This window comes from Oncorhynchus mykiss, chromosome 11 (assembly GCF_013265735.2).
Source record: "Oncorhynchus mykiss isolate Arlee chromosome 11, USDA_OmykA_1.1, whole genome shotgun sequence".
Taxonomy (NCBI): Eukaryota; Metazoa; Chordata; class Actinopteri; order Salmoniformes; family Salmonidae; genus Oncorhynchus; species Oncorhynchus mykiss.
In genome coordinates this window covers 77,458,321-77,517,294 of record NC_048575.1, presented here as the reverse complement: position 1 = coordinate 77,517,294, position 58,974 = coordinate 77,458,321, and the positions used below count along the sequence as shown (strand labels likewise).

General features: G+C 44.7%; 3 protein-coding genes across 4 annotated transcripts; all 3 read left to right on the top strand.

The window, feature by feature from the left end:
- Positions 1–1,364: 1,364 nt before the first annotated feature.
- LOC110536424 lies at positions 1,365–35,423 on the top strand. The gene is made up of 4 exons (XM_036936418.1): positions 1,365–1,484; positions 22,054–28,737; positions 31,520–31,804; positions 34,109–35,423. The coding sequence occupies exons 2-4, from the start codon at positions 22,089–22,091 to the stop codon at positions 35,062–35,064; spliced, it is 7,890 nt and encodes a 2,629-aa protein (XP_036792313.1). The 5' UTR covers positions 1,365–1,484; positions 22,054–22,088; the 3' UTR covers positions 35,065–35,423.
- Positions 35,424–42,272: 6,849 nt separating this feature from the next.
- LOC118937408 (perforin-1-like) lies at positions 42,273–48,999 on the top strand. 2 transcript variants are annotated; one of them, XM_036936420.1, is made up of 3 exons: positions 42,273–42,396; positions 45,629–45,829; positions 47,367–48,999. In XM_036936420.1, the coding sequence occupies exons 2-3, from the start codon at positions 45,671–45,673 to the stop codon at positions 47,625–47,627; spliced, it is 420 nt and encodes a 139-aa protein (XP_036792315.1). In that variant the 5' UTR covers positions 42,273–42,396; positions 45,629–45,670; the 3' UTR covers positions 47,628–48,999. The 2 variants fall into 2 exon arrangements, with proteins under 2 accessions (XP_036792315.1, XP_036792316.1); XM_036936421.1 differs by lacking the exon at positions 42,273–42,396 and adding an exon at positions 42,609–43,544.
- Positions 49,000–53,517: 4,518 nt separating this feature from the next.
- On the top strand, positions 53,518–54,966 carry LOC110536422 (perforin-1). The gene is made up of 4 exons (XM_036936417.1): positions 53,518–53,609; positions 53,802–53,964; positions 54,360–54,479; positions 54,721–54,966. The coding sequence occupies exons 2-4, from the start codon at positions 53,812–53,814 to the stop codon at positions 54,862–54,864; spliced, it is 417 nt and encodes a 138-aa protein (XP_036792312.1). The 5' UTR covers positions 53,518–53,609; positions 53,802–53,811; the 3' UTR covers positions 54,865–54,966.
- Positions 54,967–58,974: the final 4,008 nt, after the last annotated feature.

Here is a 58,974-nt window from a genome sequence, read left to right as displayed (position 1 = left end):
GCCTGGAACTAATTTTGTTGCTCATAACTGTCTGATTGAGAAACCGTTGGGTGGGAGGAACCATGGGGATGCTTGCTAGCCCAGCTAGCTAGCTAACTGGCAGACCTTAGCTCTGTGGTTAATTAAGCTAGCTATCTATGCAGAAGATGAATAGTAAGTAGCTAATCGGTTAGCTAATCACTTGTTAACCAGCTAGTGAACTGTTAGCTAACAATTTGATATATGTGTATGTATTATGTCAATTACCTTGTACAGACACTGTCAATTAATATAGGCCTAACTGCAGCTAAGTTAGCAGACCTTTATAGTTAGCTAGCTAAACACAGCTTTCTAGCCTGAGCTGGATGGGTAGCTAGCTAAACACAGCTTTCTAGCCTGAGCTGGATGGGTAGCTAGCTAAACACAGCTTTCTAGCCTGAGCTGGATGGGTAGCTAGCTAAGCAGCTGTTATGTTCAATTATTGGGACAGTGAAGAATGTTTCTAACCACGATTACGGATAATCCTGAATGAATCGTGAATAATGATGAGTGAGAAAGTTAGGCGCACAAAAATCACCCCCCCCCCAAAAAAAAAAAAAAAAATTATATGTTATTGTATTGGTGAGAGGTTAGCATGTCTTGGGGCTATGGTCTTTGTACATCTAACCTTCTCACTCATCATTATTCACAATTCATTCAGGGCTATCCATAATCATACTAGCATCCACTTTAATGTAGAAGTGTTTCGAAATATATTCTATTCTTATTTACAATAAAAGTGACACACTACATTATTTACCATGACCATTAATTTAAATAATCTGAAACACAACCAAAACCAACAGCAAATGCATGAAACAAATTTGTAGAGCCACAAGCTTGATGTAGTCATTGTTGGAGGAATTACTTTTGGACTAATTACTTTTCACTACTAAAACACATGTAAGTGAATTTGTCCCAATACCTTTGGTCCACTGAAATGGGGAGGGGGAGGGGGGGGGGGGGGGGGGACGATGCACAAAAAAGTGCTGTAATTTCTAAACGGTTCACCTGATATTGATGAAAATACCCTCAGATTAAAGCCGACAGCCTACCCTTTAACCTCACAGTCATTGTTTGATTTCAAACTCCAAACTTTTGGAGTATAGAGTCAAAATAACAAATTATTTGTAGAGAGAGAGAGTAAAAGGTGAAGAGAGAGAGGGGGGGGGCTCTTCTCTTGCAAGCCCAATTTGTTCTCCTGGCAAGTCAAAGATCTTCTCCCCTCAACACCTCCCCTTTGTTCTCTTTTCAGAAAACATGTTTTTCAATCTTTCACCCCCGTTTTGACTCCAGAGGGTTTTAGACCAACCCACAGCCAAACAGCAAGCTTCATATAAAAACCAATGTGATTCGAAACACTTTATCATTAACTCCTGCAAACTGACACACTCAGAGAGAGCGAGAGAACACAGTGCAGAACCTTCAATACAGGAACACATATCAACTTGTTTACCTTCATAAAGGTAAGAGTAGCTTCATTTCTGTTAGATTTCATCTAAAAACATATTTTGCCTTGAAAATCCCTGCACCAGTATTTGGTTCTTGGCTCAAAAAAATGCAACCTCGTTTTATTGGTTGTGTGTCCATTCGAGAGAGTAAAACAATAAAAATCAAATAGCTAAATTATTCTTGGTATGACCGAATTAAAACAATTACACTTTGGATGGTGTAGCAATATATCCAGTCACTACAAAGATACAGCCGTCCTTCCTAACTCAGTTTGACGGAGAGGAAGGAAACTGCTCAGGGATTACACAATGAGGCCAATGGTGACTTTAAAACAATTACACAGTTTAATGGCTGTGATGGGAGAAAACTGAGGATGGATCAACAACATTGTAGTTACTCCCCCATACTAACCTAAATGACAGAGTGGAGAAGGAGGAAGCCTGTACAGAATACAAACTTTATGTCCTAAATACAAAGCTTTATGGCAAATCCAACACATAACTGAGTACCACTTCATATTTTCAAGCATGGTGGTGGCTGCATCATGTTTTTAGGATAAACCCCCCCCCCCCCCCCGGAAGATAGCTTAGATCAGGCAAAATCCTAGAGGTTAACCTGGTTCAGGCTGCTTTCCAACAGACACTTGGAGACAAATTCACCTTTTTGCTTTTCAGAAGGACAGCTGTAATTGCTGCAAAAGGTGATTCATGTATTGACTCAGGGGTGTGAAAACTTATGTAAATTAGATATTTCTGTATTCATTTTTTAAAAATAAATCTGCAAACATTTCTAGTAAAATAGGTACTTTTTAAAGGCATTGTATATGATGTAAGGAAATTATTCTGTTTTGATTGTCAACACTTACTCAATTGATTTGTGTGTCTTATGTAGAGAGATATGCTAACAAAAAGGTGCTTATCATTTGCATTTTGTGTGAAAGCAATGTGAACATGCTACTGTTGTGCTCATGTATGTTATTGCTGTGGGCATGTAAACCTTCAGCTTCGTACAAATGGTGTAAGACTGTAATATAAAAGTCAAATTGAACAATGACATCTATGACCCCGTGTCTTCCACAGTGGACATTTTACAAAAGGTCCTTTATTAGGTTTCCAAGGCTGGGGGAGTAGGCTGGAAAGCCTTTTCCTTTAAAATCAGGTGGAATTACTATAATTCTAATATAAATGAATGCATCTTTAATATGAATAATCATTTTTATCATGAATCCTTAATATCATTAATCTATCCTTTATATCATTAATATATATTTAATGTCATTAATCTTTAATATCACTAATCTATCCTTAATATCATTAATCTATCTTTAATATCATGAATCCTTAATATCATTAATCTATCTTTTATATCAATACTATATATTTAATATCATTAATCTTTAATATCACTAATCTATCCTTAATATCATTAATCTATATTTAATATCATTAATCCTTAATATCATTAATCTATCCTTTATATCATTAATATATATTTAATATCATTAATCCTTCATATCATGAATATATCTTTAATATCACTAATCTATCCTTAATATCATTAATCTATCCTTAATATCATTAATCCTTAATATCATCTGTAATATCATTAATCCCTAATATCATTAATATATCTGTAATATCATTAATCCTTAATATCATTCATCTATCCTTTATATCATTAATATATATTTAATATCATTAATCCTTCATATCATGAATATATCTTTAATATCACTAATCTATCCTTAATATCATTAATCTATCCTTAATATCATTAATCCTTAATGTCATTAATATATCTGTAATATCATTAATATATCTTTAATATCATTAACCCTTAATATCATTAATATATCTTTAATATCACTAATCTTTCCTTAATATCATTAATATATCTTTAATATCATTAACCCTTAATATCATTAATATATCTTTAATATCATTCATCAATCTTTAATATCATTCATCAATCTTTAATATCATTAATCAATCTTTAAAATCATTAATCCATAATATCATTCATCTATCTTTAATATAGACCGTTTTACGGTCTCCTAACCAACTGCGCTATTATGTGTTTTCTTATGTGTTTTTCTTCGCGATATTTGTAAATTATTTTGTACATAATGTTTCTGCAACCATATCTTACGGCAGAAAGGAGCTTCTGGATATCAGGACAGAGATCACTCACCTCGGATTAGACAAAGAGCTTCTGGATATCAGGACAGAGATCACTCACCTCGGATTAGAGAAAGAGCTTCTGGATATCAGGACAGAGATCACTCACCTCGGATTAGACAAAGAGCTTCTAGATATCAGGACAGAGATCACTCACCTCGGATTAGACAAAGAGCTTCTGGATATCAGGACAGCGATCACTCACCTCGGATTAGACAAAGAGCTTCTAGATATCAGGACAGCGATCACTCACCTCGGATTAGACAAAGAGCTTCTAGATATCAGGACAGAGATCACTCACCTCGGATTAGACAAAGAGCTTCTGGATATCAGGACAGCGATCACTCACCTCGGATTAGACAAAGAGCTTCTGGATATCAGGACAGCGATCACTCACCTCGGATTAGACTAAGAGCTTCTGGATATCAGGACAGAGATCACTCACCTCGGATTAGACTAAGAGCTTCTGGATATCAGGACAGAGATCACTCACCTCGGATTAGACAAAGAGCTTCTGGATATCAGGACAGAGATCACTCATCTCGGATTAGACAAAGAGCTTCTGGATATCAGGACAGAGATCACTCACCTCGGATTAGACAAAGAGCTTCTGGATATCAGGACAGCGATCACTCACCTCGGATTAGACAAAGAGCTTCTGGATATCAGGACAGCGATCACTCACCTCGGATTAGGCAAAGGTTTTTTCAACGACAAAGATTTCTTCAACAACAACAACAGCAACAACATGCAGGGCACACACGATACTCTCCAAACATCCCAAAAGGCTGACATCCCAATTATTCGCAAAAGGAAACAACACAGAGGACGAAGGGCTGAAATCCTCGCCAGGACTAGCAGAAGGCGAGTAGGAAAGCTCCCGTTACAGTCAATATTACTCTCCAACGTGCTACAATAAACTAGATGAGATACGATCACGAATATCCTGTGCATATTTGTTAACAACAGCTGGTGCACAAAATCTAAGGAAGTCTCTAGATTTTGCTCGCCTGACGTAGAGGTTATCGTGATAAATTGCAGGCCACATTACTTGCCTAGAGAATTCTCAGCGATATTTTTCATGGCTGTTTATTTACCTCCACGGAAAGAGGCTGGCACTAAGACCGCACTCAATCAGCTGTATAAGGAAATAAGCAAACAGGAAACCGCTCACCCAGAGGTGGCGCACCTAGTGGCCGGAGACTTTAATGCAGGGAAACTTAAATCAGTTCTACCAAATCTCTATCAACATGTGAAATGTGCAACCAGAGGGAAAAAATTCAAGATCCCCTTTACTCCACACACAGAGACGCATACAAAGCTCTCCCTCGCCCTCCATTTGGTAAATCCGATCACAACTCTATCCTCCTGATTCCTGCTTACAAGCAAAAATTAAAGCAGGAAGCACCAGTGACTCGGTCTATAAAAAATGGTCAGATGAAGCAGATGCTAAACTACAAGACTGTTTTGCTATCACAGACTGGAACATGTTCCGGGATTCTTCCGATGACATTGAGGAATACACCACATCAGTCACTGGCTTTATCAATAAGTGCATTGAGGAAGTCATCCCCATAGTGACTGTACGTACATACCCCAACCAGAAGCAACGGATTACAGGCAACATTCGCACTGAGCTAAAGGGCAGAGCTGCCGCTTTTAAGGTGCAGAACTCTAATCCGGAAACTTACAAGAATCCCGCTATGCCCTGTGACAAACCATCAAACAGGCAAAGCGTCAATACAGGGCTAAGATTGAATCATACTACACGGCTCTGACGCTCGTCGGATGTGGCAGGGCTTGCAAACTATTACAGACTACAAAGGGAAGCACAGCCGAGAGCTGCCCAGTGACACAAGCCCACCAGACAAGCTAAATAGTTTTTTTCACGCTCTTCGAGGCAAGCAACACTGATGCATGCATGAGAGCACCAGCTGTTTCGGACGACTGTGTAATCACGCTCTCCATAGCCGACGTAAGACCTTGAAACAGGTCAACATACACAAGGCTGCGGGGGCCAAACGGATTATCAGGACGAATGTTCCGCGCAGGTGATGCCCAACTGGCAGGAGTCTTCACTGACATTTTCAACATGTCCCTGAATGAGTCTGTAATACCAACATGCTTCAAGCAGACTACCATAGTCCCTGTGCCCAAGAACACAAAAGCAACCTGCCTAAATGACTACAGACCCTTAGCACTCACGGCCGTAGCCATGAAGTGCTTTGAAAGGCTGGTAATGGCTCACATCAGCACCATTATCCCAGAAACCCTAGACCCACTCCAATTTGCATACCGCCCAAACATATCCACAGATGATGCAATCTCTATTGCACTCCACACTGCCCTTTCCCACCTGGACAAAAGGAACACCTATGTGAGAAAGCTATTCATTGACTACAGCTCAGCGTTCAACATAGTACCCTCAAAGCTCATCACTAAGCTAAGGAACCTAGGACTAAACACCTCCCTCTGCAACTGGATCCTGGACTTCCTGATGTGCCGCCCCCAGGTGGTAAGGGTAGGTAGCAACACATCTGCCACACTGATCCTCAACACTGGAGCTCCCCTGGGGTGCGTGCTCAGTCCCCTCCTGTACTCCCTGTTCACCCACGACTGCATGGCCAGGCACGACTCCAACATCATTAAGTTTGAAGACGACACAACAGTGGTAGGCCTGATCACGACAACGACGAGACAGCCTATAGGGAGGAGGTCAGAGACCTGGCCGGGTGATGCCAGAATAACAACCTATCTCTCAACTTGACCAAGACTAAGGAGATGATTGTGGACTACAGGAAAAGGAGCACCGAGCACGCCCCTATTCTCATCGACGGGGCAAGACACTTCAGAGGGTAGTGCGAACGGCCCAGTACATCACTGGGGCTAAGCTGCCTGCCATCCAGGACCTCTACACTAGGCGGTGTCCGAGGAAGGCCCTAAAAATTGTTAAAGACCCCAGCCACCCCAGTCATAGACTGTTCTCTCTACTACCGCATGGCAAGCGGTTCCGGAGTGCCAAGTCTAGGACAAAAAGGCTTCTCAACAGTTTTTACCCCCAAGCCATAAGACTCCTGAACAGGTAACCAAAGGTTACTCAAACTATTTGTATTGTGTGTGTCCCCCTCCACCACCCCCAACCTCTCTTTTACGCTGCTGCTACTCTCTGTTTATCTATATGCATAGCCATTTTAACTATACACTCATGAACATACTACCTAAATTGGCCCGACCAACCAGTGCTCCCGCACATTGGCTAACTGGGTTATCTGCATTGTGTCCCACCACCCGCCATCCCCTCTTCTACGCTACTGCTACTCTCTGCTCATCATATATGCATAGTCACTTTAACCATATCTACATGTACATACTACCTCAATAAGCCTGACTAACCGGTGTCTGTATATAGCCTTGCTACTCCTTTTTCAAATTTATTTTTATTGTTGTTTTTATTTCCTTACTTACCTACACACACACACACACACACACACACACACTCACACACACACACACACACACACTCACACACACACACACACACACACACACACACACACACACACACATAAACATACCTTTTTTTCACACTATTGGTTAAAGCCTGTAAGTAAGCATTTCACTGTAAGGTCTGGTCTACCTGTTGTATTCGGCGCGCGTGACAAAAAAAGTTTGATTTGATTTGAATATCACTCATCCTTAATATCATTAATCTATATTTAATATTAGTCATCCTTAATATCATTAATATATATTTAATATTAGTCATCCTTAATATCATTAATCTATCCTTAATATCATTAATCCTTAATATCATTAATCTATATTTAATATTAATAATCCTTAATATCATTAATCCTTAATATCATTAATCTATCCTTAATATAAGTAATCTATTCCTAATATCTTTAATAATATTAACATGTCCAAGCAACCAATTCCATGAGCAGCAGCACTTTAAATCATACTAAATCAAATTGTATTTGTCACATGCGCCGAATTCACCTAACGGTATAGCTCAGGCCTTGATAGGGAGAGGAAGGATTTCTGGAGGTAGCTCAGGCCTTGATAGGGAGAGGAAGGATTTCTGGAGGTAGCTCAGGCCTTGATAGGGAGAGGAAGTGTTTCTGGAGGTAGCTCAGGCCTTGATAGGGAGAGGAAGGATTTCTGGAGGTAGCTCAGGCCTTGATAGGGAGAGGAAGGATTTCTGGAGGTAGCTCAGGCCTTGATAGGGAGAGGAAGGATTTCTGGAGGTAGCTCAGGCCTTGATAGGGAGAGGAAGGATTTCTGGAGGTAGCTCAGGCCTTGATAGGGAGAGGAAGGATTTCTGGAGGTAGCTCAGGCCTTGATAGGGAGAGGAAGGATTTCTGGAGGTAGCTCAGGCCTTGATAGGGAGAGGAAGGATTTCTGGAGGTAGCTCAGGCCTTGATAGGGAGAGGAAGTGTTTTTGAGGATAGCTCAGGCCTTGATAGGGAGAGGAAGGATTTCTGGAGGTAGCTCAGGCCTTGATAGGGAGAGGAAGGATTTCTGGAGGTAGCTCAGGCCTTGATAGGGAGAGGAAGGATTTCTGGAGGTAGCTCAGGCCTTGATAGGGAGAGGAAGTGTTTTTGAGGATAGCTCAGGCCTTGATAGGGAGAGGAAGGATTTCTGGAGGTAGCTCAGGCCTTGATAGGGAGAGGAAGGATTTCTGGAGGTAGTGCAGGCCTTGATAGGGAGAGGAAGGATTTCTGGAGGTAGCTCAGGCCTTGATAGGGAGAGGAAGGATTTCTGGAGGTAGCTCAGGCCTTGATAGGGAGAGGAAGGATTTCTGGAGGTAGCTCAGGCCTTGATAGGGAGAGGAAGGATTTCTGGAGGTAGCTCAGGCCTTGATAGGGAGAGGAAGGATTTCTGGAGGTAGCTCAGGCCTTGATAGGGAGAGGAAGGATTTCTGGAGGTAGCTCAGGCCTTGATAGGGAGAGGAAGGATTTCTGGAGGTAGTGCAGGCCTTGATAGGGAGAGGAAGGATTTCTGGAGGTAGCTCAGGCCTTGATAGGGAGAGGAAGGATTTCTGGAGGTAGCTCAGGCCTTGATAGGGAGAGGAAGGATTTCTGGAGGTAGCTCAGGCCTTGATAGGGAGAGGAAGGATTTCTGGAGGTAGCTCAGGCCTTGATAGGGAGAGGAAGGATTTCTGGAGGTAGCTCAGGCCTTGATAGGGAGAGGAAGGATTTCTGGAGGTAGCTCAGGCCTTGATAGGGAGAGGAAGGATTTCTGGAGGTAGCTCAGGCCTTGATAGGGAGAGGAAGGATTTCTGGAGGTAGCTCAGGCCTTGATAGGGAGAGGAAGGATTTCTGGAGGTAGCTCAGGCCTTGATAGGGAGAGGAAGGATTTCTGGAGGTAGCTCAGGCCTTGATAGGGAGAGGAAGGATTTCTGGAGGTAGCTCAGGCCTTGATAGGGAGAGGAAGGATTTCTGGAGGTAGTGCAGGCCTTGATAGGGAGAGGAAGGATTTCTGGAGGTAGTTCAGGCCTTGATAGGGAGAGGAAGTGTTTTTGAGGATAGCTCAGGCCTTGATAGGGAGAGGAAGGATTTCTGGAGGTAGCTCAGGCCTTGATAGGGAGAGGAAGGATTTCTGGAGGTAGTGCAGGCCTTGATAGGGAGAGGAAGGATTTCTGGAGGTAGTTCAGGCCTTGATAGGGAGAGGAAGTGTTTTTGAGGATAGCTCAGGCCTTGATAGGGAGAGGAAGTGTTTTTGAGGATAGCTCAGGCCTTGATAGGGAGAGGAAGGATTTCTGGAGGTAGCTCAGGCCTTGATAGGGAGAGGAAGTGTTTTTGAGGATAGCTCAGGCCTTGATAGGGAGAGGAAGGATTTCTGGAGGTAGCTCAGGCCTTGATAGGGAGAGGAAGTGTTTTTGAGGATAGCTCAGGCCTTGATAGGGAGAGGAAGGATTTCTGGAGGTAGTGCAGGCCTTGATAGGGAGAGGAAGGATTTCTGGAGGTAGTTCAGGCCTTGATAGGGAGAGGAAGGATTTCTGGAGGTAGTTCAGGCCTTGATAGGGAGAGGAAGTGTTTTTGAGGATAGCTCAGGCCTTGATAGGGAGAGGAAGGTTTTCTGGAGGATAGTTCATTGAGAGAGTAACTTAATTTATGTAGAATGTGTTGTTTAATTGAAAAACACATTTAATACACTATGTCAGGTATGAAGGTAAGACCAAGATGCAGACAACGTCGAATATCAATGGTTTAATAATCCAGGTCAAGACAGGCAGGGGTCAGTAAACCAGAGGTGGGGCAAAGGTACAGGTCGGCAGGCGGGCTCAGGGTCAGGGTCAGGGTCAGGGGCAGCCAGAGTGGTCAGGCAGGCGGGCTCAGAGTCAGGACAGGCAAGAGTCAAAATCAGGAGGGCGAGAAAAAGAGAGACTGGGAAAAGCAGGCGCTGAGACACAAAAATGCTGGTTGACTTGACAAACAAGACGAATTGGCAACAGACAAACAGAGAACACAGGTATAAATACACAGGGGATAATGGGCGACACCTGGAGTGGCGTGGAGACAATTTAAATTTTACTAGGCAAGTCAGTTAAAAACAAATTCTTATTTTCAATGACAGCCTAGGAAGTGGGTTAACTGCCTTGTTCAGGGGCAGAACAACATATTTTTACCTTGTCAGCTCGGGGATTTTATTTTGCAACCTTTCGGTTACAGGTGAAACAGATCAGGGTGTGACACACTATATATACAAAAGTATGTGCACACTCCTTCAAATGAGTGAATTTGTCTATTTCAGCCACACCCGTTATTGACAGGTGTATAAAATCGAGTACACAGCCATGCAATCTCCATAGACAAACATTGGCAGCAGAATGACCTTACTGAAGAGCTCAGTGACTTTCAACGTGGCACCGTCATAGGAAGCCACCTTTCCAACAAGTGAGTTTGTCAAACTTCTGTCCTGCTAGAGCTGCCCCGGCCAATTGTAAATTCTGTTATGGTAAAGTGGAAACGTCTAGGAGCAACAACGCTTGAGCCGTGAAGTGGTAGGCCACACAAGCTCACAGAACGGGACCGCTGAGTGCTGAAGCGTGTAGCTCGTGAAAATTGTCAGTCCTCAGTTACAACACTCACTACTGAGTTCCAAACTGCCAACTGTTCGTCGGATTTCCATGGCTGAGCAGCTGCTCACAAGCCTAAGATAACCATGTGCAATGCCATGTGTTGGCTGGAGTGGTGTAAAGCTTCTCGGCATTGGATTTTGGAGCAGTGGAAACCATCTGGCATTCCGACGGACTAATCTGGGTTTGTCGAATGCCAGGAGAGTGCTACCTGCCTGAATGCATAGTGTAAAATGTAAAGTTTGTTGGAGGAGGAATAATGGTCTGGGGCTGTTTTTCATGGTTCGGGCTAGTTTGGGGAAGGCCTTTTCTGTTTCAGCATGGCAATGCTCCCATTCGCAAAGCGAGGTCCATACAGAAATAGTTTGTCGAGATCGGTGTGGAAGAACTTGACTGGCCTGCAGAGAGCCCTGACCTCAACCCCATCGAACACCTTAGGGATGAAGTGGAACGCCGATTACGAGCCAGGCCTAATCACCCAACATCAGTGCCCAACCTTACTAATGCTCTTGTGGCTGAATGGAAGCAAGTCCCGCAGCAATGTTCCAACATCTAGTGGAAAGCCTTCCCAGAAGAGTGGAGGCTGTTATATCAGCAAAGGGGGGACCAACTCCATATTAATGCCCATGATTTTGGAATTAGATGTTCGACGAGCAGGTGTCCACATACTTTTGGTCATGTAGTGTATCTTTTGTTGTATTATTCATAAAAGTGCATTTATCTATAGGTGCATTATTTAAATAAGCGCTTTCATCAAGAGTTACATGCACATCATTCTAGAACAGGGTGCATTGTTTATAGAGATCACCATGGAGAAGATGATGGATGCATTCCCTAAGCATTGTTTCAGAGACCTTGCCATCACCTTTCCTGAAAATGTTACAAGTGAGTCAGGAAAAAATGAATTAAAAAACACATTTTGAAGAGAATCTCCAGAGTCTTAATTCTAAAAGTAAACAAGGAAATAAAAGGAGACCTTCTGTTCTACACAGATGATCCTAATGCTTGGCAGAAACCTCTCCACAAGACCAGCATGTTGATCCTAATGCTTGGCAGAAACCTCTCCACAAGACCAGCATGTTGATCCTAATGCTTGGCAGAAACCTTTCCACAAGACCAGCATGTTGATCCTACTGCTGGGCCCACAGCTCTCCACAAGACCAGCATGTTGATCCTACTGCTGGGCCCACAGCTCTCCACAAGACCAGCATGTTGATCCTACTGCTGGGCCCACAGCTCTCCACAAGACCAGCATGTTGATCCTACTGCTGGGCCCACAGCTCTCCACAAGACCAGCATGTTGATCCTACTGCTGGGCCCACAGCTCTTCACAAGACCAACAATGAACTTAAAATGTCAGAAAACAGAACAGAGGCAACTGTACCTTGATTCCACCCCAAAATGTATCATTAGTTTTTTATAATAATGGCACTGTGATGGTTTAAGGTTCAGATGCCAGTCTGGATCAAATTGTCAACTACTTCGACCAAATAAAAACTCTTGATGCTGAACTTAAAACCACTACACTGTCACTAACCTAAAGCAGTCTCCACTCCCTCTGTGTCCCAGTATGTAGTCCCCAGTGTCGCTCTCCCTCCCTCACCTGCAGCAGACACAGCCCTGAGCGTGCCTCTCTCACACGTTGACACCTGCAGTACCACAGCATCTTATAGAGGAGGAGATCAGCCTGGTGCATCAGCATGGGAAGGAGATCCGGGAGCTGCAGTGTACAATGACAAACGTGTTCAGACTTAGAGAGGAACTGTCCAGCACAGTCAACACCAGCCACATGCAGAACCTGCAGAAGGAGCTACATAAGCTAAGATAGGAATTTCTGAGCAACCAACATCCACTCTACAAAGAGTCGCACAAAAACCCAGGACCAGGCCAACAGCTGAATCAGAACCCACCCACCAACCAACCAACCAACCAACACAAACAACCAACCAACCAACCCAACCAATGCACCAACCCAGCTGACCCCCTCCATTCCCATCTCACAGCCTGTAATTACTCCCATCACTCCTGCCATCCTCCATAGACCTGACGAGAAACCAGACATTATATTAACGATACCCCACAACAGAGCGAGCTATGGAGCTCTTGACTGTGGCACAACTTGGCTCCGCAAGCCATATCATCATTCACAGGGGAACAGCCAGCAACACTGGCCCCCACACCACCCTCAACCACTTCTCTCCTAGGAAATGCATACAGATACCACTGAGCTATGCCGAAACCTTTTACAGTCAAAGGGGCCCCATGCGGAGTTTGGAGCATCGCCGGCAACACTGACCTCCACAGCACCCTGTTCAATTCCCCCCACAACCTCCCTCCCATGCTACCAGACCTCAGCACAGCTCAACCAGACCCAGCCCGCCTCAGCACAGCTCTACCAGACCCAGCCCGTCACAGCACAGCACAACCAAACCCGGCCCATCACAGCACAGCTCTACCAGACCAGGCCCACCTCAACTCAGCCCAGTTCCACACAGCAGCGACCACTACCCTAGGGTCTGGCAGAACACTGTTGAGGGTAGTGGACAACATGATGCAGTCCACACCAGGTATCATTCACATCATTCAAATCCTCAAGCTGACAAGGTAAACATCTGTCATTCTGCCTCTGAACAAGGCAGTTAACCCACTGTTCCTAGACCAGTTAACCCACTGTTCCTAGACCAGTTAACCCACTGTTCCTAGACCAGTTAACCCACTGTTCCTAGACCAGTTAACCCACTGTTCCTAGGCCAGTTAACCCATTGTTCCTAGACCAGTTAACCCACTGTTCCTAGACCAGTTAACCCACTGTTCCTAGACCAGTTAACCCACTGTTCATAGACCAGTTAACCCACTGTTCCTAGACCAGTTAACCCACTGTTCATAGACCAGTTAACCCACTGTTCCTAGACCAGTTAACCCACTGTTCCTAGACCAGTTAACCCACTGTTCCTAGACCAGTTAACCACACTGTTCCTAGACCAGTTAACCCACTGTTCCTAGACCAGTTAACCCACTGTTCCTAGACCAGTTAACCCACTGTTCCTAGACCAGTTAACCCACTGTTCCTAGACCAGTTAACCCACTGTTCCTAGACCAGTTAACCCACTGTTCCTAGACCAGTTAACCCACTGTTCCTAGGCCAGTTAACCCATTGTTCCTAGACCAGTTAACCCACTGTTCCTAGACCAGTTAACCCACTGTTCCTAGACCAGTTAACCCACTGTTCATAGACCAGTTAACCCACTGTTCCTAGACCAGTTAACCCACTGTTCATAGACCAGTTAACCCACTGTTCCTAGACCAGTTAACCCACTGTTCCTAGACCAGTTAACCCACTGTTCCTAGACCAGTTAACCACACTGTTCCTAGACCAGTTAACCCACTGTTCCTAGACCAGTTAACCCACTGTTCCTAGACCAGTTAACCCACTGTTCCTAGACCAGTTAACCCACTGTTCCTAGACCAGTTAACCCACTGTTCCTAGACCAGTTAACCCACTGTTCCTAGACCAGTTAACCCACTGTTCCTAGACCAGTTAACCCACTGTTCCTAGACCAGTTAACCCACTGTTCCTAGACCAGTTAACCCACTGTTGCTAGGCTGTCATTGTAAATAAGAATGTGTTCTTAACTGACTTGCGTAGTTAAACAAAGGTAAAAAAAAAAAAATGATGAGAGTTTGGAGCTTTGCCCTCCACACCACCCTCCTCAATTCTGCTACCAGGCCTGGGACACTCCTGCCCCCCATGGCAGCCCCAACTATGCAACAGAAGCCACACCAAAGCCTCCTTTGCACACCTATAATGGAGCCTCCGATCCCCTGCAGCATCTCCACTCCTTTGGCGGTAGCTTCATCAGGGTGGACTGAGCTCTGCCAACACTGCTCTCCCAGGTACCCCCCAGTCCCTGCATCCAGCGACTTGAGGGAGGTCTGTCAAATGCTCAGTCTGCTCTGCTGTCATGTGTTTGGCCAGGGACCTTGGCAAAGTCTCAGCTCAATCAACAAATAGCTGCAGATGACCCTATGCTTGTTAGCTCCTATGGGACAAGAGCTGAATACCCCCTCTGACTTTAAATCTCCCAAGGGGCTTCGCATAATGCACCTAAATGTGCAAAGTATGATTTAAAAATGGAGGCAATGGTTACAGGTTACAGGATCCGTGTCCTGACATTCTGGTTACCTCGGAAACATGGTTAAATGGTTCTGTCTCTGATAAAGACATTGAAGTAAATTATTTTAATGTATTTAGATGTGACCGAATACAGAAAGGAGGAGGAGGGTGCCATATATGTAAAATCTAGTTTCATGGAGTCCCAATCTTTAAAATCTCCTGGTTGTAGATAAACCAGAACACACGTGTATTTGTTGCCGGGATTTACCGACCCTCTGCTGCCATGGTGGATGCTTTTGGTGCTATATCAGAGTATTTAACACCTTTTTTTGTCCTCTGAGTTGGTCATTTTAGGGGATATCCCTGGCATCAGATCAAATTTAAGAGTATATGCATTGATTTTAATCTGATTCCATTGATCTCAAAACCCTTATTGATTGATTTAATTCTTACTAATGATCCCCATAAATATTTGTCTAGTGTAGTATTTGCATATGCTCTCAGTGATCATTGTCCCATAGTATGTATCAGAGATAAGAAACAGCAAAATACTAGTCCTCTTTTTAAAATTTAACTAGGCAATTCAGTTAAAAACAAATTCATATTTACAATAACGGCCTACCCCGGCCAAACCCTCCCCTAATTCGGACGACACTGGGCCAATTGTGCATCGCCCTATGGGACATCGCCCTATGGGACTTAGTGACACCAGTGCCTTAGACCTCTGCGCAACTCAGTAAAAACCCTCAAAGGTTCTAGAACATTTCTCCTCCATATTTATTCCTATGGCAGATAAACACACCCCTTTTAAACAATTCAGAGTCAAAGATAGATCTAACCCTTGGTTTTCTTCTGAGCTATCTGAACTCATTCAGATGAGAAACCAAAGCAAGGAAAACTGACTCTGTGGAGGACTGGCAATCTTTAAGACAATTGAGAAAAGAAAGCTGCTAAAAAAGAAAAATCAAGCTACTTTTTGAGCTCTATCTCTGACTCTGCTGGTGATCCTTCTAAGTCTTGGAAAACAGTAAATGCACTGAGGTGTACAAATTCCTAAAAGGGCATTGTGCTGCCCTCTTCATTGACCTGTCAAAGGCTTTCCATACTGTTGATCACTCGCGGCTAATTTTGAGGCTTTCTTCAATTGGCCTAAACCAGGTGGCATGTAGGGAAAGGGATTTCGATTTTTTTGGTTACTACACGATTCCATATGTGTTATTTCATAGTTTTGATGTCTTAAAAATTATTCTACAAAGTAGAAAATAGTAAAAAATAAAGAAAAACCCTTGAATAGAGGAGGTGTGTCCAAACTTTTGTACTGTATATGAATTCAGCTACCATTTCATTAAAGACATTGGATGCAGTTTATCATAGCACACTGCTCTTTATTACGGCTAACAATTTTAGTATTCATTACTGCATTCTCTACCAGAAAGTTGGTTGGCCCTCTGTGATTTCATTACTGCATTCTCTACCAGAAAGTTGGTTGGCCCTCTGTGATTTCATTACTGCATTCTCTACCAGAAAGTTGGTTGGCCTTCTGTGATGTCATTACTGCATTCTCTACCAGAAAGTTGGTTGGCCCTCTGTGATGTCATTACTGCATTCTCTACCAGAAAGTTGGTTGGCCCTCTGTGATGTCATTACTGCATTCTCTACCAGAAAGTTGGTTGGCCCTCTGTGATGTCATTACTGCATTCTCTACCAGAAAGTTGGTTGGCCCTCTGTGATGTCATTACTGCATTCTCTACCAGAAAGTTGGTTGGCCCTCTGTGATGTCATCACTGCTTTCTCTACCAGAAAGTTGGTTGGCCCTCTGTGATGTCATCACTGCATTCTCTACCAGAAAGTTGGTTGGCCCTCTGTGATTTCATTACTGCATTCTCTACCAGAAAGTTGGTTGTCCCTCTGTGATGTCATTACTGCATTCTCTACCAGAAAGTTGGTTGGCCCTCTGTGATTTCATTACTGCATTCTCTACCAGAAAGTTGGTTGGCCCTCTGTGATGTCATTACTGCATTCTCTACCAGAAAGTTGGTTGGCCTTCTGTGATGTCATTACTGCATTCTCTACCAGAAAGTTGGTTGGCCCTCTGTGATGTCATCACTGCATTCTCTACCAGAAAGTTGGTTGGCCCTCTGTGATGTCATCACTGCATTCTCTACCAGAAAGTTGGTTGGCCTTCTGTGATGTCATTACTGCATTCTCTACCAGAAAGTTGGTTGGCCCTCTGTGATGTCATCACTGCATTCTCTACCAGAAAGTTGGTTGGCCCTCTGTGATGTCATCACTGCATTCTCTACCAGAAAGTTGGTTGGCCCTCTGTGATGTCATCACTGCATTCTCTACCAGAAAGTTGGTTGGCCCTCTGTGATGTCATCACTGCATTCTCTACCAGAAAGTTGGTTGGCCCTCTTTGATGTCGCAATGTTGATACATTGCAATGTTTTCATTTATAAATCCCTTTTATAGAAAGAGATCCTGGTCTCAGTATGACTCACTGATAAAATAAAGGTAAAATAAATATAATTAATCTATCCTTAATATCATGAATCCTTAATATCATGAATCTATCTTTAATATCATTAATCTATCCTTAAATTAATTAATCTATCTTTAATATCATGAATCCTTAATATCATGAATCTTTAATATCATTAATATATCTGTAATATCATAAATCTATCTTTAATATCATTAATCTATCCTTAATATCATTAATCTATCTTTAATATCATTAATATATCTGTAATGAATACAATGGTAGACAGAGAGCTGGTTTCAAGCGCAGAGCGCAGCAGGTGTTTATTAGTGAAGGACCACAGGAGGAGGCAGGTAGCTGGGTCCAGGGGCAGGCAGTAGATCATACACAGGAGGAGTCAGGTAGCTGGGTCCAGGGGCAGGCAGAAGGTCATACACAGGAGGAGGCAGGTAGCTGGGTCCAGGGGCAGGCAGTAGGTCATACACAGGAGGAGGCAGGTAGCTGGGTCCAGGGGCAGGCAGTAGGTCATACACAGGAGGAGTCAGGTAGCTGGGTCCAGGGGCAGGCAGTAGGTCATACACAGGAGGAGTCAGGTAGCTGGGTCCAGGGACAGGCAGTAGGTCATACACAGGAGGAGGCAGGTAGCTGGGTCCAGGGGCAGGCAGTAGGTCATACACAGGAGGAGGCAGGTAGCTGGGTCCAGGGGCAGGCAGTAGGTCATACACAGGAGGAGGCAGGTAGCTGGGTCCAGGGGCAGGCAGTAGGTCATACACAGGAGGAGGCAGGTAGCTGGGTCCAGGGGCAGGCAGTAGGTCATACACAGGAGGAGTCAGGTAGCTGGGTCCAGGGGCAGGCAGTAGGTCATACACAGGAGGAGGCAGGTAGCTGGGTCCAGGGGCAGGCAGTAGGTCATACACAGGAGGAGGCAGGTAGCTGGGTCCAGGGGCAGGCAGAAGGTCATACACAGGAGGAGTCAGGTAGCTGGGTCCAGGGGCAGGCAGAAGGTCATACACAGGAGAAGGCAGGTAGCTGGGTCCAGGGGCAGGCAGTAGGTCATACACAGGAGGAGGCAGGTAGCTGGGTCCAGGGGCAGGCAGAAGGTCATACACAGGAGGAGTCAGGTAGCTGGGTCCAGGGGCAGGCAGAAGGTCATACACAGGAGGAGTCAGGTAGCTGGGTCCAGGGGCAGGCAGAAGGTCATACACAGGAGGAGGCAGGTAGCTGGGTCCAGGGGCAGGCAGTAGGTCATACACAGGAGGAGTCAGGTAGCTGGGTCCAGGGGCAGGCAGTAGATCATACAAAGGAGGAGGCAGGTAGCTGGGTCCAGGGGCAGGCAGTAGATCATACACAGGAGGAGTCAGGTAGCTGGGTCCAGGGGCAGGCAGTAGGTCATACACAGGAGGAGGCAGGTAGCTGGGTCCAGGGGCAGGCAGTAGGTCATACACAGGAGGAGGCAGGTAGCTGGGTCCAGGGGCAGGCAGTAGGTCATACACAAGAGGAGTCAGGTAGCTGGGTCCAGGGGCAGGCAGTAGATCATACACAGGAGGAGTCAGGTAGCTGGGTCCAGGGGCAGGCAGTAGGTCATACACAGGAGGAGGCAGGTAGCTGGGTCCAGGGGCAGGCAGTAGGTCATACACAGGAGGAGGCAGGTAGCTGGGTCCAGGGGCAGGCAGTAGGTCATACACAGGAGGAGGCAGGTAGCTGGGTCCAGGGGCAGGCAGAAGGTCATACACAGGAGGAGGCAGGTAGCTGGGTCCAGGGGCAGGCAGTAGGTCATACACAGGAGGAGGCAGGTAGCTGGGTCCAGGGGCAGGCAGAAGGTCATACACAGGAGGAGGCAGGTAGCTGGGTCCAGGGGCAGGCAGAAGGTCATACACAGGAGGAGGCAGGTAGCTGGGTCCAGGGGCAGGCAGAAGGTCATACACAGGAGGAGGCAGGTAGCTGGGTCCAGGGGCAGGCAGAAGGTCATACACAGGAGGAGGCAGGTAGCTGGGTCCAGGGGCAGGCAGAAGGTCATACACAGGAGGAGGCAGGTAGCTGGGTCCAGGGGCAGGCAGAAGGTCATACACAGGAGGAGGCAGGTAGCTGGGTCCAGGGGCAGGCAGAAGGTCATACACAGGAGGAGGCAGGTAGCTGGGTCCAGGGGCAGGCAGTAGGTCATACACAGGAGGAGGCAGGTAGCTGGGTCCAGGGGCAGGCAGAAGGTCATACACAGGAGGAGGCAGGTAGCTGGGTCCAGGGGCAGGCAGAAGGTCATACACAGGAGGAGGCAGGTAGCTGGGTCCAGGGGCAGGCAGAAGGTCATACACAGGAGGAGGCAGGTAGCTGGGTCCAGGGGCAGGCAGTAGGTCATACACAGGAGGAGGCAGGTAGCTGGGTCCAGGGGCAGGCAGTAGGTCATACACAGGAGGAGGCAGGTAGCTGGGTCCAGGGGCAGGCAGAAGGTCATACACAGGAGGAGTAAGGTAGCTGGGTCCAGGGGCAGGCAGTAGGTCATACACAGGAGGAGTAAGGTAGCTGGGTCCAGGGGCAGGCAGTAGGTCATACACAGGAGGAGGCAGGTAGCTGGGTCCAGGGGCAGGCAGAAGGTCATACACAAGAGGAGTCAGGTAGCTGGGTCCAGGGGCAGGCAGTAGGTCATACACAGGAGGAGGCAGGTAGCTGGGTCCAGGGGCAGGCAGAAGGTCATACACAGGAGGAGGCAGGTAGCTGGGTCCAGGGGCAGGCAGTAGGTCATACACAGGAGGAGTCAGGTAACTGGGTCCAGGGGCAGGCAGAAGGTCATACACAGGAGGAGGCAGGTAGCTGGGTCCAGGGGCAGGCAGAAGGTCATACACAGGAGGAGGCAGGTAGCTGGGTCCAGGGGCAGGCAGAAGGTCATACACAGGAGGAGGCAGGTAGCTGGGTCCAGGGGCAGGCAGAAGGTCATACACAGGAGGAGGCAGGTAGCTGGGTCCAGGGGCAGGCAGTAGGTCATACACAGGAGGAGGCAGGTAGCTGGGTCCAGGGGCAGGCAGTAGGTCATACACAGGAGGAGGCAGGTAGCTGGGTCCAGGGGCAGGCAGAAGGTCATACACAGGAGGAGTAAGGTAGCTGGGTCCAGGGGCAGGCAGTAGGTCATACACAGGAGGAGTAAGGTAGCTGGGTCCAGGGGCAGGCAGTAGGTCATACACAGGAGGAGGCAGGTAGCTGGGTCCAGGGGCAGGCAGAAGGTCATACACAAGAGGAGTCAGGTAGCTGGGTCCAGGGGCAGGCAGTAGGTCATACACAGGAGGAGGCAGGTAGCTGGGTCCAGGGGCAGGCAGAAGGTCATACACAGGAGGAGGCAGGTAGCTGGGTCCAGGGGCAGGCAGTAGGTCATACACAGGAGGAGTCAGGTAACTGGGTCCAGGGGCAGGCAGAAGGTCATACACAGGAGGAGGCAGGTAGCTGGGTCCAGGGGCAGGCAGAAGGTCATACACAGGAGGAGGCAGGTAGCTGGGTCCAGGGGCAGGCAGTAGGTGGGTCCAGGGGCAGGCAGTAGGTGGGTCCAGGGGCAGGCAGAAGGTCATACACAGGAGGAGGCAGGTAGCTGGGTCCAGGGGCAGGCAGTAGGTGGGTCCAGGGGCAGGCAGTAGGTGGGTCCAGGGGCAGGCAGTAGGTGGGTCCAGGGGCAGGCAGTAGGTCATACACAGGAGGAGGCAGGTAGCTGGGTCCAGGGGCAGGCAGTAGGTCATACACAGGAGGAGGCAGGTAGCTGGGTCCAGGGGCAGGCAGTAGGTCATACACAGGAGGAGGCAGGTAGCTGGGTCCAGGGGCAAGCAGAAGGTCATACACAGGGGGTCCAAAAGGCAACAGTACAGGCAGGGAAAAGGCTAGTAAAGTAGTCCGGAAGATCAGGCAAGAGGTTGATGACAGGGAATCTGATAGGCTAAAGTACAGGCAGGGAATTGTTAAAGGCATTGTTAGTGAGAATGGCCAAAACTATGAAACACAGGAGGATTAACAGGAAAAACAGAGCCCTGAATAGAAAAGCGTATCAAAACAAACAATACCTCACAAAGATGGGATGCAAAGAACTGAATGAAATCGTGTGTGTTAATGACATACAGGTGTGTGAACAGGTGATCAGAATTCAGGTGATTGGGATCTGGAGAGTGAGCTGCCTTCAAGGGATCTATCTATGTGTTTGAGAGTCTGAGCTGGAAAGTGAGCTGCGTTCAGGGGATCTATGTTTTTGAGAGTCTGAGCTGGAAAGTGGGCTGCGTTCAGGGGATCTATGTGTTTGAGAGTCTGAGCTGGAAAGTGGGCTGCGTTCAGGGGATCTATGTGTTTGAGAGTCTGAGCTGGAAAGTGGGCTGCGTTCAGGGGATCTATGTGTTTGAGAGTCTGAGCTGGAAAGTGGGCTGCGTTCAGGGGATCTATGTGTTTGAGAGTCTGAGCTGGAAAGTGGGCTGCGTTCAGGGGATCTATGTGTTTGAGAGTCTGAGCTGGAAAGTGGGCTGCGTTCAGGGGGATCTATGTGTTTGAGAGTCTGAGCTGGAAAGTGGGCTGCGTTCAGGGGATCTATGTGTTTGAGAGTCTGAGCTGGAAAGTGGGCTGCGTTCAGGGGGTCTATGTGTTTGAGAGCGTGAGTTGGAAGCAGACATTAAAATATCCTTAATATCATTAATCAGTAATATCATGAATCTATTCTTAATTTCTTTAATCCTTAATATCTTTCCTTACTGTGTTTTTCTTTTCTCAGGAGAAAGCGGTTGTTGTGAATGTTGAATAGCCACCATGAGGCCCGCTGGTCTTTCCATGTTTATTGCCATCCTCTCAGCCTGTGTCCCGGGGTGCGGCTCCATGTGGCCTTACTCCAGACCGGAGTGGCAACAGGTTAACGTTGATCGGCCAAATGAAGTGGACATTCACTTAGTGCTTGGGCCATCCGATGTCTTCATCAATGACCAAGCTTATCTTAGTTACGCATCTTCTTACATCAAAGGGAAAGCAGCTAAGGTGTGTGTTATGAAAGCAGACATAGACCAAAACGGTCAAACAACATTTAATGTGCTTAGCATGCCAAATGGGATGAGCAATGCACTTATTGAGAACGCTGATAGAGTCAAGATTACCTTGATTTCTCATGGTTACAGAAAACGTGTAGAGTTAACAAACTATGGTCAGAAACATTTTGGCGTGGACTACAACATCAACAACATGAATTACCATGAACTGGCTAATGTGGTGAAGGTATTGGTCAGCAATATGAAACAACCCCAAGTTGAAATGCGATTCATTGTGTGCAATGCTGGAACGGATGCCGCAAGCAATTACATGACTGGATTCATGAAGGAGGTGAATAATAATCATCTAGGGTTCCAGCTCCATAAGATTGTGGCGTACGACACCTTCGTGTCAACAACTGACACATTTAATGTTTACCAAACCCAAATGGGTGATGTTCCTGAAAACCTATTCTGGAGTTATGAGCAAAAGGGTATGGAACCTTTTCCTGCTGTCTTGAACCATGGGCAAATGAGGAATGAAATGATCATAAAAGATCAAAGAAGATGTTTGTTTACTTATGAAAATGGAAACGTGTTTCGCAGCCCCTTGCGAAAAATGACTAATAATAATAACCAAATGGAGGTCGATTTGGAAACAAACATAAACCAGCTTAATGACCAAAACAGCTTTGGGGAGCAGCTAGATATTAACTTACGTGGTTGTTATAAGAAGAGGCGACGACGCAGAAATGTGTGCAATTCAGAAGAGTATGTGGTGAAGGACAAGTCACTGCGCATTAAAGACGGTCAAGTGGAGGTGGAAGTGGCAAGCAGGAGGAATCCAGAGGACACCCACCTGGTCTCCTTCCCTCTAGATGAGTCCAAAACCTTCTACACCCGGCAGATCGAAGAGAATGCCATGCATCAGGGCAGTCGGGTGAAAGCGGCAGGTGGGGGTGCCTTGGACAAGATCAGCAGAGGCATGGCGGTGTATGGCATTGTGGCTGGCTTCATTGGGGCGGGGAAGTTTTTTGCAGAGAATGATACAGCCAGAGGTGCCTTCACTCTCACCCAGTCTCTACACGGGCTTGGGGGGCTGACTGGCGTGAATCAACGGCTCTCCAAAATGTCCCAGAACATATTAAAAAGCACCATCCGTAAAGGGGCAGAGAGATTGGGTCTAGAGAAGACATTGGAGAGAGTAAGCGGCTCACTGGAAAGAGTTCAGGAGAGTGCCGCTGGACAATTTCTGAAGGACATTCCCTTCGTTGGCTTGGGTTTCCAATTCTATTTCATAGCTGAAGATTCTGTAGCGATTCAGACAAGCAACAACTCTGACCCAGAACAGAAGAAATATTATGGCTTAAAAGTTTCAAACTTAGTCTTGGACGTGTCAACCACTGTGCTGTCCATCGCTGAAGTGGCCTTCCCTCCGGCCGCACTCATTCTGGAGCCCATAATCATTGGCCTGACCATAGTTAGGATGTCTCTCAGTGATTTTTACTGCGATGTTGTGAGTGAGCTGGACCGGCTGCCCAAGGGGTCTAATGACATACAGAAACTGACTGCTGTTTTAAAAGGGTTAGGGGAAGGTGCTTTGGATTTTGGCACTGGAGGGCTGCTGAGACAGATGAAAGAGGTGGATGAAGAATACAGAAAAAACCAAGAGCTTCTGCGGAAATTGTCTTCCCCCGGTGCCTATTACAGAATAGTGGCCAATGACGGTAACGTAAGCACCATCGACCTGACGGAAGGGGCGCTCTCACAGTACGGGGGTTTGATAACGGTCCGGCTGTCGAACCACGGCAATGTTACCATTCATGTTGGAGGCATTGATGATGGGCGAGGCGGGGTCAAAACCATTGTGAAAACATTCCACAACCCCGCCATTCAGAGCATCATTCTTGGGGTGGGGGAGTCTCGCCAGTTCCTGTACACCCAGAAGACTGCAAACCTGTGGTGGGTCATCCCAGTGCACTCCAAAAAGGTAATCTGTGGAGAACTCCTGCTCCGCTCCTCCCTGTTCGGCACCTATTATGGGAATGACAAGGACAACTCATTCTTTGCCCTCCATCAACCGTCAGCAGAGCAGCCTCCAAAAGCTCCCTCAGACCCCTGCGCTTATGGAGGCCTGGATTTGGACTACGTGATCCGGAACTACCGCTACACCATCCACGGTCATGGGGGGGATGACATTTTCTTTCTCGGGTCGCAGGCTTCGGTGCTCTCTGGCGGAGAAGGGAGGGACCTTTACGTCTTTCCCACAGATGGAAGCATTTCCGAGATTGACAATTTCTCCCACGATTTGTTTGAGGATCACCTGTTGATAAAAGCACCTTTCAGCCGCATTGATTGTATCCGGAATCAAAACGATCTTCTCCTCGTTTACGGACAACAGAAGAAGCACCAGATCACCATTAGGAACTGGTTTACCCACAGTAACGTTGACTACTATCAGCACATGACATTTGAGTCTTCTGATGGCGTCATGTTTAAAATAGCAGACAGAGGACTTATGGGGCACAAGTTCCATACTAACTGTGTCCCGGAAACTCTGGACAACACCAAATCCCAAAGTCCAATATCTCTCAGACTGGAGGGGGTTTACCAAAGTGTAATCAGGGTTTTGGGCAGCAATTTTAGTGACAGCATTTTAGGCAACAAGAGGGACAACGTTCTCAATGGTGGTCCGGGAGCAGATGTACTTGAAGGAGGAGAGGGAGCCGACACCTATGAGATCTTTCCAGCAGAAGGCTGTGATATCATCAACAACTACGCCACAGACCAGAAAGTAGACTTGGTGGTGTTTCACGTGCCCTTCCAGAGGATTCGTGCAGAACTGCTGGATGATGGTGTTCAGGTGACAGACGAAAAAGAGCCGAAGTCAACGTGCTTCCATTTGCAAAAGTGGAACACTGACAGACAATATCAACACTTGGCGTTTCTGTCTTCTGATCATGTGACTTTTTACATCTCAAAAAGTGAAGACAGTGGGCTGGTAAAGACGCCGCTGATTGTAGACCTCAGCACAGAGCAACATGGCAGCACCGTCAACCTCAACAAAACTGACCAACACTTCCACACTGTGGTGACTGTCTTTGACTCCCCCTATGATGACATCGTTGTCGGGAATGTGCTGGGCAATTTCCTCAGCTGCAGCGGGGGCAGGGACCACCTGCAGGGAGGAGGTGGCAGTGATAAATACGTCATCAAGTCTGGCTGCGGAGGAGCTCATATCAACAATCTTGCAGAAGACAAAACTAGCGACGTTTTGTTTATCCAGTATGCCTGGGGGGAAATCAAAACAGAGCTTCGATTGCCACACCTTGTTTTGAAGGTGGCAGTTGTTAACATTGAAGTCGTCCTGTGGAAGTGGTTCCAGGGTGAGAACTTCCAACACCTGGTTGTGCAGACTTCTGACGGCATCATCTCCACCTTGCCGCTCAATGAGTCCGACCAGGACGTCATGAGTCCCATGGAAATTAACCTCAGCAAGGAGGAGTGTATAGACCAGAAACAAATATTTGACTTGAGCAAAGAGCCCTGGAGGAAAGTGGAAAGGTTCCAAGCCAAATCTAACAAGTGTTCATACACTGTGATTGGAAACTCGTTGGACAACTTCATTGACCCTGGCATTGGAAACATTTACAAGTACCAGTACCTGCGGGGAGGCAATGGGTCAGACACCTATGTCCTTGGCCATGCATACGGCTATGAGAACGAAATTGACAACGAGGCAGGAGACATGAAAATGGACAACCTCTTCCTCCAGGTCCTCTATGAAGACGTCGAAGTTCTCCTGGAGGGACCCCACATTATCATGTTCTCCCGCTCTAGGAACGACTCGGTCCGTGTACGCTTGCTGAAGTACTTGAAGGGGCCGAAGTTTCAGCACCTCCTGGTTCGTTCCTTGGATGGATTTCTGTTCAAAATCAATGGTGATTCTTACCCCTACAAGTCCGTTCTCAGCATTGACATGGCATCCTCCACCAAGAGCTGCAACATCAGCTGTGCCTCATCAGGAAGTGAATTCAGCAATGTTTCTAGAATACGTGGCGCCACTGCCTTCAGTAACTACATCACGGGGAGCAACGGCAGTTTCCTTATTGTCGGGGGCAACATGAATGACTATATCCATGGCCACCAGGGAAGCGAGATGATCGAGGGCTTTGGAGGAAATGACATCATCATCGGAGATGGCGGGAATGACGTCCTGGAGGGGGGAGAAGGGGAGGATGAAATCCAGGGTGGCGAGGGAGACGACTTAATCTACGGGGGAGGTGGGGCCGACAGGATTGACGGGGGTCCTGGGATAGATACAGTATTCTTCAGTGGAGACGTGCGGACAGGCAGTGGGGTCACGGTGGACCTACACTCAGGCAGGGGGTGGGGAGCAGACGCGGAAAATGACACCTTCACTGGTGTGGAGAGGGTAATTGGGACAGAGTTCAACGACCTGCTGATTGGCGACAACGAGGATAACCAGCTGATTGGGAAATTCGGAAATGACAGTCTGGTGCCGGAACACGGGTCAGACCTGCTGTGTGGGGGGCCAGGAAGAGACCTTTACATTCTGGATGACAGCAGCGGAGTGAAACACATCGACAACTTCGCCTCAGATGGGATCGAAGATAGCGTTCTAATTCGTAACTTCGCCCCCCAGGACGCCTGCTTCTTTACTTTAGAAGGAAACCTTGTTGTTTCTCTGCACTACCGAGACCCTCTTCTAAACCTGATTGGCAGAGACTCGCTCACTGTGATTTTTGACAACTGGAGCAGCAACCGCTCGCTTTACCAACACATCAGCTTTGCCTTTGCAAACAACACCCTGACCGACTCATCCTACTTCAACTCAGCTGTTGAGATTAGCCCCTCCCTCAAGGCTTTTAACTCATCCCTTCCACCCTTCAGCGTGACACGTGCTAATGAGACGGCCATTGAAGTCGAAGACATGGCTCTGGGGAGAGTAGGAAGTGTGGCAGAGTCAATGTTCCGCTATCATTTAAAAGTGTCAGACCAGCTTTTCCACACCGACACTTTACCTTGGGGTAACAGCCCCTCATTGGAAATCACTGGCCTCCTTTCTGGAGTCCTTTACACCTTTCAGCTCTACCTGACGAGATGTGAAGTTCCAGTGTTGGTTTTATGGGAGGCAGCACAGAGAACGAAACCCAATCCGCCAGCGTCTCTGAAAGTGCTGCACGTCACCCACAGCAGCGTGATGATAAACTGGGCGGCACCCCCTGTGGGGTCTGACCCCGACAGCGAGAGGTACACTTACGTGGTGCTTGTGGAAGAAGACAGTGGTGACCTGGTGGCGCACTTCAACACCAGCGACGCTAGAGCGGAAATCCGCGACTTAAAACCTAAATGTGCATTCAGGGTCTTTGTGTCATCGGTAATAGAAGAGATGGAAAGTCAGAAGGTTGTCTTCCCACCAATAGAAACTCTAAGCATATGCTTTGGCTTCATCGCCCCCAGTGGAAGCACTATCGTTGAGGAGAAAATGACAGCGGATGGACCGGTGGCGGTGATTGAGTGCCTGGAGGGCTACCAGCTGACCTCTAGCTCTGAAATTCAATGCACACCAACAGACCTATTACTACCCTTGAATAGGCCCTGTGTCCCCAGAGGCTGCATCCATTGGCGCAATCATGTTCCTCATGGCAGAATTATCTCTGTTATCTGTCTTGGTGTCGACTTCAAAAGCAGATGTCACTACGGTACTTTTCAACCCACCCCTCCGTTTTGTTGCAGTACCCCACCGGAGATCAACAACGGGTTTCACCAATCCTTGCAACACTCAAACTCCATTACAATCGTCTACAGCTGTGACTCAGGGTACGATCTTTTTGGGGTGTCCAGCTTTACATGCCAGGTAGAATCAGGAGAGTGGTTCCCACCCCCTAGAGCTGGAATACTGCAATGCAAACCAAGCCCCTGCCTTGCCCCTCCCCAGGTTCCTCATGGTAAATTCTATTCACCTTCAGGTAGCACAAGGAATTTCAAAGAAGGCGACTCTCTGTACTTGAGATGTGATCATTTCCACCACATTTCCTCTGAGGACAGCACCATCACCTGCCACGGTGGTGACTGGGGATTGATAACCTCACCCTGTGAGCCTGACTTCCATCTTGTCAACATTCAAGATGGCCTTTATGACTTAGTTGGCGATATCGTGGCATGGAGAGTTTCCTTCCATAATATTGATCCCTACGCCAGGTTTGCCTGTGCAGATAGACAGTTGGAGTTTGTAACACTGACAGGGACTCTCAGGAGTCCACAGGTGAAATGTAGAAAAGTAAAGCTGCAGACAAGTGGCTCGGATTACACAGGGATCGTTGAGGGGAACATGGACGGGGGCGGTTGGAGCAAAATTTGTGTTGAAGACTCAACTGCAGCTAAAGCTGTCTGTGGACACCTGTTTCCTGGTCATGGTGAGTCAGCACTTATGTACAGTTGGTGGTCCAACATGACTGACACCCTTCATAAATATGACTGTATGAAATGAATAATACCAATACTGAGCTTCAATTATTTTTTTAATTATACAATTTTATACGAATGCAGTTGTTCAGATAGGTTTGTTGTTCAGATAGGCAGACACAGACTAATATTGACACACACACACACACACACACACACACACACACACACACACACACACACACACACACACACACACACACACACACACACGCACGCACACACGCAGACAGACAGACAGACAGACAGACAGACACTTATAGACAGACAGACAGACAGACACTTATAGACAAACAGACAGACAGACAGACAGACAGACAGACAGACAGACAGACAGACAGACAGACAGACAGACAGACAGACAGACAGTGCCTTCGCAAAGTATTCAGACCCCTTGACTTTTTTCACATTTTGTTGGGGCTTATTCTAAAATGTATTAAATATATATTTTATCCTCATCCATTTACACACAAACCCCCTTAATGACAAAGCAAAAACAAGATTTTAGAAATGTTTGCTAATTTATAAAAAATGTAAAACTGAAATATGACATTTACATAAGTATTCAGACCCTTTACTCAGTACTTTGTTGAAGCATCTTTGGCAGTGATTATTACAGCCTTGAGTCTTCTGGTTATGACGCCACAAGCTTGGCACATCTGTATTTGGGGAGTTTCTCCCATTATTCTCTGCAGATCCTCTCAAGTTCTGTCAGGTTGGATGGGTAGAGTTGCTGCATAGCTATTTTCTGTTCTCTCCAGAGATGTTAGATCGGGTCTGGTCCGGGCTCTGGCTGGGCCACTCAGGGACATTCCGAGACTAGTCCCAAAGCCACTCCTGTGTTTTCTTGGCTGTGTGCTTAGGGTCGTTGTCCTGTTGGAAGGTGAACCTTCGCCCCAGTCTGAGGTCCTGAGCGCTCTGGAGCAGGTTTTCATCAAGTATCTCTCTGTACTTTGCTCCGTTCATCTTTCCCTCAATCTGGACTAGTCCCTATTGCTGAAAAACATCCCTACAGCATGATGCTGCCACCACCATGCTTCCCTGTAGGGATGGTGCCAGGTTTCCTCCAGAAGTGATGCTTGGCATTCAGGCCAAAGAGTTCAATCTTGGTTTCATCAGACCAGAGAATCTTGTTTCTCATGGTCTGAGAGTCTTTAGGTGCATTTCGGCAAACTCCAAGCGCGCTGTCATGTGTCTTTTACTGAGGAGTGGCTTCCATCTGGCCACGCTAATCTAAAGGCCAAATAGGTGGAGTGCTGCAGAGATGGTTGTCCTTCTGGAAGGTTCTCCCCATCTCCACAGAGGAAGTCTAGAGCTCTGTCAGACTGACCATCCGGTTCTTGGTCACCTCCCCGACCAAGGCCCTTCTCCCCCAATTGCTTAGTTTGGCCGGGTGGCCAGCTCTAAGAAGAGTCTTGGTGGTTCCAAACTTCTTCCATTTAAGAATGCTGCAGAAATGTTTTGACACCCTTCCCCAGATCTGTGCACAATCCTGTCTCGAAGCACTACTGACAATTCCTTCGAACTCATGGCTTGGTTTTTGCTCTGACATGCACTGTCAACTGTGGGACCCTTATATAGACAGGTGTGTGCCTTTCCAAATCATATCCAAACAATTGAATTTACCACAGGTGGACTCCAATCAAGTTGTAGAAACATCTCAAGGATGATCAATGGAAACAGGATGCAATTGAGCTAAATTTCACTTCTCATAGCAGGGTCTGAATACTTTGGCAAATAAGGTATTTCTTTTGAACATTTAATACATTTGCTAAAATTTCTAAAAACCTATTTTCACTTTGTCATTATGGGGTATTGTGTGTAGATTGCTGAGTATTTAAAAAAAAAAATCAATTTTAGAATCAGGCTGTAATTTAACAAAATGTGGAAAAAGGGAAGGGTCTGAATACTTTCTGAAGACACCGTAGACACAGACACACACGTAGACACACTCACTAAACAAACACAGAGAGACACACACACACAGCAGTATTGTCACGTATTATCAAGGTGGGTGGAATCAGGCACAGAGAGCAGGTTTCAGTGATTCGACAGTTTATTCTCCGGCGCACAAAAACACGGTCAACCCAACATACAGGGTGAATAATCCAACACAGGATCAAAAATAGACCGGAGAAATAACACACACGTATTACACCAAATACATGAATACAAAACAATCCCGCACAAAACAAGGGCGGGACAACCTACTACATATAAGGACGTTAATTAAACTAAAATACACACAGGTGAAACTAATAAGACAAAACCAACAGACAAACGAAAAAGGGATCGGTGGTGGCTAGTAGGACGGTGACGACGACCGCCGAGCACCGCCCAAACAGGCAGGAGAGCCAACTTCGGCGGAAGTCGTGACAAGTATGAACTCACCAGACATACATAATATCATATTAATATCCAAGTACTGCAATATAAATTCCTCTTATGTAATATTGAGTTATTGAGTATATGAGTCTGGTGAGTTTATATTGTTTATATTTCTGTTTCCATGACAGATATTGTCTTTATATTTCTGTTTCCATGACAGATATTGTCTTTATATTTCTGTTTCCATGACAGATATTGTCTTTATATTTCTGTTTCCATGACAGATATTGTCTTTATATTTCTGTTTCCATGACAGATATTGTGTTAATATTTATATTTCCATGACATATGTGTTACATTGCTGTTTTCATGTGCTCTTGTATTTTGTTGCTGTTGTGTATACAGAATGGACAGCATCAGTGATCAACAGTGGAAGGTTTGTTTCCCAACAGACACACATCTGCGATGTCATGGGATGTAGGTTCATACCAGAAACATTGACCTGCAGCAAACAGATCCAATGCAGACAGCGCTGTGATCCCTATGAAGTTCCCAATGGCCAAGCACTTTGTGCCTCCAATTTTGAAGGAGAAAAATGCGATATAACGTGTAACCGACTCTATAATCTTGCAGTCTCCTCTCAGATCCAGTGTACCAGTTCTGGATGGTCGAGCTTTCCCTACTGCGTCGGTGAGTGGACGTCAATATGGTTATTGATCTTTTTTTATTTGGATACCAACAAAGGCTACGAAATACAATCCATTCTATACAAAGAATGCCAATTATCTTACTTCCATTTTCTCCCCAATTTGGAATAGCCAGATATTGACATAATTATTTTTTTAAAATTGAGAGCAGTAAATTATGCGACCAGTACATGGGATGTCTCAGTGTAATAATCACAACAACAACAACAACAACAACAGATTTCATAGTAAAACACAGGTCAGCATAAGACAAGGGTAGCCTACACTACATTTAGAAACATCTTCCCACATTTTCAGCCTGATTTTTCAGAAGGGGCACAGAGGAAAACAGGTTGCATAATAACACCGTTGATACACCAGAAAGGTTTTAAAATGTATTTTTCCAAAGTCGTATGCAATTGACCGTACAATACAATCTGAAAATACAGCCGTATTACAGCGTGTTAAATAATTGTATGTAAATAGAAATGTGATCCAAAATATACCCGCTGAATTATTTTACTAAATAAAACATGACCTTAAACTTTCTGCGACTAAAAATGGTTGAATTGAACTTACTCCAGTAAAATACTTGTGCTTAACTGGGGGCAATGCAAAATGTTTTGAATGATCCTTTAAAAAAAAAACAGAAGCATACCACCCTGCATCCCACTGCTGTCTCGCGTCTGAAACTAGGCAGGGTTGGTCCTGGTTGGTCCCTGAATGGGAGACCAGATGGTGTTGGAGGGCCAGTAGGAGTCACTCTTTCCTCTGGTCTAAAAAGTGTTCCAATACCCCAGGGCAGTGATTGGGGACATTGCCCTGTGTAGGTTGCTGTCTTTTGGATGGGATGTTAAACGGGTGACCTGACGCTCTGAGGTCAGTAAAGATCCCATAGCACCTATTGTAATAGTAGGGGTGTTAACCCTGGTGTCCTGGTTAAATTTCCCAATCTAAACATCATGGCCATCTAATCTTCCCCTGCTCCCAATTGGCTGATTCATCCCTCTTCCCTGTAACCATTACCCAGGTTGTTGAGAATGTGTTCTCAGTCAACTTACTGGTTAAAAAAACATTATAAAAACCTGAACAGTCTGTGATAACTGTATTATTTGATGAAATGTGCAGGTTAAAGGTCAAATCAACTTGTTTTAAAAGAAAAATCTCAATTTCAATTAATTTATGGGTAACATTGAAGTACCATACTGTGATTGTTTTTCAATTAAAATGTTTTTTTATTTTTTTTTATTTTTTAAATGCTTCTTAGCAAAGAACAATTTCTCAAGCAAGAATGTTGCTAGGTCTGTCTGGGAGTGGTCTGAGTGGGGAGGGGAAAATGAAAACTAGCTGTGATTTGTAGAAAGGTTTGGAACTATCTTTCTTATTGGTCTATTAACTAATCCACTGGCCAAAACTCTATGCACCAAAACAGGCTGAAATGTCAGGCGGTCTTTTCAAAAAGCTCTCACACTATAGTAGTGAAATTGCACTGCAACCACAATTTGTGCTCTAAATATGTCCCTTCTGAAACCAGGCTGTTTTGTGGACGCATGCGGTTTCTACTTCCGGGTCACACGAGACTCCTCCTGTATCTAGCTGGCTGTGCAGAAGTATCATTTGACTATGTTGAAAATGATTACCGCAGCGCTTGAAAAAAAGACACGGAACAATGGCAGTCATTCTGGGCTTAAAAAGGGGAACTCAAATGTTTTTTTTGTGTGTGTTTTATATGTTCTCATATGTTGCTGCAACTGTTAAGTAAGGTGTGTACATTCTGAAAATGTGTTTTACGCTATTACGTTTCAGTGTACACAATGTCCAAGATGACTTCACATATACCCTTAAGAAGAACCTGAGGACCTTTTCCATCAGATTGTTTTGCTCATGTGTCTATGACGGAGGGGTTGATGGGAAGTGTAGTTCTAAAGTTCTTTATCTGAAAGAGTACATTCGGAAAGCCATCTTGGAAACCGAGCACTGTGTAGAGATTGCAATTTAATAGCGTGGACAGGATGTCAAAACAATTCAAGAATAAATAGAAAACACACACACCTTATTTAAACAGTTGTGGCAACACATGGAAACATGTAGCACACACAAAAGAAAAGCCACTTGAGATGGTTAAATAAAGTTGCATTAGTGACTAACTTCTGCCTAAAGTGCAAATATTGCTATCATCAGTGTTTCTCCCAGCTGCCTCATTCAGAATATTCCACCGAGCCACTCAGGGAAATCCATTTCTATTCATCTATTTGAAAGGTAAATATGTATTTGACTAACCTGCATTCTTTCTCTCTTCTGCCCCCAGAGAGTGGGGATTGTGGCTATGACAACGAGAGTGGACCCCATTTCATGAAGTGCTTGAGCAAGCTTTGGGTCGAGGCAGGTTGTAGCCTCCAGACCGAAGGTTCTCCTACAAGGAACCCGAAATTAGTAAGATACTGGAACACAATGACTGTGAGTGAGGTGAGGAGAAACATGGCCGAATACCCCAGTAAAAACGCATTCACTATAAACACAGCGTGCGAGGAAGATGAGGAGTGCTTCCCCGCACATGCCACGGTGCTCACCAGTGATGGATCCAGGAGAACCATGGCAGAGCTGAGCGTGGGGGACAGGGTGCTGGCGGTCGACGCTGCTGGCCAGCCCACCTTCAGCGAGGTCCTCCTGTGGCTTGATCGGCGGAGCGGCTCAAGAGAGCGTTACCTCCTGCTGGACACGGAGGGGTCCGAGGAGCCCCTGTACATCACACCTGACCATGTTCTCTTCATCGCCCCCGACAACGCAACAACGATTGACTTGGCCAGCAACGCACGCAGGGTCCCGGTGTTCGCCAAGGATGTCCTCCCGGGCCACCTAATCTACCTGCATGACCCCAGCACTGGATTACTGGAGGCCAAACGTGTGACCGAAGTGAGCGAGGCAGAGAGCCTAGGAGCCTACGCTCCCCTGACTGTGGAGGGGAACCTGGTGGTAGACGGACGCCTAGTTTCCTGCTACACCCTGCAGTGCCGGCAGCAGCTTGCTCACCTCACCTTCATCCCCTACAGGCTCCTCCACATCCTGCGCTCTTCCCTCTCGCTCCTTGGGGACCGGCTTCCGGCTCCTCCGAGGCAGGGGCAGGAAGACCAGGAAGGTATGCACTGGTACGCGAACGCCTGGTACCAGCTGGGCCTGTGGATGGGGTATCCGTTCAGTGAGACATGCTATTCCACCGACCTGCTGAGCTACCACTACCCCAGACCTGCCACTGGTCCGCTGTGAAGGCTGCCCACCACTGATAAGCTGTGAAGGCTGTCCACCTAAACTCCTCCACAGTCAGGTATCAAGATATATAGAATGATAGACTGATTATTATTATTCATTTCTTAGCAGATGCGTCACTTATTTGTCTTTCTATAAACTAGGGTACCAGTGACAATTTCCTTCACTCAACAACTTGTTACGGCTGTTTCATGTCAATACATGTCATTACATTTCCTAAGATATAACAGGGGATCATAGTTATGTTCAATCAAACTGATGTGTTGATTTAAGTGTTTATTAGTCCTTTATCATGGTTGGTGTCTTGACTGAATTTGTTCAAAATTGTGTGGCATAAAACATAAAACATGTTTTTTTTTCTCCTTGCGTTTATTGCAATGTGTTGTTGTCGTTATATCATATGTTAAGAATGAATCAGTTAAATTAGACATTGACCTGGAACTCTGTGTCACGGTCGTCCTCCTCTTCATCTGAAGAGGAGAGGCGAGAAGGATCGGAGGACCAAAATGCGGCGTGATATGTGTTCATCATTCATTTTAATAAAGAAAACACTGAAACACTATACAAAAACAGTAAACAAAATAACAACCGTGACGCTAACGCGAGCTGCGCTGAAACAAGCCATCAACATAGACAATCACCCACAAACAAACCCAGGCTACCTAAGTATGATTCTCAATCAGAGACAACTAATGACACCTGCCTCTGATTGAGAACCATACTAGGCCGAAACATAGAAATACCCAAAACATAGAAAAACAAACATAGACTGCCCACCCCAACTCACGCCCTGACCATACTAAATAAATACAAAACAAAGGAAATAAAGGTCAGAACGTGACACTCTGTAAGAATCCTGTCTGACTGTTTTTTTTTTGTAAGAGACATAAAACATGTTTTTTTTTGTATAGACATCTCAGAAATGCAGTGTAACTATGAAACCTGTAATTTTGTGTCTCCTTATGTTGGGGGGGGGGGGGGGGGGGGGGGTGAAAATAGTTTTCATGGGGCACACAAATCCCACATTATGTGTGCGATAGCAAAATCAAATGCTTTTAACCGAAAGAGTCACCTTACCTTGATACTTAAAACCTGAACGATACCGTCATTAACTTGATTCTTCAATAGTTACACACGATACCTGTAAATGCTTTAATCAATATGTTATTTGACACAGCAAGTTTACTGTGCATTTCTCGTTAAGTTGTATCTCAATTAAAACCCCTTATGAACTCTAAAGAACCACCATACAGTATTGGTTTTCAAAGCAAGTACAATATATGTCTTGGACAGTACACTATATTCTCTGTCAGATTTATTCTAATATGGACATATACAGGTAACTGCCAAGATAATGGAAACATTTGACTAAATGGGGATAGTAGTAGTAGTAGTAGGTTTAATTGGTTTCTCACAGTCATAGACTGAAATGTACACCAATTTACAGTCATAACATCAATCAAATATAATGATCAGATCCTAAACTAGCAAAACAGTTAATATAATACAATGTTAAAATATGCAATATATGTAAACAAAACAAGAATGACAAGTTTAAGGGTGGCAGCTTTATTTATAATTTTTCCTTTATTTAACTAGGCAAATCAGTTAAGAACAAATTCTTATTTCCAATGACAGCCTAGGACAGTGGGTTAACTGTCTTGTTCAGGGGCAGAACGACAGACTTGTACCGTGTCAGCTCGGGGATTTGAACTTGCAACCTTCCTAGTCCAACGCTCTAACCTCTAGGCTACCCTGCCGCTTTTCAAAAATCACATCTTAGAGTTCTTAGGAAGACATTTGCCCTGGGCTATATGGTGTATGCATGATCAGTGTAGTGAAGAATGGGATGGTAGAGTTCTGACAGCGACCTGCACGTGTCATCGGAGTGTTCAGTTTGTGGCTGTTGCGAGTTTCCTGTCCAGTAATCTGCTGTCTGCTTGGATGGAGCCAATCTGCAAACTGGGAGTTCTGCAGGGATTTAGTAAATGTCAGTCAGATCTGATCCCGTCTGCTCTCCAAAGACATGATTCAGAGGGTTTACACGAGTGTGGAGCAATTAACATCCTATTATGCTTAGGGTCGTGCATAAAAATGCTGAGCAGGCCATTATTTTGGCTATAATGGCTATGCCCCCCATAGGGTGACAATGCCCTCATCCACAGCGCACAAGCGGTCACTGAATGGTTTGCTGAGCATGAAAATTATGTAAACCATATGCCATGGTCGTCCCAGTCAAGCTGATGGGACCCCCTAATGGGGTCTGAGTGTGTGTGTGTACCATTGTTGGACTTGCAGGTTTTATTGCAGACTTGCAGTAGATACCCATCTACTGAATAAGCTACAATAAACTGGACAAGGACAACAGCTAGGCTATACACTATAGGGAAGACAAATGCCACAACCTATAACTGCGTTCAGCCTGATTAATCATGTCAAATACAGTCACACACTACAAAAACTGATATGGCGTCAAGCTAATTCATTTGCATGTCAAAGAACAAATGTAACGCGCATTGTACTCTGTTTATGCAATCAGGAGGGAAGGGTAGCACTCCTAGAAAACCCACTATCTTATCTGGTGCACCAAATTCCCCCTCACTACCTGTCTTCGTTGCCAACTACAGTACCCAGCAGCGACCGACAACCTCCCCCGGGAAGGTAAGTGATACTTGCAAGGGCTACGGATCTCGGCTCTCTCGGCTCTCCCGGCTCTCCCGGCTCTCTCGGCTCTCTCGGCTCTCTCGGCTCTCTCGGCTCTCTCGGCTCTCTCGGCTCTCTCGGCTCTCCCGGCTCTCCCGGCTCTCATGGCTCTCCCGGCTCTCCCGGCTCTCTCGGCTCTCTCGGCTCTCCCGGCTCTCCCGGCTCTGCCCTATAAAGGGATTTCCAGTCTTGCGCAGAGTTGCCAAGTAGCCACAGGTGTGAGCAATTAGTTCATGATTAGACACTGCCTTGATCAGCCTGCTGCATGATGACGAGGAACACCATGGCCCGGTCCTAGATTACTTTGTAGAGTGGTGTGAGGAATCACACTTGGTCCTCTATGCCAACAAGACCAAAGAGATGTGCAAAGACTTCAGGAAGCGTACAACACCGACCTCTGCAACTTCTATCAGAGGCCAGAATATAGAAATTGTAGAGGAACATAAATATCTGGGTGTCCTCTTGGGCAATAAGCTTCAGTGGAGTAGATGTACAGACCTGATCTACAAAAAGAGCCAACAGAGACTGTACTTTCTCAAAAAGCTGGGATCTTTTAATGCAGACTGTACTCTATTGACTCTGTTTTACAAATCTTTTTTTGAGAGTAGTTTAACTTTTTGTATTGTTTGTTGTTTTTGCAATGCTACTGTCAGCCAGAGAAATTTGCTGAGAATGATTATCACCACAGCAAGCAAGGTACTTGGAGTCAAACAGACAGGCCTGGATGAGATCTTTAAGGTCAGGGCCCTCCACAAGGTACTTGGAGTCAAACAGACAGGCCTGGATGAGATCTTTAAGGTCAGGGCCCTCCACAAGGTACTTGGAGTCAAACATACAGGCCTGGATGAGATCTTTAAGGTCAGGACAGGCCTGGATGAGGTCTTTAAGGTCGGGGCCCTCCACAAGGTACTTGGAGTCAAACAGACAGGCCTGGATGAGGTCTTTAAGGTCAGGGCCCTCCACAAGGTACTTGGAGTCAAACATACAGGCCTGGATGAGATCTTTAAGGTCAGGGCCCTCCCCGAGGTACTTGGAGTCAAACAGACAGGCCTGGATGAGATCTTTAAGGTCAGGGCCCTCCACAAGGTACTTGGAGTCAAACATACAGGCCTGGATGAGATCTTTAAGGTCAGGGCCCTCCACAAGGTACTTGGAGTCAAACAGACAGGCCTGGATGAGGTCTTTAAGGTCGGGGCCCTCCACAAGGTACTTGGAGTCAAACATACAGGCCTGGATGAGATCTTTAAGGTCAGGGCCCTCCACAAGGTACTTGGAGTCAAACATACAGGCCTGGATGAGATCTTTAAGGTCAGGGCCCTCCACAAGGTACTTGGAGTCAAACATACAGGCCTGGATGAGATCTTTAAGGTCAGAGCCCTCCACAAGGTACTTGGAGTCAAACATACAGGCCTGGATGAGATCTTTAAGGTCAGGGCCCCTCACAAGGTACTTGGAGTCAAGCGGACAGGCCTGGATGAGGTCTTTAAGGTCAGCTTCACCACAGGAACCAATCACAGCTTCACCACAGGAACCAATCACAGCTTCACCACAGTACCAATCACAGCTTCACCACAGGAACCAATCACAGCTTCAACACAGTACCAATCACAGCTTCACCACAGGAACCAATCACAGCTTCACCACAGTACCAATCACAGCTTCAACACAGTACCAATCACAGCTTCACCACAGGAACCAATCACAGCTTCAACACAGTACCAATCACAGCTTCACCACAGGAACCAATCACAGCTTCACCACAGGAACCAATCACAGCTTCACCACAGGAACCAATCACAGCTTCAACACAGTACCAATCACAGCTTCACCACAGGAACCAATCACAGCTTCACCACAGTACCAATCACAGCTTCAACACAGTACCAATCACAGCTTCACCACAGGAACCAATCACAGCTTCAACACAGTACCAATCACAGCTTCACCACAGGAACCAATCACAGCTTCACCACAGGAACCAATCACAGCTTCACCACAGGAACCAATCACAGCTTCACCACAGTACCAATCAAATCAAAATGTATTTGTCACATGCGCCGAATGGAACAGGTGTTTACCTTACCGTGAAATGTTGACTTTATACAAGCCCTTAAACCAACAGTGCAGTTCAAGAAGAGTTATTTACCAAGTAGACTAAAATAAAAACAAAAAGTAACGCAATAACAATAACAAGGCTATATACAGACTGTACCGAGTCAGTGTGCGGGGGTACAGGTTAGTTGAGGTAATTTATACATGTAGGTGTGACTGTTGTGAAATAAAACAGCAAGAGTGCAGAGGGTTAAACACAGGTACATTAATTGACGGGCTTGTGGTAATGACTGGAGCTGAATCAGTGGAATGGTATCAAATTGACACGATCGTCTGAATGAATGGACCAAGGCCCAGCGTACTTAGAGTTCCACATGTTTCATAAATATGAAACTCAACAAAAACAACACAGAAGAAAACGAAGATCCCACAAACTACAGGTGGAAAACAGGCTGCCCAAGTATGATCCCCAATCAGAGACAACGATAGACAGCTGCCTCTGATTGGGAACCATACCCGGCCAACAAAGAAATAGAAAACATAGATTGCCCACCCTAGTCACACCCTGACCTAACCAAATAGAGAATTAAAAGGATCTCTAAAGTCAGGGTATGACACAAATACATCCAACACATTGTTTCCAGGTGTTTGATGCCATTCCATTCGCTCCGTTCCGTCCGTTCTCCCTTCAGCAGCCTCCACTGTGCTTAAACTTTCGTACCCATCACCCCAGTCTCTCAGCCACAAAGTATATTGGGTGACAAAGGTTCTGATAGATAGTAAGTACAAATGTTTGTGACACTGTAATAGGTTGTTATCAAGAAAACAGTCCCAATAAGGTGCAGAGCGTTTGATTTTCCTGCCCGGGGGGGCAAGGAGACCCCCAGCTCCGCTAAAATCTTTGACAACTGAGTGGCGTTTTTCAATGGATTGTTAAATATGAACTATTTGGTTGTAATATCATCACCTCTTGAAGAGAATAGTCAGAACAACACATTTCAGATCCTAAATGTTTTGCATATTCCATGCAAAACATTTAGGTCTATCATCAGAGTTGTACAGCGAGTCACTGGATGCCTTTCATGTTCTGTAAACATCGATTGATCATATCATTTCAGATATGTGAAGGTAGCCTCACGATATCTCTCAATATTGGCCACCATTTATTTGATATTTGAGTGATACACTGAACAAAAATATAAACGCAACTCGCAACAATTTCAAAGATTTTACTAAGTTACAGTTCATATAATGAAAATCAGTCAATTGAAATAAATAAATTAGGCCCTAATCTATGGATTTCACATGACTGGGAATACAGATATGCATCTGTTGGTCACAGATACTTTTAAAAAGTTAGGGGAGTGGATCAGATAACCAGTCAGTATCTGGTGTGACCATTTGTCTCATGCAGCGCGACACATCTCCTTCACATAGAGTTGATCCGACTGTTGATTGTGGCCTGTGGAATGTTGTCCCAATCCTCTTCAATGGCTGTTCAAAGTTGCTGGATATTGGCGGGAACTGGAACACTCTGTCGTACACGTCAATGCAGAGCATCCCAAACAGGCTCAATGAGTGACATGTCTGGTGAGTATGTAGGCCATGGAAGAACTGGGACATTTTCAGCTTCCAGGAATTGTATACTTAAGCAATAAGGCACAAAGGGGTGTGGTATATGGCCAATATACAACGGCTAAGGGCTGGTCTTATGCAGGACATGGGTCCGTGCATTATCATTCTCATGAAACATGAGGTGATGGCGGCGGATGAATGGCACGACAATGGGCCACAGGATCTATCTCATCACGGTGTCTCTGTGCATTCAAATCAAATCAAGCTTTATTTATACACCACTTTACAGACACGGAATGCAACGCATTGTGATTCACAGGAAAAAACAACAACAATGACAATAAAATCTGAAATATTTACTACACCACAAACATAAGAGGATAAAAAAAACCTGAAGAATAACAAAAACTGAATGACTATAAAGCACCCTAAGGAAAAGCATTTCCTCCAGCAGACAAGCTAGCTCGATAGCTAAAGATATCTCAGTTAGATAGTGTAATTAGGTTGTGAAGACTTGGTCGATATTAGCTACAGGTTTATAGTTTTTGGTCAAATTAACCCAGCTGTTGGAGGAAAGCCTTTTCTCTCAGGCATACCGTAACCTACCTTTCATTATGTAATGAAACCATTTCTACCTCTGTTAACCATGACAACAACGTTGGCCCCTGTTGTCACCCACCTGTTGGAGGAAAGCCTTTTCTCACAGTCGTACCCTAACCTACCTTTCATTATGTAATGCGACCATCTCTGTTAACCCAGGCTTCATCCCAGCTTCCATTTGGGACACGACAAAGATTTCAGTTCAAATCCCTGTTTGCCACGTAGTATAGGGCGTTGCCGTCTCATAGCCAGCACCGTGGAGACTCATTGGCTGAGGCGATGCTTGAGAACTGACCATATGTATGTTGCTATCACCTTTAGAGTGGAGGGGGCTGAAGGGACTGTACAGTATGTTATATTTACTGGGTAGAATGCACAACATTCAGACGCTACAAGGCTGAGGTAAAAGACAGCCAATACATCTTTCTATCTCTCACTCTCTCTGTAGTCATTTCTTTGTCTCTATTTGGTTTGTTTTTCTCAGAAGTATCTTGGCTTCTCTTTCTCTCTGTAGTTTTCTTCGTCTGTACTGGGTTTGTTTTTCTCAGAAGTATCTTGGCTTCCCCCTCTCTCTGTAGTTTTCTTCATCTATACTGGGTTTGTTTTTCTCAGAAGTATCTTGGCTTCTCCCTCTCTCTGTAGTTTTCTTCGTCTCTATTTGGTTTGTTTTTCTCAGAAGTATCTTGGCTTCTCTTTCTCTCTGTAGTTTTCTTCGTCTGTACTGGGTTTGTTTTTCTCAGAAGTATCTTGGCTTCTCCCTCTCTCTGTAGTTTTCTTCATCTATACTGGGTTTGTTTTTCTCAGAAGTATCTTGGCTTCTCCCTCTCTCTGTAGTTTTCTTCGTCTCTATTTGGTTTGTTTTTCTCAGAAGTATCTTGGCTTCTCTTTCTCTCTGTAGTTTTCTTCGTCTGTACTGGGTTTGTTTTTCTCAGAAGTATCTTGGCTTCTCCCTCTCTCTGTAGTTTTCTTCATCTATACTGGGTTTGTTTTTCTCAGAAGTATCTTGGCTTCTCCCTCTCTCTGTAGTTTTCTTCGTCTCTATTTGGTTTGTTTTTCTCAGAAGTATCTTGGCTTCTCTTTCTCTCTGTAGTTTTCTTCGTCTCTATTTGGTTTGTTTTTCTCAGAAGTATCTTGGCTTCTCCCTCTCTCTGTAGTTTTCTTCGTCTCTACTGGGTTTGTTTTTCTCAGAAGTATCTTGGCTTCTCCCTCTCTCTGTAGTTTTCTTCGTCTGTACTGGGTTTGTTTTTCTCAGAAGTATCTTGGCTTCTCCCTCTCTCTGTAGTTTTCTTCGTCTGTACTGGGTTTGTTTTTCTCAGAAGTATCTTGGCTTCTCCCTCTCTCTGTAGTTTTCTTCGTCTATACTGGGTTTGTTTTTCTCAGAAGTATCTTGGCTTCTCCCTCTCTCTGTAGTTTTCTTCGTCTATACTGGGTTTGTTTTTCTCAGAAGTATCTTGGCTTCTCCCTCTCTCTGTAGTTTTCTTCATCTATACTGGGTTTGTTTTTCTCAGAAGTATCTTGGTATCTTGGGTTTGATACATTAATCTCTGAAGGTAAATAATGTACAGTGCCTTGCGAAATTATTCGGCCCCCTTGAACTTTGCAACCTTTTGCCACATTTCAGGCTTCAAACATAAACATATAAAACTGTATTTTTTTTGTGAAGAATCAACAACAAGTGGGACACAATCATGAAGTGGAACGACATTTATTGGATATTTCAAACTTATTTAACAAATCAAAAACTGAAAAATTGGGCGTGCAAAATTATTCAGCCCCTTTACTTTCAGTGCAGCAAACTCTCTCCAGAAGTTCAGTGAGGATCTCTGAATGATCCAATGTTGACCTAAATGACTAATGATGATAAATACAATCCACCTGTGTGTAATCAAGTCTCCGTATAAATGCACCTGCACTGTGATAGTCTCAGAGGTCCGTTAAAAGCGCAGAGAGCATCATGAAGAACAAGGAACACACCAGGCAGGTCCGAGATACTGTTGTGAAGAAGTTTAAAGCCGGATTTGGATACAAAAAGATTTCCCAAGCTTTAAACATCCCAAGGAGCACTGTGCAAGCGATAATATTGAAATGGAAGGAGTATCAGACCACTGCAAATCTACCAAGACCTGGCCGTCCCTCTAAACTTTCAGCTCATACAAGGAGAAGACTGATCAGAGATGCAGCCAAGAGGCCCATGATCACTCTGGATGAACTGCAGAGATCTACAGCTGAGGTGGGAGACTCTGTCCATAGGACAACAATCAGTCGTATATTGCACAAATCTGGCCTTTATGGAAGAGTGGCAAGAAGAAAGCCATTTCTTAAAGATATCCATAAAAAGTGTAGTTTAAAGTTTGCCACAATCCACCTGGGAGACACACCAAACATGTGGAAGAAGGTGCTCTGGTCAGATGAAACAAAAATTGAACTTTTTGGCAACAATGCAAAACGTTATGTTTGGCGTAAAAGCAACACAGCTGAACACACCATCCCCACTGTCAAACATGGTGGTGGCAGCATCATGGTTTGGGCCTGCTTTTCTTCAGCAGGGACAGGGAAGATGGTTAAAATTGATGGGAAGATGGATGGAGCCAAATACAAGACCATTCTGGAAGAAAACCTGATGGAGTCTGCAAAAGACCTGAGACTGGGACGGAGATTTGTCTTCCAACAAGACAATGATCCAAAACATAAAGCAAAATCTACAATGGAATGGTTCAAAATTAGAATGGCCAAGTCAAAGTCCAGACCTGAATCCAATCGAGAATCTGTGGAAAGAACTGAAAACTGCTGTTCACAAATGCTCTCCATCCAACCTCACTGAGCTCGAGCTGTTTTGCAAGGAGGAATGGGAAAAAATGTCAGTCTCTCGATGTGCAAAACTGATAGAGACATACCTCAAGCGACTTACAGCTGTAATCGCAGCAAAAGGTGGTGCTACAAAGTATTAACTTAAGGGGGCTGAATAATTTTGCACGCCCAATTTTTCAGTTTTTGTTTTGTTAAAAAAGTTTGAAATATCCAATAAATGTCGTTCCACTTCATGATTGTGTCCCACTTGTTGTTGATTCTTCACAAAAAAATACAGTTTTACATCTTTATGTTTGAAGCCTGAAATGTGGCAAAAGGTCGCAAAGTTCAAGGGGGCCGAATACTTTCGCAAGGCACTGTACTTACATTCAGTAATCTGGCTCTGATTTGTCATCCTGAGGGTCCCAGAGATAAAATGTAGCATGGTTTTGTTTGATAAAATCAATTCTTACATTCAAATGTAGGAACTGGGTTCTACAGTTTGAAAATGCAAGTTTTTTTCGATGTATTATCTTTACCAGATCTAGTGTGTTGTTTTCTCCTAAATTCATTTCACACTTCCACAAACTTTAAAATGTTTCCTTTCAAATGGTATCAAGAATATGCATATCCTTGCTTCAGGTCCAGAGCTACAGGCAGTTAGATTTGGGTATGTCATTTTAGGCAAAATTGGAAAAAAAGGGTCCAATCCTGTTGTATCTCTCTCTCTCTCTCTCTCTCTCTCTCTCCCTGTCTCTCTCTCTCTCTCTCTTTCTTCCTCCCTCCCTCTCCATCTCTCTCACTCTGCTTCTCTTCTCTCTTTCTCTCTGCCCCCCCCCTCTCCTAGTTGTCTTCCCTCCACAGATCAAGCCCTATCAGACTGATAGACATGTCCTCCTCCTCTCTCCTGTGGTGCCTGCTGGTGGTGTGTGTTCTGACTGTGGTCCAGATCTATGCAGCAGAGGAACCTAAAGTCCTCAAGGTGTTCAACCTCAGAGCCAGCGACCTGAACAGCGGCTTGTTCCAGACCCCTGATGCCTACGTCAAGGTAAATCTCTCCTCACCTGAGTCACCTGTCCACCATGATAGCTGATGTGGTGCAAATACATCTAATCTAATGATGATAATGACGATAATGAAAATAATTGTAATAGTGATGATTATAATGATAAGAATGATGATACATCAAATCAATTCAAATGTTATTTGTCACATACACATGGTTAGCAGATTTTAATGCGAGTGTAGCGAAATGCTTGTGCTTCTAGTTCCGACCGTGCAGTAATAACTAACAAGTAATCAAACAATTTCACAACTGCCTTATACAAACACAAGTGTAAGGGAATTAATAAGAATATGTACATATAAATATATGGATGAGCGATGGTCGTGCGGCATAGGCAAGATGCAGTAGATGGTATAGAGTACAGTTTATACATATGAGTAATGTAGGGTATGTAAACATTATATAAAGTGGCATTGTTTAAAGTGGCTAGTGATATATTTATTACATCCAATTATTAAAGTGGCTGGAGTTGAGTCAGTATGTTGGCAGCAGCCACTCAATGTTAGTGGTGGCTGTTTAACAGTCTGATGGCCTTGAGATAGAAGCTGTTCTTCAGTCTCTCGGTCCCAGCTTTGATGCACCTGTACTGACCTCGCATTCTGGATGAAAGCGGGGTGAACAGGCAGTGGCTCGTGTGGTTGTCCTTGATGATATTTTTGGCCTTCCTGTGACATCGGGTGGTGTAGCTGTCCTGGAGGGCAGGTCTCCCGGTGATGCGTTGTGCAGACCTCACTACCCTCTGGAGAGTCTTACGGTTGTGGGCGGAGCAGTTGCCGTACCAGGCGGTGATACAGCCCGCCAGGATGCTCTTGATTGTGCATCTGTAAAAGTTTGTGTGTTTTCGGTGACAAGCCGAATTTCTTCAGCCTCCTGAGGTTGAAGAGGCACTGTTGCGGCTTCTTCACCACGCTGTCTGTGTGGGTGAAACATTTCAGTTTGTCCGTGATGTGTACGCCGAGGAACTTAAAACTTTCCACCTTCTCCGCTACTGTCCTGTCGATGTGGATAGGGGGGTGCTCCCGCTGCTGTTTCCTGAAGTCCACGATCATCTCCTTGGTTTTGTTGACGTTGAGTGTGAGGTTATTTTCCTGACACCACACTCCGAGGGCCCTCACCTCCTCCCTGTAGGCCGTCTCATCATTGTTGGTAAATCAAGCCTACCACTGTAGTGTCGTCTGCAAACTTGATGATTGAGTTGGAGGCGTGTATGGCCACGCAGTCGTGGGGGAACAGGGAGTACAGGAGAGGGCTCAGAACGCACCCTTGTGGGGCCCCAGTGTTGAGGATCAGCAGGGTGGAGATGTTGTTTCCTACCCTCACCACCTTGGGGCGGCCTGTCAGAAAGTCCAGGACCCAGTTGCACAGGGCGGGGTCGAGACCCAGGGTCTCCAGCTTAATGACGAGTTTGTAGGGTACTATGGTGTTAAATATTATTATTATCATTATTATCAGTATCATTATTCTCATCATCATCATCATCATTATTGTCATTATCATCACAAGTATCATTATGATTTAGGTGTTTATGGGCTCCGGCTACGGCGGGAAGACAGAGGTAAAGAACAACAACCATGACCCCTGGTGGAAGGAGGACTTCAACTTCTTCAACGCCATTGAGAACAACCCCATGAGGCTGGAGGTGTACGACAGTGACGTGCTCTTCGACGACCTGCTGGGGACCTGCGAGCGCTCCATCAAGATTGGAACTTGGCAACATCAATGTTTCCTGAAGAAGGGAGGGAGCCTGTACTACTCCTACACCCTAGAGCCTCTACAGTAGACCCTGTACTACTCCTACACCCTAGAGCCTCTACAGTAGACCCTGTACTACTCCTACACCCTAGAGCCCCTACAGTAGACACTGTACTACTCCTACACCCTAGAGCCCCTACAGTAAACCCTGTACTACTCCTATACCCAAGAGCCCCTACAGTAGACCCTGTACTACTCCTACACCCTAGAGCCCCTACAGTAGACCCTGTACTACTCCTATACCCAAGAGCCCATACAGTATACCCTGTATTACTCCTACACCCTAGAGTCCCTACAGTAGACCCTGTACTACTCCTACACCTTAGAGCCTCTACAGTAGACCCTGTACTACTCTTACACCCTCTTTAGTAAACCCTGTACTACTCCTACACCCTAGAGCCTCTACAGTAGACCCAGTACTACTCCTACACCCTAGAGCCTCTACAGTTGACTCCATACTACTCCTACATTCTAGAGCCTCTACAGTAAACCCTGTACTACTCCTACTCCTAGTACTACCCCTACACCCTAAACGCCTACAGTACACCCTAGAGCTCATTAGACCCCTTCCACATAGTTAAAACAACTTTTATTATTGATAGTCCTATATCCAGTAGAGGCCTCTTGTTATCTACAGCAACGTCTGGTCCCATGGTCTCTCTCCTCTCATCTATATTTACAACAACGTCCCATTTCGGATCCCTCATCTGTTACATGGATTTCTAATTCTCCTCAAACTGAGCTGAAAAACCGTCCTCCCCCTGACCTCATCCTTAGGCTCATCATAACAGACTAGATTCTAGAACATTGAGCAGTACAAAACTCCACCTCCACCTTACAGTTAGTGTATTGTAATTAGTGTCTACACTGATGTCTCTCTCTCAGTCTCCCACTTTGTGTATTTAACTGATTTGGGTATAAATCAGATCTCAGGGGATCAGGGACCATGCATGACAAACAGTTCACCAGATTTAAGACTGTCCATGCACCAGATTTAGGACTGTCCATGCACCAGATTTAGGACTGTCCATGCACCAGATTTAGGACTGTCCATGCACCAGATTTAAGACTGTCCATGCACCAGATTTAAGACTGTCCATGCACCAGATTTAAGACTGTCCATGCACCAGATTTAAGACTGTCCATGCACCAGATTTAAGACTGTCCATGCACCAGATTTAGCAACATACAACTGCTTATTTCCAGTAAACGTGATCATAAAACATGGGTTCTGTGTCTGTTTATCTCGTGAAATGCAGTAAAGAAGTTGACCTCTTGTCACTATGATTGTACTGTTATGCTCCTTCTAGCTCTGTGTCTGATTGGCTCTGTCCAACTGTCACTTCCGTGCTCACTCTACCATGGCATCAATTAATAAAAACTAGATTCACTGCACAGGGCTTTCAGTCTCTCTCATATTTTTTTTTAGTTGTGTTGAAATGAGGCTCACTTACATGACGGTCTGTTAGAAAAGGAACACAATTCTTAGAGTAACACAAATAAAAGGAAGTGATTTAAAAGCTATATATGTGTGTTTTTACAGTTAGGACACAAATACCAGAGTCTTCCTGATTCACTATTGGTTCTGTTTTAGGGAAGTTGAAACGTTTGAAAACAAAGAAAATATATAGCATGTCCTCTGCAAAGAATGTTTATTTGGGGTTATGACAAAGTTAGAAAGCAGTAACAGTATAGAGCTAATTTAGGTATTTAATTAAGGAACCAGACCAGATGTACAGATGCCAGACTCTTCTTGTGCTGTGAGGAAACATGTTTTAAATAAATGAAACCATGTTGGAACGAGGCGTACCAAACACATTTTAGGCCAGCTTGAACAATCACGGGTGTGGAACAAAGTGTTGCCGTGGTAATACGTCATGATGACACATGATACGTCACTCAGCTATTAGTCCCTGTTTGTGTTCCAAATGGCACCCTATTCCCTATGTAGGGCACTACCCACTCTATGGGCCCTGGTCAAAAGTAGTGCACTATATAGGGAAAAGGGTGCCATTTGGGATGAAGGCCTTGTAAAGAACTAGTAACCTCCCCTTTATGGACACATTGGACTGGCTGTGTATGAAAACATTACTGGCTGTCAAAATCCTTGCATCCTCCCTCCTTGTTTCCTCAATCCATCTCAAATCGCTTCGAAGGAGATGAGTGGATCCAAGGTCCCACCCTTGGTTGTCATCTTCCAATGAGCTTTGAGAGGAATTGATAAAAAACAGGCAAGCAATGATTTGACAGCTAGCAACGTTTTCCTCACTCTTTGAAGGCTGTGAATCTAGGAGTTTATTCAAAAGCCTGGTCTTCAGTTCATCACCATTAGAGGTTTATACTATTCGTAGGTGTTGCTGTTATTTGGCAACGCAGACTGTTATCTCATTGGTTGAGGCATTACTGAGAACAAGCCACCTGTGGAGTGTCATTGCATTTCTGTGTGGGGGGAGAGGGGGTGTATGTTGAGGGTGTATTGTGGATACACGGGTGAGGTGTTTACAAACAGTGAGAGGGCATAGGAACAACCATCAGTGGTTGGTTTTCGAGACAGACAGACGCTCGTCTCCTGACTCTACAGAACACAGGTATTATGACCCTACCGAGAGTTTATTTTATAATGTATTATATTTGAAAATGAACATAATGTAAAGAACTCATTGGGAAAAAACTGGTTGAATCAACGTTGTTTCCACGTCATGTCCTGATATATCAAGTCTTTCCTCTCTTCTTCTGACTTTTTCTATCTTTTCATTTGTTCCTCTTCTCTGTGAAGATGGTTAGTGTTTTCAGGTTTATATTTTCTCCTTTCTTTCATCTCCCCCCCCTCTCTCTCTCTCTCTGCCTCTCTTCTCTCTTTCTTCCCCTCTCTCTCTCTGCCTCTCTTCTCTCTTTCTCCCCCTCCCTCTTTTTATCTCTGCATCTCTTCTCTCTTTCTACCCCTCCCGGTTTCTCTCTCGCACTCTCTCTCTGCCTCTCTTCCCCCCCTTCTCTCTCCTAGTTATTTTCCCTCCACAGATCAAGCCCTATCTGACTGAGAGACACGTCCTCCTCCTCTCTTCTGTGGTGCCTGCTGGTGGTGTGTGTTCTGGCTGTGGTCCAGATCTATACAGCAGAGGAACGTAAGGTCCCCAAGGTGTTTTAAACCTCCGTGCCACTGACCTGCACAACAGACTGCTAGGGATCCCTGATGCCTACGTCGAGGTAAATCCCTCCTCACCTGAGTCACCTGTCCACCATGATAGCTGATGTGTGGTTGATCTGTCTGGCGCCACATGTCTGGGTGGTGGATAAGGTAATATCCCAAACCACTTACCATGTATAGCCCTTTGAGCATCTGGAAAAAAAACTTTATATAAATCTATCATTATTTTATTATTGTTATTAAAGGGATAGTTCCCCCAAATGCATTGATTGCTGGCTTACCTTGTCAATAGACTGCTTACAGGGCAAGGAAACAGTCAAGATAAAAATGGCTGTTGACCATGAAATATATTATGTGGTCTCTGGGTGACCCTCTGAGGTTAGGGGTCACCATGAATTTAAAAATAATAATTCACCTTAATTTAACCAGGTAGGCCAGTTGAGAACAAGTTCTCATTTACAACTGCGACCTGGCCAAGATAAAGCAAAGCAGTGGGACAAGAACAACAAAGAGTTACACATAAACAAACGTACAGTCAATAAACACAATAGAAAAAGTCTATACACAGTGTGTGCAAATGTAGAAGCATAAGGAGGTAAGGCAATAAATAGGCCGTATTAGCGAAGTAATTACAATTTAGCATATTAACACTGGAGTGATAGATGTGCAGAAGATGATGTGCAAGTAGAAATACTGGTGTGCAAAAGAGCAAAAAAATGATATAAAAACAATATGGGGATGAGGTAGGTTGGATGGGCTATTTACAGATGGGCTGTGTACAGATGCAGCAGTCTCCAACTTCAGCGATTTTTTTAAAAGCAGGACTTAGCTCCCTGATTCTCCTGAACCTTCGACCGGTGGCTGTAACTCAGCTAAAGGCCAGTCCAAATGATAAAATAATCTATGGTTCTCTAAGTCATTTTGTGATTTTGGTGAACTATCCCTTTAAGGTGTTAGTGCAGCTTTGCGGGGAGGACAGAGGTGAAGAATGACCGATCTGACCCCTGGTGGAAGGAGGACTTCAGCTATTATGGGTTCATTTAGAAGATGCTGATCCAGCGGGAAAAATACAACTTACTCACCCACACGTAAACACACCTAAGAGGTGTAAAAAGTATTCATATCAACTGTTTAGTGGTCCCTTTGAGGATCATTTGATAAAGATAAGGTTAAAGCACTTTATGTCTGTTTAAAGGGTCTGGGAAACAACGTCTCAGACAAATATCATCGCCACGTTAATCATCAACTTCGTAAAAAAAATGAAATCAAGCTAGGAAAAAACCACAAGGAGCAGATAAACTGACCCCTTCCTCAACCCCCACCACAGCCTCAACCCCCACCACAGCCTCAACCCCCACCACAGGCTCAACCCCCACCACAGCCTCAACCCCCACCACAGCCTCAACCCCCACCACAGCCTCAACCCCCACCACAGCCTCAACCCCCACCACAGCCTCAACCCCCACCACAGCCTCAACCCCCACCACAGCCTCAACCCCCACCACAGCCTCAACTCCCACCACAGCCTCAACCCCACCACAGCCTCAACCCCCACCACAGCCTCAACCCCCACCACAGCCTCAACCCCCACCACAGGCTCAACCCCAACCACAGCCTCAACCCCCACCACAGCCTCAACTCCCACCACAGCCTCAACTCCCACCACAGCCTCAACTCCCACCACAGCCTCAACCCCACCACAGCCTCAACCCCCACCACAGTCTCAACCCCCACCACAGCCTCAACCCCCAAGATCTAAGATCCTGTAGAACAGACAGACAGACAGACAGACAGACAGACAGATAGACAGACAGACAGACAGACAGACAGACAGACAGACAGACAGACAGACAGACAGACAGACAGACAGACAGACAGACAGACAGACAGACAGACAGACAGACAGACAGACAGACAGACAGACAGATAGACAGACAGACAGACAGACAGACGTTTGTGTGTAGCGCCACAGAGAGAGGAGACAGGGGTATGTTCTGTAGTCAGTGGATATTGTCACTCTGGGAGTGGCTCATATTATAATACCATAAATAACTCTGTAGTCTTCTGTACTTCTTTAATACACAAAGTATTTTGATTAAAGAAGTAATTAGATCTTGGAATATTAACCACAAGTGGACTCACTGCATTCAAAGTGATTGAAGATAAAACCAAGAGGTTTTATAACTCATCCGGTTGATAGAGCCCTGGGATAAAGCTTCTATTGAGGCCAGAGACAGTGTTTGTATGTGGCGCCACAGAGTGAGTGATATAACTGTAGTGTGTAAAGGCTTTGTCCCACATTACACCCTATTCACTTTATAGTGAACTACTTTTGACCAGTAGTGCTCTATATAGGGAATGAGGTGCCATTTGGGACTCAAACATTGTCACTGTAGGAGTGGTCCTTATAATACCACTCTGACTGAAGCAGTGGGCTGTGAGGCGGCGCCTGTTGTCTTCCTATAGATAGTGATCAATGGTATTACTGATGAATTACAGATTCTATGCAGTACTATTTACCATGTCCACCCTTAGCAATGTCTTCTCCCTTACCTAACTGTTTATTCACTGGGCTGGCCTTTTGACATTATCTGGAATACAATTTGTTCAATCAGCATTTCAGATAGTATCAGAATTTGTTGTCACACCTTATAGGCTTCCATATGTCTCTTGGTAATATAAGGTGTGTTCTCATTGGTTATGTCATCACTAAGTAGTCCTACGTACCATCTGTGGGTCATCATACAAACCTGGGTGGGGGGAGGGGGGGGGGCTGAGATCTTTATAAACAGCTAGATGGCACAGTAAGGACCATCAGCAGTTGGGTGACTAGAGAAGACAGACGTCCAGCTCAAGAATATCCAGGTAAGACATGATCTGTTGTTCTGGTGCTGTTCTACTACCTCTCTCTCTCTCTCTCTTCCTTCATTGATCTCTTGATTCTGAAAATATGTCCTGATCTTTAACCTACATTTGAATGTCTGTAGTGTTATTTTCAAGTTCTTATGGACATAAGAATATATCTTCCCCTCTCCTCTTCTATCTCCTCTCTTTCAGACAGTGTACCATGGCCTCTCTCTCTCTGTCCCTGGGACTGCTGGTGCTATGCACCCTGGCTCTTGTACACTGTGACCTGGATGACAGCCATGTCAGGGTGTGGGGCCTTAGTGCCTCCAACCTGAAAGGAGACTTCCTCTCCCAGCCAGACCCTTACGTCAAGGTGAATTGATTCATTTATTTATTCTTTATTTAACCAGATCAGTCAGTTAATAAATCATTGTGATATAAAATGAGGGACTGACAGGTGGGGAGATAAAACAGAAGTACAGTGATGTTACAGACAGGACAGACATCATAACACAGAAGGACAGAGACACAGCAATAATCAAACAGTACACAGTAGACAGTAAGCTGTCATTTGTTTGGCTATCAAGTAGCCTACAGTGATTGCACGGCCAGGCAACAGGGAGTACAGGAAGGGAATGAACACTCCTGAGGTGCCCCTGTGTTTAGGACCACTGTGGAGGATGTGTTGTTACCTACCCTTACCATTAAAGATCATTTAGTATTAGAAGCACAATAACAATTAAAAAACGACAACATTATCTTCCTTAGGTGTGGTGCGGCCCAGCCTTCGGTGGCATGACCAGCATTTTGAAGAACCAGGCCAACCCCACCTGGCCCGGAGAATTCAACTTCCTAGACATCATCCACAAGTCTGTTCTGAAGCTGGAGGTGAGTTTCCCCCTTTACTATGCAGGGCGCTTTGAGCACTGGAAAAGCACTATGTAAATCCCATCAATTATTATTATTGTGATGATGATGAAGAAGAGGGACAGGAAGAGAAAGAGATGGAGGAGGAGGAAGAGGAAGAGGAGGATGATGATGATTATGATTATTACGAATTTGATAGTTATGATTATTATTAATTATTACTATTGTTTTGTTATTTTTATAATAATGTAATTATTATTAGGTGTGGGATCAGGACGCCGGGCCAGATAACCGCCTGGGAACCTGTACCACAACTGTCTACCCAGGAACACACACTGAGACCTGCCACCTGAAGAAAGGCACCGTCTACTACACCTACAGCTACAAGAAGGAACAGGAGCAATAGAATGATGATTAGATTGTAACCTATGACCTTTGTGACCTCGTGTCTGATTGGTTCTCTCACCCTGTCACCCATTTATTCTCTTCCTTATAACATCAATTAAAAACGTGCAATCAATTAAAAACGTGCAAGATGTTCTCAGTCTGGTTTGATCATGTTTCTGTATTATTTTATGAGTTCTCAGAAGATGTCTTAGATTGGTCCGTAGAATATTAAAAGTGATAAATCAATATTTCGACTAATTTTAGATTTTATCTAAAATATTTTTACCATTTGACATTTACCTTTTACAGTAGACCATTATGGTGCTTAAACCTGAGTTGAATATAACTTTCTGTTATTCTAAGGTTTGGCCTTCATTCATAATCAGCGGATCAGATGAATACAAAACTTTTGACAGTACGGTACATCACAAAACCCTTTACAGTTTAGAGACATTACTGAGAACTATATACAGTTTAGAGACATTACTGAGAACCCTATACAGTTTAGAGACATTACTGAGAACTATATACAGTTTAGAGACATTACTGAGAACCCTATACAGTTTAGAGACATTACTGAGAACCCTATACAGTTTAGAGACATTACTGAGAACTATATACAGTTTGGTTTAGGGACATTACTGAGAACTATATACAGTTTGGTTTAGAGACATCATTGAGAAACCTATACAGTTTGGTTAAGAGACATTACTGAAAACGATATACAGTTTGGTTTAGAGACATTACTGAAAACTATATACAGTTTGGTTTAGAGACATCACTGAGAACTATATAAGGTTTGGTTTAGAGACATTACTGAAAACTATATACAGTTTGGTTTAGAGACATTACTGAAAACTATATACAGTTTGGTTTAGAGACATTACTGAAAACGATATACAGTTTGGTTTAAAGACATTACTGAAAACTATATACAGTTTGGTTTAGAGACATTACTGAAAACTATATACAGTTTGGTTTAGAGACATTACTGAAAACTATATACAGTTTGGTTTAGAGACATCACTGAGAACTATATAAGGTTTGGTTTAGAGACATTACTGAGAACTATATAAGGTTTGGTTTAGAGACATCACTGAGAACTATATAAGGTTGGGTTTAGAGACATTACTGAGAACTATATAAGGTTGGGTTTAGAGACATCATTGAGAACCCTATACAGTTTGGTTTAGAGACATTACTGAGAAACCTATACAGTTTGGTTTAGAGACATTACTGAGAACTATATAAGGTTTGGTTTAGAGACATTACTGAGAACTATATAAGGTTTGGTTTAGAGACATTACTGAGAAACCTATACAGTTTGGTTAAGAGACATTACTGAAAACTATATACAGTTTGGTTTAGAGACATTACTGAAAACTATATAAGGTTTGGTTTAGAGACATTACTGAGAACTATATAAGGTTTAGTTTAGAGACATCACTGAGAACTATATAAGGTTTAGTTTAGAGACATCACTGAGAACTATATAAGGTTTGGTTTAGAGACATTACTGAGAACTATATAAGGTTTGGTTTAGAGACATCACTGAGAACTATATAAGGTTTGGTTTAGAGACATTACTGAAAACTATATACAGTTTGGTTTAGAGACATTACTGAAAACTATATACAGTTTGGTTTAGAGACATTACTGAGAACTATATAAGGTTTAGTTTAGAGACATCACTGAGAACTATATAAGGTTTGGTTTAGAGACATTACTGAGAACTATATAAGGTTTAGTTTAGAGACATCACTGAGAACTATATAAGGTTTGGTTTAGAGACATTACTGAGAACTATATAAGGTTTGGTTTAGAGACATTACTGAGAAACCTATACAGTTTGGTTTAGAGACATTACTGAGAAACCTATACAGTTTGGTTTAGAAACATTACTGAGAACTATATAAGGTTTGGTTTAGAGACATTACTGAGAAACCTATACAGTTTGGTTTAGAGACATTACTGAGAAACCTATACAGTTTGGTTTAGAGACATTACTGAAAACTATATACAGTTTGGTTTAGAGACATTACTGAAAACTATATAAGGTTTGGTTTAGAGACATTACTGAGAAACCTATACAGTTTAGTTTAGAGACATTACTGAGAACTATGTAAGGTTTAGTTTAGAGACATCACTGAGAACTATATAAGGTTTAGTTTAGAGACATCACTGAGAACTATATAAGGTTTGGTTTAGAGACATCACTGAGAAATATATAAGGTTTGGTTTAGAGACATTACTGAGAACGGACCAGCTGTGGGTCTCCATTGCCTCTTGTTGAATGTGTACGGGGGGTTGGTACAATATTTATACAGGGGGTTGGTACAGTATTTATACGGGGGGTTGGTACAGTATTTATACTGGGGGTTGGTACAGTATTTATACGGGGGGTTGGTACAGTATTTATACGGGGGGTTGGTACAGTATTTATATGGGGGGTTGGTACAGTATTTATATGGGGGGTTGGTACAGTATTTATACAGGGGGTTGGTACAGTATTTATACGGGGGGTTGGTACAGTATTTATACAGGGGGTTGGTACAGTATTTATACGGGGGGTTGGTACAGTATTTATATGGGGGGTTGGTACAGTATTTATACGGGGGGTTGGTACAGTATTTATATGGGGGGTTGGTACAGTATTTATACAGGGGGTTGGTACAGTATTTATACAGGGGGTTGGTACAGTATTTATATGGGGGGTTGGTACAGTATTTATATGGGGGGTTGGTACAGTATTTATACGGGGGGTTGGTACAGTATTTACACGGGGGGTTGGTACTGTATTTATACAGGGGGTTGGTACTGTATTTATATGGGGGGTTGGTACAGTATTTATATGGGGGGGTACAGTATTTATATGGGGGGTTGGTACAGTATTTATATGGGGGGGTTGGTACAGTATTTATATGGGGGGGTTGGTACAGTATATATACGGGGGGTTGGTACAGTATTTATATGGGGGGGTACAGTATTTATACGGGGGTTTGGTACAGTATTTATATGGGGGGTTGGTACAGTATTTATACAGGGGGTTGGTACAGTATTTATACAGGGGGTTGGTACAGTATTTATACGGGGGGTTAGTACAGTATTTATACAGGGGGTTGGTACAGCATTTATACAGGGGGTTGGTACAGTATTTATATGGGGGGGGTTGGTACAGTATTTATATGGGGGGTTGGTACAGTATTTATACAGGGGGTTGGTACAGTATTTATATGGGGGGTTGGTACAGTATTTATACGGGGGGTTGGTACAGTATTTATATGGGGGGTTGGTACAGTATTTATACAGTATTTATACAGTATTTATACAGGGGGTTGGTACAGTATTTATACGGGGGGTTGGTACAGTATTTGTACTGGGGGTTGTTAATGACGGTGTGCCTGGGTGAGGTCCTTATGAAGGGGAACATTTCCCCATGATGATAATTAGGTCCTAATGTTATATTACAATATGTTATCTTTATGATCCAACCTGGGATGACATGCTGGGAAGCTGCATCAACACCATCAGCAAGTGAACCCACAACATCGTCAGGGAGCCCACCGATATTCTTACATATACCCCCCAGATTCATTATGATCTAAAAAGCTAAACTGATCCTAGATCAGCTTTCATGTAGCTGCTTTATGAATATGGCCTAGATCAGGGTCTGTATCCACAAAGCACCTCAGAGAAGTGTTGCTGATCTAGGATCAGTTATACTCTTCTGAACATAATGAGTAATATTGTATGGACAGGTCGTAGATCAGCACTCTTACTCAGAGATGATTTGTGGATATTGGCCCAACACTCTTAATCTGTCTTTGAGATGAGTTTTGAATATGAGGTGAGAGACTGCTTTCCACCAACAGGTGTTTTCTGTTGACTATCTAACGGATGTTCTTGAACAGGAAAACATCTGAGAGCAGAGCATTACATTTACATTTTAGTCAATCAGCAGACGTTCTTATTCAGAACGACTTACAGAGGAGGACAGAGGAGTCGAGGAGAGGACAGACTTTTGGCCAAATGAGAATCTCCCAGTGAATAAAATGTATCTCAGTGACAGGGAAACTAATGAGTGGTTGAGAGGTTGAGTAGAGTGTTAATTTATTAGTCGGTAAAGGAG

Bases quoted from the DNA above. Each gene is read 5' to 3' on its own strand.
- LOC110536424 (XM_036936418.1), top strand. From the start codon at position 22,089: ATGAGGCCCGCTGGTCTTTCCATGTTTATTGCCATCCTCTCAGCCTGT. The intron at 28,738-31,519 runs GTGAGTCAGCAC...TTGTGTATACAG, and splicing joins ACACCTGTTTCCTGGTCATG to AATGGACAGCATCAGTGATC. The intron at 31,805-34,108 runs GTGAGTGGACGT...TTCTGCCCCCAG, and splicing joins GAGCTTTCCCTACTGCGTCG to AGAGTGGGGATTGTGGCTAT.
- LOC118937408 (XM_036936420.1), top strand. From the start codon at position 45,671: ATGTCCTCCTCCTCTCTCCTGTGGTGCCTGCTGGTGGTGTGTGTTCTG. The intron at 45,830-47,366 runs GTAAATCTCTCC...ATTATGATTTAG, and splicing joins CCCCTGATGCCTACGTCAAG to GTGTTTATGGGCTCCGGCTA.
- LOC110536422 (XM_036936417.1), top strand. From the start codon at position 53,812: ATGGCCTCTCTCTCTCTGTCCCTGGGACTGCTGGTGCTATGCACCCTG. The intron at 53,965-54,359 runs GTGAATTGATTC...TATCTTCCTTAG, and splicing joins AGCCAGACCCTTACGTCAAG to GTGTGGTGCGGCCCAGCCTT. The intron at 54,480-54,720 runs GTGAGTTTCCCC...AATTATTATTAG, and splicing joins AGTCTGTTCTGAAGCTGGAG to GTGTGGGATCAGGACGCCGG.